The sequence below is a fragment of the Pelophylax lessonae genome, assembly GCF_965119305.1.
Source record: "Pelophylax lessonae genome assembly, chromosome: 4".
Taxonomy (NCBI): domain Eukaryota; kingdom Metazoa; phylum Chordata; class Amphibia; order Anura; family Ranidae; genus Pelophylax; species Pelophylax lessonae.
In genome coordinates this window covers 193,908,355-193,980,443 of record NC_138771.1, presented here as the reverse complement: position 1 = coordinate 193,980,443, position 72,089 = coordinate 193,908,355, and the positions used below count along the sequence as shown (strand labels likewise).

The 72,089-nt window shown below is 46.3% G+C and overlaps 1 protein-coding gene across 1 annotated transcript; it reads left to right on the top strand.

Moving 5' to 3' along the window:
- Nucleotides 1-17,602: 17,602 nt before the first annotated feature.
- On the top strand, nt 17,603-69,982 carry SYPL1 (synaptophysin like 1). The gene is made up of 5 exons (XM_082257140.1): nt 17,603-17,967; nt 29,335-29,462; nt 47,130-47,331; nt 59,858-60,040; nt 69,702-69,982. Exons 1-5 carry the CDS (start codon nt 17,899-17,901, stop codon nt 69,825-69,827), a joined length of 708 nt encoding a protein of 235 aa, XP_082113266.1. The 5' UTR covers nt 17,603-17,898; the 3' UTR covers nt 69,828-69,982.
- The last annotated feature ends 2,107 nt before the right edge of the window (nt 69,983-72,089 follow it).

Here is a 72,089-nt window from a genome sequence, read left to right as displayed (position 1 = left end):
AATTGAGCGCTCTTAAGTCCAGAATTGGACGCACTTTGCCCTCTTTCCTGGGTATTGTAAACAGGTTTGAATAAAACCCTTGAAACCGTTCTGTCCAAGGAACGTGGACTACCACTCCTTGTTGTAGTAGATCTGTGACTGCTCTCCGCAGATCTTCTAGACGATCCGGAGATAGTCGGATATTGGAAGGGAAGAATCGCGCCGGTGGGAGAGATCGAAACTCGATCTTGTACCCTGACTTTATGACTTCGCAAACCCATTTGTCCGGGATTCTGGAAAGCCATGGATCCGGGAACCGGCGAAGACGTCCCCCCACCCCAGTTATGGGTGGGGGCGCACCTTCAGGCTTTGGATGGTTTATCTTCAGGTCTGGAGGGGGCGGGCTTTTGCTTGCCCGACCAACGACCCCTGACGCCTCCTGCAGGAGCTTTGGAGGACTTAGTTTTTTCACCCGCTGGACGAAAAAACCTCTTGTGAGCAGAAAAAGAAGGCCCTCGTCTTTGACGAGTTCCTTTACCTTTAAAATTTTGCGGTAAAAAGGTGCTTTTTCCACCGGTGAGATCCTTAATGATCTCATCTAAGTTGGCTCCAAATAGACGTTCTCCTGAAAAGGGGATATTAGCCAATGCTTTTTTGGAACCTTGGTCGGCTATCCAACCTTTTAGCCACAGTGTACGCCTGAGAACCACTGCTGAGACTGATGCTCGCGCCATTAATGGAGTGGCGTCTAACGCCGCATCATATACAAACTGTAACCCCTGTATCATTTGTTCCACCAAATCTGATACCGCCTGAGGGACTTCTTCTAAGTCCCGGCGTAACCACTTGGTCCATTCAGTTACAGCCTGCGAAACCAGACCAATAGCAATTATTGGCCTGAAAGCTGATCCAATCAAGGAAAACATGGTGCGAGACATAGCTTCTATCTTGCGATCCACTGGATCTTTAAAAGACGGAGCGTCTTCTAAAGGAATAACCGTGGCTTTATTCAATCTAGCAATTGGTGAATCCACCACAGGTGGTTCTGTCCATTTCTTAATAAGGGTTTCCTCAAACGGATAACGCCTGTCAATGCGTTTGGAAATATTAAAAGTGCGTTTTGGCAGACGCCATTCTTCATCGATTGGATTGCCAAAACATTTGGGCAATGGAAAAACCTTTGCCACTTTGATGCGCTTTTTAGTCCCAAAAGGGATCTCAGTTTCAGCTATTTCTGATGGAATACCCTGTAACCTTAAAGTCTCTTGAACAGATACAATGAGTGCGTTTACCAACGCTTCCTCTCGGGCTATGGCAGATGCCGAAACATCCTCCTCACTGTCTGAAGAGACAGGACCCGAGACACCAATACCAGATGAAGTACCTGCAACTGCAGAAATAGGCTCAGAGTCTGAATCCGAGGTTTCAGATAATAAGGGGTTAGGCGGGGGTCGCTTTCTTGCGCCCTGTCCCTGACAAGCCACTTCCACCCGGGACACAAAAGTTTCCATAATGGCTGACAAAGATTCAATTGTCAATGGGGTGCTGGAGGATCCCGCAGACCCCTCGAGGGGATCCGGAGGAGATACATGAGTGGCAGGGTCCATGTTAATACAGGACACTCTTTGCCAGCAATAAACAAAAAAACTTTTTTTTTTTTTTTTTTTTTTGTGTGTCTCCCCCTAGCGCAATAGCGCCCCTCAGAGTACCTGCTTCTCGATCCCAGAGAGAGAGAGAGGGACCCCCAAGGCTCACCAACCGATGCAGTGCAGTTTCCAACAAACTGCAGCCAGCGTCTGTCTTACACAGACTGGAAGGAGCTGTTTGCTTTTTCCCGGGCAGAAGGCGTGGCTCCGCCCCCTGTGTACGCCTTCCGGCGTTCCCAGCCCTCCACGAGGAAGCTGGGCTCACAAAACATGGCCGCCCCCATAGAAGAGACATAAGACTCCAAAAACATGGCGGCCGGCGTGACCTGAGGACATACATGCATTCGGTCTACGGCAAAATGGCGGCGGACCGCCGATATCGTCTTCCCAGCACATCCACCTGCACTCTGCTGAGAGGTGACATATGGATCTACAGAGATACACTGCACATAAGGTAGGATTATACCTCCTATGTTTGCTGTAATGTTACAGTCTGCTGGGTAGAGTGTTAGCTCTTGAACCAAGTCCACTTCCCACAAACACATGCTGTATTACAAGGGGGACTTGTAAGTGTCAGATATATACTGACCATATATGGAGGGGCCCATAATATATACTGCCTCATAAATGAGGAAAAAAGGGAACGTTTTACTCACCGTACCGACCGACAGGCACCCTCTCTTCATAATACCCTCTCCACCGAGGTGGGGGTTTGTGGACGCCTCGACTCTCTGGTCCTGGCGTCCAAGCGAGCTTTTAACTCGCAAAGTCAGTCCCTTTACTGGGACTCCGTCGCGGCCGACTCAGCGCACTGGTCTGCACGCGCTTTTAGGCAGAAACCGGGGTGACCACTGGATCTCACATCCAGCCCGTCGCCCGGCCCCGCATACTTACTTGAATATGTCGCAGACGACCAAGCGCAATGCCTGGTCTGCACGCGCTCGTAGGCCGGCTGGGGTGACCACAAGTGTCGCCCAGTCCGGCATTTTTGCTTGAAGATCTCACAGGAAAAAAACACTGGAGAACACTACCTAAAAAATGTCTTTTTCTTAAAGAAAAAAAGTCTTGCCAGGACCAAAAGATCCCAGCAAGGAACTTAGGTCCTTACTCCTGACTAGACAGAAAAAAACTGATTCCCTGTAGCAGAGAGAGGGAGGATATACCCTCAGGGACTGCCCCCTAGGGTGGAGCCAGAACGTTTTGTCATTCTGCCTAGTCCTACTCCTGCGGAGACAACATAACCCAGCTCTTGAGAATCAAGAAGACTACGTCTGTCAATGAGCGATAGAGAAATAAAAAGTAAAATAAATAAGAAAAAAAATTCAAAGCACCCCATCCCTTCATGCTCGCGTTTTTAAAGCAAACACATACGTAAGCCGCGCCCGAAAAATGTAAACAGTGTTCAAACCACACGTGAGGTATCGTTAGAGCGAGAGCAATCATTCTAGCACTAGACCTCTTCTGTAACGCTAAACAGGTAACCTGTAAAAATGTTGCCTGTGGAGATTTTTGAGTAGCGTACTTTGTCACCATTCCACGAGTGTGTGCAATTTTAAAGCATGACATGTTAGGTATCTATTTACCCAGCGTAACATAATTTTTTACATTATACAAATAATTGGGCTAACTTTACGATTTTGTTTTGTTTTAAATTAATAAAAATGTATTTTTTCCCAAAAAAGAAAATTGCGTTTGCAAGACCGCTGTGCAAATACAGTGTGACATAAAATAGTGCAACAACCGCCATTTTATTTGCTAGGGTCTCTGTTAAAAAAATGACATAATGTTTTGGGGTTCTAAGTACTTTTCTAGCAAAAAAATACAGATTTTTTATTCTTGTAAGCAGCAAAGGTCAGAAAAAGGCCTGGTTTTCAAGTGGATAAAGTGCATTCATTCTTAAATCAATTTTTTTATAAGCGAGCAAACTATTGAAGTACTTGTGAAGGACATCTATTAAGCTATCAAACGTACTGAAAATGCTTATGAAGTTTCAAAGGAATGTTCGTTAGAAAATCTACTACTGTATGGCCAGCCTTAAGGCCCGTACACATGATCAGAAAATCGAACACCAAAAATACCCCTTTCGAAGTAATCGTACAAAAATCTGATTAAGAGCCGATCAGGACAGGTTGTACAAAATTATCCAATGGGACAAGCGCAAAAAATGTTCTCGTATGGTAACGATTTTCATTTAATGAGCGCAGTTTTTGTCCGAAAATATAATACATCACTTCTGAATTTTTATTCTGTCATACGAGAATTTTCGTAACTTTAGTAACCTCTTCGTTTTCGATATGGAGATTAGCATGCAAGAAAGAACGGACAATCATTGTCTTATAATCTCATTGTGTGTACCGGGTTTAAGGATTCCTTCACGCTTGGAAAATCATATCTCTCAGAGACAGATGGACAGGGGATACTCTACTTTTGTTCCAGCAGGCCCCTATACATCTTATCCTGTACTAACAAAATTGGCAGGGAATCCTCAGTATGTTTCGCAGTATAGATTGCTTTTACCAGGTCGTCTGTTTTTTCTACCGGAAATAAATATCTCGACATCCTTCGCTTCCTCCTTGGAGCCTGCTAGTAAGCAGAAAAGTTTGTTGAACGTTATATTACAGTTGCTGGAATTTTTCTGGGGTATGACAGAATAATCAGGAGCCTCTTCCAAAGAGTGTATCTGTATAACGAGATGGAAAAACACCCTATGTACACAGAGGGTAAAATAGAGATCTGCATGCCAGCTACCTTTCACAATGCATACAGAAAATGTGGTTTACCTCCACCAGCGAGAATTTGGACACAGAGGAAGACAAAGCATAAAAGTTCTGGCGCATGGAGGGTGTATGCCAAATTGAGGAGGGTACTTTAAACAAACAAAAATAAGGGAAAATGGAAGAATTGAGTCCATGAGCTCATAAATGAATATACAATAAAGTCCCAGTATAAAGCAGCGGCAGCCATCTTAAGAGTGTGTCCAACTCTGTAAAGACCTAAAGGAAAAGAAAGGGGGGAGGCGCCCCTTGAGTGTAGTATTAGGGAACCCTTTTATTAACACAGTAGAGCTGCATGATTAGTCGGTAAAAGATCGCAGTCTCCATTAAGCCCCCCCTTACGGTCTTAAAGCGGAGTTCCGGGCACAAAATCGACCTAATCGATTTTGTGCCCATCTGCTGGCTCTTCTTCACCTGAAAAGGAATTGGATAGTTAGGGTTATTTTTTTTTTTTTTTTACTCACCTTGTATTCATAGAAAGAAACACTCACCTATTCTCCACTTCCTCCCTCTGTGGCCGCGGCCCGCGCCATCACTTCCGGTTTGCAATGATTCCTGGGAGCTGAACGTCATCGCTCCCAGGAATCAATGCGACGGCACCGGCCCCGCTCGTCACTTCCGGTGCGACGCCGCATTCCCTGCTAAACAGCTTCTGGCGCCGCACCGGAAGTGACGAGAGGGGCCGGTGCAGGCGCATTCTGGGAGAAGAAGACACAGAAGAGGACGCAGAAGAGGATCGCTTCAGCTGCCCACAAAAGAGATGGCAACGCTGGAGAAGAAATTTTATAAGTGAGTATTTCTTCTTGCAGGTAAGTGCGAACCGGGACAGATCAGAGGCTAGCCATTGTGGAATGTACTAGCCCTGACTGTCCCGGGGGTATGTTCATTGAAAAAATGTTTTTGTGCCCGGAACTCCGCTTTAACTGAATGTCCTCAACTCCAAAGCCCCGTACACGTGATAAGATTATCGGACAATCTGTCGTCCGTTTTTTGTGGCATGCTAGTCTGATGTGGAAAGTGAAGAGGTTACTTTCATACGAATTTTCCCATACGACAGATTTCTACTTCAGAAGTGATGTCATGTGTTGGATTGCTTTGTATGTGTTCTTTCGTCTCTGAGCATGCCTAGTCTTGCTCTTAAGATTATATTCTGAAAATCGGACGTTGTATTACGGACGACAAAAATTTTATAGCCTGCACATCAGGATTTTGTCAGCCGAAAAGTCGGAGTTGGCTGTCAAAAGCACCATACTAACAATCCAAAAATCGGCAGATCGGTTGTCGGACGAACCGACCGGATTCGTCTGAAGGGACGAATCCCTTCAGATTCTCTTATCGTGTGTACGAGCCTTTCAGTGCCGGTTCACATTATTGCGGCTGCAGAGATCGCATTTAATTCGGAGCGCACTGCTCCTTCATTACATGCGATCTCATGTGCGGATGCAAATTCAGCCATACACTTTGTAAGGCTGAATTCGCACTGTATCCGCACCAAACACGCACAGGACCCTTTTTTTCAGCCACATCAGGATCGGATCGCACAGTGGTTCACACTTGTGCGATCTGATCCTGTGCGAACTGTCAGATCGCACTGCGATATGCGATCAAACTGGGGGTGTCGTTAACATTTAATTGACAACCCCTGCGTATCGCATATGGCAGTGTGAACTGCCAGATGTGCGGATGCGATGCGGGAACAGGCTGCGAATTTGCAGCCTTCCCGCATCGCACAAGTGTGAACCGAGCCTAAGAGCTGTTCTCTGCTCAGACAGCCGTCAAAAAAAGAGCCTCCAGCAAATGTTTATCAACATTGTTAAAGCTGCTAGATAACTATAAACACAATATTTTACAATGTATCATTTCCTTCAGATCAAAGGAATGAACTTCCATCTGTAAGTGAGGGCAGTTTAACCTGTTAAAGACAAGGCCTTTTTCTGACACGTGTTGCTTACAAGTTAAAATCAGTATTTTTTGCTATATTTTATATATATATATATCTATATATATATATATATATATTTATATATATATATATATATTTAGCAGAGACCCTAGAGAATAAAATGGCGATTGTTGCAGTCTTTTATGTCAAGCTGTAGTTGCGACAAAGTCTTTCAAACACTGTTTTTTGGGAAAAAAAACACTTTAATGAATTAAAAAAAAACTAAACAGTAAAGTTAGCCCAATTTTTTTTGTAGAATGTAAAATATGATGTTACGCCGAGAATTGTGAGGGTATCATGCTCTTTATTCTAAGCAAAAAAATCATGGTTCTCATTTTATCCAGGATTGTGCTGCTCTATAACAAGGATTAAAAACACCTACAAAAATAAGATTACAAAGTGCGCTGAATGAAGTACTCAGCCTGGAGTATAGATCCATCCTGCAAGCTCTGCCGATGGCTTCCTAGACACTGAGCAGTAGATGGAAGGAGACGAGTGTCCTCTGTTTTAGTGGGAATCCCACGTAAGCCAGCATGGAATGCAAGGATGGAAGTGATGTCAAACAGAAAACCAGAAGTCTGGGCTGTATCAGACAAGGCTACGTGCTCAGGGCCCACAGCTCCTTCTGCTGGCCTAAAGCAAATTTTTTGGAGTGAAATGACGTACCTAATAACCACTAGATTGTGATCGCACTGTGATTGGCTAGCGGGGATGTCAATCAACAGGTCCAGGGGACCCAATGTCCGCTGGCCACCCGTGATTATCCCCCGGAGAGGCAGAACAAGGCAGATCTAGTTCTGCTTACCACTGAGAGGCTTTCCCCTCCTTGCTGTCACCATACAAACCAAATAATCCTACTGGCTACTGATCCCTTGCGTTTGCTGTGCTCCTTGTGAGCGTTATCGGGGTGCCATTATCTGGAGGTGAATGTTGGCGCATAAGGGCCCTGGCGTCTCCCATATTTTCCTTTTCTTCCCCCAGCCAGCTGTACTGCTATGGGGGTTTGGTTTTTCCAAAAAATACTCTTTGATAAACCGGTTTGAAACCAGGCCCACAAAAAAGCCCCTTGGACGCCTTTTTCAGTGGCTGATATGGCGTGTAGTAATACACCTCTTGATCTGTGATACACATGTTCAATTCTTAATTCCCTGAAGAAGGAATCATTTGTTAGATTCCGAAACATGTTGGACATTTTCATCGCATGCAGAGCTAGTGACCACACTCATACACACTGGTTCGCATGCCTTTGAATTGAACACAGTTTCCCATTGTATTGTGTTTTTATGTATATGTATTCTATGATATTTTGTACATCAATAAATACTACTACTACTACATCAATAAATACTACTTTTTATCTACTTCTGTACTTTTTCACTTACTATACTAACTACAGCTCTACCCAATCAAAATTCCCCTGGGACACCCCCCTTTTTGCTTTCTCCGTTCTGCAAGGGGACAAGATGGAGGAACCCGGATCTCTGTCTTTCTCCAATCAGTGGAACCCCCCCAGTTAGTAAGCACCCCCTAGGGACACGCTTAACCCTTCGATCGTCCCTGATGTTACCCCTTCCATGCCAATGTCATTAGTGTAGTGACAGTACATTTTTTTTTTAGCACTGATCGCTGTATTAGTGTCACTGGTCCTCAAAAAGCATCAAGAGTGTAGGTTAGATGTCTGATTTGTCCTTCGCAATGTCGCAGTCCCGCTAAAAATTGCTGATTGCCACCATTACTAGTAAAATAGTAAAAATAAATAAATAAAAATTCCATAAAAATATCACATGGTTTGTAGACACTATAACTTTTGCGCAAACCAATCAATACACACTTATTGGGATTTTTTGTTTTTAACCAAAAATATGTAGCAGAATACACATTGTCCTAAAATGATGAAGAAATTCGATTTTTTTTTTATTTTTTTATTGGCTGTTTTACCACCAAAAGAAAGCTCTCTTTGTGGGGAAAAAAATGACATCAATTTTATTTGGGTACAGCATCACACGACCGCGCATTTGTCAGTTAAAGTAACACAGTGCCGTATCGCAAAAAAATGCCCTGGTCATTAAGGGTGTTAAAACCTTCCAGTCCAGAAGTGGTTAAAATAACCCAAGGCTGGGTGTAAAATGAATAAACAAAGCCACTGTCACTCACATCAAACATCTCCACAGTGGGAACCGATGTGGTGGCATGACATCACAACCGTAGCTCCAACCAACATGTTTCATGGAAATCATGTCCTCTGGGCCCCTAGTGCTTAACCGCTTTACCCCCGCTCACATTGCTGCTAAATCTTACGGTTTGCCTTTTGTAACACCGTTTTCAAGTCAACACATGAGTGTTAAAAACATTATTAGTCGCCATTGGCACATTCTGGGTAATGATCCAGTTTTGGGAAGCACCCTGCCAGACAGACCACGTGTAGTATTTAAGGGGGCTCCTACCCTGAGAGATAAAGTAGCACCTAATATTCTAGAACCACCTGCACCTAAACCTACCTTTTTAAGCCAGTTGACTGGTTTTTAATAGGTGTAACAGATGTCGAGTCTGTTCACTAAGTTCTAATAAATGTAGATCAGTCAAACAGTTCACAGCTATTAGCACTGGTAAGGTTCATATTATAAGGCCTTTCATTTCCTGCATGAGCACTGGCATTGTTTACTTGCTCCAGTGCCCATGCGGGCTTCAATATATAGGTAGAACGAAGAGACCCCTACAAGTCAGATTAAACGAAAACGTGTCTAACATTCTTAAAGGGTTCCCGAAACACTCTGTGTCCAACCATTACGCCTTGGTTCATGACAAAAACCCCAAAAATACTCTTTTTCTGGGGATAGACAAATTTGTACCCCACTGGAGGGGGGAACCCTTGGTTAGAGGCATCTCTAAATTAGAGATGACCTGGATACACCGTGCAAAAACATACGTGCCGTTTGGACTCAATGTTGACGTTGAAGTAAATGCTTTTATTGATAATTCTTGAATTTATTATTTATGTGTATTTACATTTCATTTTCTGGATATTATTTGTTTTTTATATTTATTTTCATTTTAGTTATCAAGTTGAGACCACATCAGCCATAGTAATCATTATACTGTGGTATTTTATAAGGAGGCATATTGATAAGATTATTATATCTTTGATAATTTGTCCATCCCCAAATTTAGCCTATTTTACTAGGTATGGTTGACCAGTATCTAGAGGCTTTTTTGAGGAATGGCATCTATAATAATTCTTTGTTTTGATATATGTATGGTCCTTACTGATGTTGTTTTCTTGTGAACATGGGAACATGTATTGTTCCTTTATTTCCACTAGATGGTGCTGCAATTTTAATTTTGTACTTATTGTCGGGTTTTTGACTATTTAAATTTGGCTTTTATATCTATATGGATAGATATTGTGCAGTCAGCGGGACCTTTTCAATTTATCTCGTTTGTCATGCACAATACTGGCTGATAGATCCTGCCCCAATCTTGATGCGGTACCGCATAATTGTTTTTTCCTTTCCCCTATTCAAGATGGTGCAGCGGTCCTCATCAATTTCCGGTGGCCCAGCCCTATCCTTCCTGGTTAAATAGATGGCGTCAGTACGCCGTCCGCACCTTTGAAAACGTCATCTGTGACGAAACGTCGTAAGGACACGGCGTACTGACGTCATCTGATCGCGATTTGGGAGTGCGTACGAGCGGAGCCGTCCGGCCGGCTGCCTACATTACTCATGCTCCTTACTTCCTCGTTTATTATAAGTGTTATTCTTTATATTTTAATAAATTCATTACGGTTTTACACTATGAAAGTCATTTCTTTTATACGGTGGTGATCTTCCTGGCTTTCTTTGGAGTCATTCGGGTTGGACTCTGCAACAGGTCCCTTTGAGGTCTACTATCTCTACAGGCGATTTGATCATTCCCATTGGGTAAGAGGCAAATCTTACTGGTGAAGGCTGGCACCTCATCCTGTTTGACACATATGATTGGTCTTTTTGCATTTTGGCTTATTTATACTATTTTCTGGTAAGAGGCGAGTTCTACTGGTGGAGGTTTCTACACAGAAGATATTGCTATATTTATGACCTTCTTATTCACTTTGGCGTTTTTCTTTCCTTCGTTTGGTAAGAGGCGACATCAGCTGGTGTAGGATTGCACCTCACCTTTACATATATGCATTTGTTTTCACATATTTTTGATCCAACGACCGTTGAATCAACACGAGATTGTTGGTTCCAGTCTGCTATCAAGGGGACAAGATTCACCATAGAGAACCTGCCCTTATATTTACCATTTCTGGTAAGCGTATATCCATAGGGAGCCTATCTGAATATTGTGATCCTTTCATACATGGACTTTTATGGACTTTATTTTCCATCATTCAAATTAGCGCGACTTGTTATATAGATACTGCGGCAATGTGGCTCGTTCCCGTCCAGCGACGTAGACCTACGTCGCTGGACTCCTCCCCTCGTGAGCGGCGCGCGCGCGCCGCCGGGAGCTTGCTCCAGCTGTATTCAGTCACAGCGGGAGTCGGGCCAGGGGAGGAGAGGTGGTGATCACCACCGATCTTCCCCGATCGTCGGGGAATCGAGTCTGGAGATCCGCCCGCTTGTGTAAACAAAGTGGGTGGATCTCCTAAGTGACAGGCAGGGTCAGATTGCAGGGTTCAGCATAGCTGAACCTGCGATCTGTCCCTGTGTCACTCAGGCACCTCCCCCCACACATGTCAGTAAGCACCAGGCATACATTAACCCCTCCCTCTCCAATAAAATTAACCCCTTCCCTGCCAGTGTCATTTTTACAGTAACAGTGCATATTTATAGCACTGATTACTGTAGTAATGTCACTGGTACCCCCAAAAGTGTCAATGTCAGTCAAGGGTCCGATCTGTCCGCCGCAATGTCGCAGTCCCGCAAAAAAAAACGCAGATCGCCGCCATTACTCGTTAAGAAAAAAAACACCAAAAATGACAAATCTTTCCCTTAGTTAGTAAACGCAATAACTTTTGCGCAAACCAATCAAAATACGCTAATTGCGATTTTTTTTACCAAACATAGGTAGCAGAAAACAAATTGGCCAAAAATGATAAAAAATTTTGATTTTTACATTTTTTGGGGGGAATTATTATATAAAAAAAATGTGAAAAATATTGTTATTTTTTAAAAATTTTCGCTCTTTTTTTGTTTATAGCGCAAAAAGTAAAAATCGCACAGGTGAGCAAATACCACCAAGCTTTGTTTGTGGGGAAAAAAGGACATCAATTTTGTTTGGGTACAGCGTCGCACGACCGCGCAATTGTCAGGTAAAGTCGCACAGTGCCGAATCGCAAAAAGTGGCCTGGACGTAAGACAGCAAAATCCTCCGATGGTAAAGTGGTTAACTAAGCAGCCATTTTTATGTAGCCTATAACCGGCTCTTCATCCCACGTCAGTGGCAGAGCTACCAGGGTCGCAAGGTAACACTTGTGACTGAGCCCTGGCATTTCACCACTGTGCGAGAGCCCAAGACGGCAGAAAGGGGGCCCACTGCAGAACATGTGAAATGGTCCCACTGCAGGACCGTACTAAAGAACTCTGCAATGAAAGTAAAGGGTCACAGGATCAGTGTGAAGGACCCTGGCTGGGGGTCAGGGGGGCCATTATGGTTTCTTGCACCAGGGCCCTGAATGTTCTAGTTATACCCCTGTCCTGTGTCACTTCTGGTTTAGACGCCATCCTAGGTAGGTGCTAGGAAAAAGCATATATGTGGCCCTGTCTGCTTATCAGGGGGGCCTGATCATTTAGTTAGGCTGTCACATGTTTCCAGGTGTGATCTGTTGAGTCTGGGGAGTCTCCCCACTGTCTCCAATGAGGGCTCTTATTGGACAGTGGAGGAAACCTAGCCAATAGCACACCAGGGCTTATAGCTGTCTCAGTGGGCACAGTTTGCCCCAATGCATCCTGGGATGTTATAAGTCTGAGGGGAACATGTGACAGGGCGTCTTTGGCAGGAAGCAGAGTCCCAGGAGGAGGCTGATGGCTGTCTCTCTTCCTGTCAGAGCTAGAGAAGGTGTCCTGGGCAGTCAGCCTTTAGGACAAAGGTTGAGCTGGGCTGCAGAGAGGGATCCAGAGTGCCGTGGACCAAGTGGAGCTGCTGAGCAGAAGTTTTGGGGAAAAACAGTGTTGTGAATACTTGAAACCGCCCAGGGGTCTGCCTAGAAGGGACCACTCCAGAAGGTCAAAGGGATCCGGGAGCCAGCTAACCAGTAGAGAAGGCTTAGAGAAAGGGGGTGCCAGTGTCTAAGCCCTGAAGATAAGAGAGTAAAAGGGGGCGCCGGTGCGGGCCCTGAAGTGTTCAGCAGTGCAGCAGAGTATACATGTAGCTACCTCAGCAAGGAATGCTTAAGGGAGCTTCAAGAGGCCTTCTTCATTCAGGAAAGCAGTCAGAAGTCAGTTCAGCGTTAACCGGCAGCAGGCCAGCGTTGATAGGCATTGACCGGCATCCAGCCAGTGTCAAGTCAGCGCCAATCAGCATTTTTCAATTGTACCTAGCAATTTGTGCATAGTTGAGTCAAAGGAGTATCCCACTCATCCCTTTTCCTATCCAAGTTACCAAATAAATACAAAAACCCAAAGATACTGGACTGGTCATTGTCTCAGTGCTCACACTTGGAGAAACATGCTTAAATGTGCTGTTGTTGCTAGCGGTAACCCAGGGGGACCAATATCCAGCAAAATGGCTGGGAATTGTGCTACATATATAAAGCTAAGGTTCTGAGGTCACTTCACGACATTGGTTCCCGCTGTGGAATTGTTTGATGATTATTCTATTCAGGGTGTTTGGCATTGGTTTGTGAGTACAAATACAGAGTACTGCCCCCAGTGGAGAATTGTGGAGGTGACCGATCCCATGGAGAGGGTAAATGATGCCCGCATAAGTTTGATGCTGATGTCTGTTTGCTGCTTATCGTCTGGCAGCATATCCCTGTGGTGAGTGTGACATGGCCACCGATAAGGCAGTACAGCCAGCCCTCCTGTACTAGGCCTGGGCCCTATCTGTTCAATAGGGGGGCCCAGGCACCTGCTTAGCAAGAGGTCCGGCTGTACTGTCTTATTGCAGACACCGATCCTCTCCTGCCTGCCCCTGCAGCACTGCCAGCTTCTCCTCCTCTCCCTTCCTCTGGCTCAGCGGTTCTCAACCTGTGGGTTGCGACCCTTTCACAGGGGTCGCCTAAGACCATCGGAAAACACATATTTCCAATGGTCTTAGGCAGGGAACGCACCGTGGCACCGGCACCTGAAAAACAAAATGGCCACAGCCGGCCCGACAGGTACACTGCATATGCGCCGCCGCCGCTTGGGAAAGCCTGTACACGCACGGCTATTCTCGGGCAGATGGGGCATGTGCGATGACGTGTTGGTGCCGGGCGGAGCCATTTTTTACATGCAAGGCGCCTCACCAAATGGTGAAACCCTTCCGCAGCCCTGCATCTCCTCAGGAGATGCAGTGCTGTGAGCATGGTAAGCAGCACTGCATCTCCTGTACTATACCCGCAGCACTGCCTCTCCTGTAGCATGCCCATAGCTCTGCATGTACCATGCCCACAGCCCTGCATCTCCTACACCATTAAATGCGACCCCTGCATTTCCTGCACGGTGCCCGCAGCCCCTGCATCATACCCGCAGCCTCTGCATGTCCTACACCATGCCTGCAGCGCTTGCACCATGCACGCGGCCCCTGCATTTTCTGCATGGTGCCCGCAGCCCCTGCATCTCCTGCACCATGCCTGCAGCCCCTGCATCATACCCACAGCCTCTGCATGTCCTGCACCATGCCCGCAGCCCCTGCATCTCCTGCACCATACCCGCAGCCCCTGCATCTCCTGCACCATACCCGCAGCCCCTGCATCTCCTGCACCATGCCTGCAGCCCCTGCATCTCCTGCACCATGCCTGGGTCACCACAACATGAGGAACTGTATTAAAGGGTCGCAGCATTAGGAAGGTTGAGAACCACTGCTCTGGCTGAACTGAAGGGGATTGGTCCAAGCACATGCAACCCCTTCCATCTGCTGTCCGAGCCCCCCGTGTGTACTTTTCCCCCACAGCGCTGCTGGCTTCCCTCCTCTCCCGCTGGCAGCTGCTTCGGACACACAGGGATATTTCATGATAGAGAATGAGGGAAGGGGCCAGTAAATATGTCATTTATTGGCCAATTCCTTTTCTGAATGAACACAGTGAGCAATCAGGACCAATCACTGACTGTGTTCATTCATGACTGTATTTGCTATGCTACAGTTTGTGAATGAGCAGGAATTCTCAGAGCATTTTCTATTCATTCATGTGTGCAGCTGAGGCTGCAGAGAAAGGAACTGATAAATCTATATCCTCAGTCACTTTCATCTGGGGAAAGGGTGCCCTGTCAGCTAGGCTGTATGGGGCCCCCTGATTTCTAACAGCAGCCCTAAGTGTGCATTTCATCGGTTTGGTGGAAGGAATTTTTACTTGGTGATGATTTCTATACTGTGGTGACAAATGTGTACTTTTTATTCACACTTTTGGATGATCGCAGGAAAAGTGGAACTATATATTATCATATTCTATGATTTATGTAGATGGAAGCGTTGCAGTTATCGCTTGTTCACACTAGTGCTGCTGCACAATCACGTTGTTTTTAGTGCATTTTTGTATTTTTTGCATAATTTTGAACCCCAGTGGTGTGATTCGGGAAACCCCGAAAATTCAGTGCCAATTCCTGCATTGCACCTGGCTCACACTGACATCTGCAAACCGCTGGGGGTGTCAGTGTAAAGTTAATGATCCTGCCAGATCATTTTGCAGATCGAAGTATCAGATAGGTGTTAACACCCACGTGATCTGATTCCAGTATGGACTAAAAAAAAGGGTCCTGCATCATTTTGGTGGGAATGCGATGTGATTTTAGCCATACAGTGTGTATTGCTAAATTTGCATCACACAGACATTGCATGTGATCTTCACATGTGATGTCTGTGATCGCAGTAGTGTAAACACAGCTTCAGCGTGTTTTAGCTTTTTAGCCTGGGTTCACGCTACTGCAATGCGGGAACCAGTGCGATTCTAGTGCGGATTCCCGCATCGCATATCCGAAGGCAGGTCACACTGCCTGCTGCAAACCGCTGCAGGTGTCAATACAAAGTTAAAGACGCCCCCCCAGATTGATTTGCAGATCGCAGTGCGAGCTGTGAATTTGGACAGGAATTGGATCGCATTGGTGTGAACACCCATGTGATCCGATTCCAGCTCGGAAAAAAAAAAAAGGTTTCTGCACCTTTTTCATGCAAATCCAATGCGCGTTCAGCCACTTCGCATTGCACAGACATCGCATGTGATCTGCACAGCAATGTGGTGCGAATCACATGTGATGTCTATGTTCGCAAAAGTGTGAACCCAGGCTTATGCTTCATACTCATAGGAGGAGGAAACTGGTTGTTAAAGCGGAGTTCCAATGGCTTTTGTGTTATTAAAAGTCAGGAGCTACAAAAAGTGTATCAGCTGACTTTTAATAAACACACTCACCTGTCCCACAGTCCACCATGCACCCGGCGGGAGCCTCTGTTCTCTACTTCTTCCCGTGGCTCCGACATCTCTAGCGTGGGCACCCGGCTGTGATAGCTTGCGGCTTCACAGCCGGGTGCGCACTGCACATGTGAGGGTTGCACTGCGTGTCCTGAATGGACGGACAATCTTCTGGGACCTTTCACGTGTCCCAGAAGATTGCAGGGAGGGAGGGGGAGAGGAGAACTTTCTAGGAGACCTAGGCGGCCCGAGCGGAAGTGGGAGCGGGTACCTGTCAAAAGTAGGTACCCCCCCAAAAAAAAAAGACACGCCAAATGTGGACCACTTAAAGCGGAAGTTCCACTTTTAAGTGGAACTCCACTATAACCATTTCCCAACCACCCGCCACCTATTTACTGCGGCAGGGTGACTCTCCTGCGCAAACCGACGTAGGTCTACATCGGTCGCGTGCGGGAAGCTAGGGGGCGAGCGGGAAAGCACGGTTCAGGCGGCTCCGCCTGACACCTGTGATCGTTCCCCGCTGAGAGAGAACGGTCAGCTGTTGTAAACACAGCCGACCGCTCTTGTCCCTGAAATCATCAGAGCTCATGTGACCCTTCTATATAGGAACACATGTCTCTATAGTCATTTCACAAGCCACGCCCCCCACAGTTACAATCACTCCCCTAGGCTTACATTTAACCCATTGATCACCCATAGGGTTAACCTCTTCCCTGCCATTACAGTAACAGTGCATATTTTTAGCACTGATTACTGTAGTAATGTCACTGGAACCCCCAAAAGTGTCAAAAATATCAGTAAGGGGTCAGATCTGTCTACCACAATGTCACAGTCCCGCAAAAGAAAAAAAAAATCGCAGATCGCCAGTAAAAAAAAAAGTAGTTAGTAGACGCGATAACTTTTGCGCAAACCAATCAAAATCGCTTATTGCAATTTTTTTTTTACCAAAGATATGTAGCAGTAAACAAATTGGCCTAAAATGTTAGAAAATTTAGATTTTTAATTTTTTTTTTGAGAATGTCATATAGCAGAATGTGAAAAATATATATTTTTTTAATTGTCGCTGTTTTTTTGTTTATAGCCCAAAAAATAAAAATCGCACAGGTGATCAAATACCACCAAAAGAAAGCTCTATTTGTGCGAAAAAAAACATCAATTTTTTTTGGGGTACAGCGTCGCACGACCGCGCAATTTTCCGTTAAAATAACGCAGGGCCGAATCGCAAAATATGGCCTGGTCATTAAGGGGGCAAATCCTTCCGGTCTTAAAGTGGTTAAACACATGTATGTGTTTTTTACACGCTCCCATTGAAGCCCATGGGGCCAGAATGGCATCTGCCTGCACCTCTTCCCAAAAACTGCGTGCAGGACAAGACATGGGGGTGACTAGGCTCCTTAGAAAATAACCTCAATGGATCGTTGTGGGCTCTTGCGCTTCAGCAAATCGCACAGGTGTGAACGGAGCCATGTGCCAGCGTTACCATAGTAATAATGCGACTGTCCCACATTTCCTGGGATGTCCACATCCCTCACAGGAAAGGTTGGGGGTTGGTAAAGCCGCCCTCAATAAATATATGACAACAAGCGAGGATTGTCTCCTGACCGCCTGTCATGCGACACAACCGCCTCACACCAACAGGCAGACACGTGAGAGGAGGTGTGGCCGGAGAATAGAAGCCCCGCCCGCTATTGTGATCGAGCCACGCCCGGTGAGATCTCACATCCCCGCGTGTTTAGTCAGCTCCGGACGGACGGACACCGAGGTCCGTTATACCGCCAGGCTGTACCCGGAGAGCACACCGGTCACTTCTAACGGCTCATAGCGTCCTATAGAGATAGCTCAATATTTCCTGTCAGCCTGTCACCCCTCCCCGGGGCGGAGCCTAGACCGGAGTGGGGGCGGGCCCTTGTGACGTAGTAGAAGAAGCGGCTGACTCAGGTAGAGAAGGAAGCGGTTAGAGCTGTGTGTGTTCCGGCTTCCTGCTCTCTGTCGTTACACCGTCCTCCTCCTCTCCGCTCAGCGTACAACATGTCGGGATTTCAGCTGACCTTCATCGCGCTGAAGGAGCCCCTGGGCTTCATCAAAGTGCTGGAGTGGGTGAGTTGTGTGGAGAATCGGGCCTGTGTGTGGGGGAGGGAGGCGTCACCAACCACCTGAGGTAATCCGGGAGGGGGGGGGGGGGCACGGGCCGCTCCTCCTGTACACGTGTGACAGGCCGTGTGTGTGTGTGTTCCCTCAGGAATACAGCCGCTGTGAGCTCATCCCGCCAATATTCTCCTCAGCAGGGCTGCGTACACAGAGGGGCGATCCCTCAGATACTTGTCATGTCTGGGCTGGGCGCTGGCTGCCTGTTCTTTATTTGCCAAGTGAGGGTGGAGCCGCTGTCACGAGGAGGGCTTGTCCGGCTGACCTGCTGCTCCTCACAGCTGGCTGATAATGAAAGTCTCTGAGACCTGAGGAATTCCTCACTGTCCCCGGTGACCAATCAGGGAATGGGGGGCACACAGCAGGCCAAACCTTCTGCCTGGATGGACACTGTAACCACTTGTCCTGCCACAAGATTTACCCCACTTCATGACCAGGCAGTTTATTGCGATATGACATTGTGTCACTTTACCTGACAATTGCACAGTCATGGAACTTAAATGTGTCGTTTTCTTTTGGTGGTTTTTGATCACCTTTTGTGTTTTTTACTTTTTGCAGTATAAACAAAAAAGGGCAACAAGTTTGGAGGGATAAAAACAACCTTTTTAACTTTGTTCTAAAACCTAACCAATTTAAAAAAGAAATCAAAGTTTATCATCTTAGGCCAATATGTATTCCGCTACTTGTTTTGGTAAACAAAAAAAAAAAAAAGTGTATATTGATTGGTTTACACCAGTGTTTCTTTTTTTTTTTTTTTTTTTTTTCCTCAACCAAGACACCCTTTAACCACTTAAAGAGGTTGTACACCGAGAAAAATTTTTTTTCTCTTCTTTACATCCTGAAAGAGAAACCCATAATGAGCTAGTATGCATCGCATAGTAGCTCATTATGAAATACTTACCTTAGAACGAGCCCCCGCCGTGCCGTCCGCTTACCTGTATGACGGGCGAAAACGTATAGTCGCCCGTCTTCCGGGATCGCGGCATCCGGCCATCTGATTGGCCGGAGCCGCGGTGACGTCACTCCCGCGCGCGGGAGCCGACGGTCACGGCACGGGGCTCTGAAGGAATGGCACGATCCGCCGTTCCTTCAGAGCGCATGCGCCAGTGACGTCACTGGCTGCATTAAAAGTAAATATCTCCTAAACGGTGCATGTTTAGGAGATATTTACAGTACCTATAGGTAAGCCTTAATATAGGCTTACCTATAGGTACAACTTCCTGAGGAGGGTTTACTTCCTCTTTAAGCCCTGGAAGATTTTACCCCCTTCCTGACCAGGACCTATTTCGGCACTGCGTGACTTTAATGGACAATTGCGCGGTCGTGCGATGCTGTACCCAAATAAAATTTGTTGTCCTTTTTTTCCCACAAACAGAGCTTTCTTTTGGTTGTATTTGATCACCTGTGCGTTTTTAACATTTTCGGCCATTTGTTTTATGCTACATATGTTTGGTAAAAAAAAATCGCAAAAAGCGTATTTTGATTGGTTTGCGCAAACCAATCGCGTTTACTAAACAAAGGGAAAGATTCTTGTAATTTTTGTTTTAACGAGTAATGGCGGTGATCTGCGTTTTTTTTTTTTTTTTTTCGCGGGACTGTGACATTGCGGCGGACAGATCGGACCCTTGACTGACATTTTTGACACTTTTGGGGTTACCAGTGACATTACTACAGTAATCAGTGCTATACATATGCACTGTTACTATAAAAATGACACTGGCAGGGAAGGGGGTTAACTGTATTGGAGACGGAGGGGTTAAGTGTGTCCTAGGGGCGTGTTTCTAACTGGGATGGGACATGGCTACTAGTGTAAAAACAGAGATAAACGGTCCTACATAGTAGAACCATCTGATCTCCATTTTTACACAAGGGAGAATGACAGGCGGCTTGTTTACATTAGCCGCCTGCCTTTCTCCCTTCCCGGCGAACTATCGCGAGTGACCGGCGGAAATCGGGTCCGCCGGTCACACGCACTAACTTGTTAGGGAACGGGGCCAATAGCTCGCCCGCTATTGGCTCACAAGCGAGTGACAGGCTAGCGACGTACCGGTACGTCACTTTGCCTGGCCGGGGCTGACCGCCGCAGTATATGTACTTGCGGCGGTCGGCAAGTGGTTAACCACTTGCCTACTAGGCCTATTTTTGACATTTGGTGTTTACAAGCTAAAATCTGTTTTTGCTAGAAAACTACTTAGAACCCCCAAACATTATATATATTTTAGCAGAGACCCTAGAGAATAAAATGGAGAGTATTGCAATATTTTGTATCACACAGTATTTGCGCAGCGGTCTTCCAAACACAATTTTTTTGGAAAAAAATTCACTTTTTTGAATTTAAAAAAAAAAAAGAAACCAGTAAAGTTAGCCCAATTTTTTTCCATAATGTGAAAGATAATGTTACGCAGAGTAAATAGATACCCAACATGTCATGCTTCAAAATTGCTCACGGAATGGCGACAAACTTTGGTACTTAAAAATCCCCATAGGTGACACTTTAAAAATTTCTACAGGTTGCCATCTTAGTTACAGAGGAGGTCTAGGGCTCAAATTATTGCTCTTGCTCTATCGATCGCGGCGATATCTCACATGTGTGGTTTGAACACCGTTTACATATGTGGGCGTGGTTTCCGTATGAGTTTTGCTTCTGCGCGCGAGATAACGGGGACAGGGCGCTTTTATTTTTTGTTTTACTATTTATTTTATTATTTTTACACCTTTTTAAAAAAAAAAAAATTATCATTTTTATTTCTATTACAAGGAATGTAAACATTCCTTGTAATAGAAATAGGCACGACAGGACCTCTTTTTTGTGAGATCCGGGATCAAAAAGTCCTCAGATCTCACAAGTACACTTAAAGATTGAAAATAAATAAAATGGAAAAAAAAAAACAAAGGGACCTTAAGGCTCCGTTCACATTAGGTAGCTCTGACTTAGGGGGCGACCTGTGAAGCCGCGTGCAGCGCGACTTTGGCGCGACTTGCACGGACTTCACATAATGCAAGTCAATGCAAGTCGCCTCCAGGTCGCCCCGAAGTAGTACAGGACCCTTTTTCTAAGTCGGAGCGACTTGTGTCGCTCCTATTAGAACGGCTCCTGTACTACACTATGGAACGCGACGGTGCATGACTTGTCAGGCTGACCAAGTCGCCTGACAAGTCGTACCAGTGTGAATGGACACTTAAGCCGGTTGCTAGGCTACGATGTTTGCTGTAGCTCCGGTCCTCCAAGACCATAGAGTCGAGTGAGGGCAAGCTTGCCCTCACTTGACATCCTGTCTGTGAGGATCCGGGACCCGATCGTTTTCCCCGATGCCGGCAGGTCCGGTAAGCGGGGAAAAGGACCGGGACGCGGCGGGAGGGGGGCACCTCCTCCGCCATCCCGGAAGGGTGATCCCGCAGCGAATCCGCCGCTGGGACCACCCTTATCGGAAAGCCGATCGCCTGCAGTTTAAAAAAATACCAGGGTTATGGCAGCTATCTGCTGCCATAACACCGGTATTTAGGTTTAAACGCAGGACGTATATATACATTGGCCGGTAGGGAGGTGGTTAAAATTATGAACAATCTCGTGGCACTCCATTCTAAAATTGTAAAAAACAAAACTAAGGCCCCTGTCACACATACGGTCCGTTTGTCCATTTTTCATCCATCCAAAGACGGATGAAAAATGGACATCAATGTATCTCTATGTAAAAACGGATGACAACGGATCCGTTAACATCTGTTTTCATCCGCTTCCGTCAATGTCTGTTTTTTTGGAACGGATGAATGCCCTATTTTTCATCCGTTAAAAAAACGAATGACAACGGATGAAAAGAGGATGAAAAACAGATATGAACTTAGATGAAAACAGACGTTGACTGAAGATAAAAAACTTGACTGAACGGTCTGTATGTGTGAAAGGGGCCTAATAGTTTTACATAACACAGCAGCATTCACACATGTAGGACACCCAACGGTAGAGGTGATTTATACTACCAAAGCAAATAACCTTTGCACACTGGTACTGACTAGTATTCCAATGTTTCTCTCCATCACTCAGCTAATGTGACCCCAGTGCTAAGTGTCGGTTCACACTATAGCGATATGACTTCGGGGCGACTTGCACCGACTTCACATAATGGAAGTCAATGCAAGTCACTCCGACTTTGTCCAAAAGTAGTGTAGGAACCTTTTTCTAAGTCTGCGCGACTTGAGTCGCTCCTATTAGAACGGTTCCAATTGCACAGCACGGTCCGCGACTTGTCAGGCGAACAAGTCGCCTGACAAGTCGGAATAGTGTGAACCGGCACTATAGGAGAGAGGCAAACAAGGATGCTGTGCAGGCACCTGACATTCCCCTTATCAACCAATGATGTAATTTTAAGACGCCCGGCTTTTTTTAAAAAAATATATCGCCGCTCTGTGCGTGTATATGTAGTTTGCAATGGCGCTGGCGAAGGCTGCATTGGGGGACAGTCCGCTGGCGAAGGCTGCATTTGATTAAAATAAAATAGTTCTGAGTTCAGTGCTGTTTATTTAAAAGTTAAGCTTTTTTCCTAAAATTTCCCTCCTAAATTTGAGGTGCGTGTTATACGCCGATAAATACGGTATACTGTATATATCAACACTTTTTTTGTTGTTGTCCATTTTTTTTCATGAGCTGATCTCAAAGATCTAGGACTTTTTTTCTTTCCTAGATCTTTGAGATCAGCTCATGACTTTTTTTCTTTCATGAGCTGATCTCAAAGATCTAGGACTTTTTCTATGTACACAAAAGGCCTAATTCTCTCAAATATTCACAAATCTGTGTTAGTGAGCACTTCTCCTTTGCCGAGATAATCCATCCACCTCACAGGTGGAAAATATCAAGATGCTGATTAGACAGCACGATTATGGCACAGGGTTGCCTTGGGCCCCTTTCACACTTGTGGACCGTTCAGATCCGCCTTTTAGTTTTTCAGGCGGATCTGAACGGATGCCCCATGCATCTCTATGAGGCATCGGATGTCAGCGGAGACATGTCCGCTGACATCCGATCCAGTCCGTCATATCTGGACGGATGGAAACCATCCGTCCATCGGATCAGATAAGAACGAACAGGCAGTCCGATCCCCCGCTGATAGACTCCCAGTGTGCAATGGGCCTTAGGCTGGCCACAATAAAAGGCCACTCTAAAATGTGCAGTTTTATCACACAGCACAATGCCACAGATATTGCAAGAATTCAGGGAGCGTGCAACTGGCATGCTGACTGCAGGAATGTCCACCAGAGCTGTTGCCCGTGAATTAAATGTTCATTTCTCTACCATAAGCCGTCTCCAAAGGCGTTTCAGAGAATTTGGCAGTACATCCAACCGGCCTCACAACTGCCAAACACGTGTAACCACCCCAGCCCAGGATCTCCACATCCAACATCTTCACCTCCAAGATCTCCTGAGACCAGCTACAGCTGCTGCAACAATCGGTTTGCATAACCAAAGAATTTCTGCACAAACTGTCAGAAACCATCTCAGTGAAGCTCATCTGCATGCTTCTTGACCTGACTGCAGTTTGTCATCGTAACCAAATTGAGTGGGCAAATGCTCACATTTGATGGCGTCTGGCACTTTTGGAGAGGTGTTCTCTTCATGGATGAATCCCGGTTTTCACTGTACAGGGCAGATGGCAGACAGCGTGTATGGCATCATGTGGGTGAGTGGTTTTCGGATGTCAACGTTGTGGATAGAGTGGCCCATGGTGGCGGTGGGGTTATGGTATGGGCAGGCGTATGTTATGGGCAACGAACACAGGTGTATTTTATGACATTTTGAATGCACAGATATACTGTGACGAGATCCTGAGGCCCATTGTTGTGCCATTCATCCACGCCCATCAACTCATGTTGCAGCATGATAATGCACTGCCCCATGTTGCAAGGATCTGTACACAATTCCTGGAAGCTGAAAACATCCCAGTTCTTGCATGGCCAGCATACTCACCGGACATGTCAGCTATTGAGCATGTTTGGGATGCTCTGGATCGGCCAATATCCAGCAACTTCACGCAGCCATTGAAGAGGAGTGGACCAACATTCCACAGCCTCTTAAACTAGGGATGCACCGAAATGAAATTCTTGGCCGAAGCCGAATAATAATGAAATGTTTGGCCGAAGGCCGAATACCGAACGCGGTGTTTCGCATTTTTTCCATTTATTTTGCCAATTTTTTGTCCTCTCTCTTGTCCTCTCATGTCTCTCTCTATCTCTCTTGTCCTCTCATGTCTCTTTCCCTAAATGTTACTGTAGGGAATGGGATTCAGTGCACACTGCAGCCTTGTACCATAGGGTTAATGTTAGTGACACTGTAGGGATTGGGAAGGATGCTGGGAATGGAAATCAGGAAGCATGCAGGCAGCCTTGTAAATTTTAATTGCAGATACAGGGCACTGGGCAGGTCAGGGTTAATGTGGTAACATCAATTACTCAGTGACAGTCAGTCAGTGTCAATGTGGACTCGATCAGATTATACAGTGACAGACAGTCTCTCATAGTGGTGGTAGTAGGAGCCTGGAAAGGAGCACAGCCGCATACATACATTACTCACTCGTGCACTGCAGCCCGCCCCACACATTCAGTGAGTCTTACTCTCCTCCCTAGTTTTTTTTAATGGCACATTCAGGAAGCCAATCACGCCGTGAGTAGCGGCACAGCGGAACCAATCAGGTGTGCAGGCACGCGTGATTGGTTCGCTGTGCAGCTAATCACGGCGTGATTGGCTTCCTGAATGTGCCATTGAAAAAACTAGGGAGGAGAGTAAGACTCACTGAATGTGTGGGGCGGGCTGCAGTGCACGAGTGAGTAATGTATGTATGCTCACTTCGGAAGTGTCCCGGCTTCCCCTGCCTAACACGGAAGTCTGGGAGTCCTCCTGTCCTCCTGCGAGTCCCTTCCCCCCTGTAAATATCGTGACCTCGGCGATATGAATATCGCCTACGGCCACAGAACGATAGTCGATATCATATCGACTATCGTTCAGCCCTATTGTTCGGCACAAAATTATTCGGCCTTTTGACTTATTCGGCCGAACACCGAAAGTGCTATTTGTTCTATTTTCGGCCGAATAATGTTCGGCCGCCGAATATTCGGTGCATCCCTATCTTAAACTGTACGTGAAGAGATGGGTTGCACTGCGTTAGACAAATGGTGGTCACGCCAGATACTGACTGTTTTTGCATTGGTGGACACTGCGCTGGCAAGGCTGCATTCACGGGCACTGGTAAGACTGCATCTGATTTACAAAAAAAAAGTTCAATGCTGTTTATTTAAAATTTAAGCTGCATGTTATACGCTGATAAATACTATATACATACATACACATATATATATATATATATATATATATGTATATGTGTGTGTGTATATATATATATATATATATGTGTGTATGTATGTGTAATTTTTTTTTCTTTTTTTTTTTTTTTTCTATACTAGTAATGGTGGCTATCTATGGCTTAAAGCGGGACTGTGATATTGCAGCAATCGGACACTAATACAGTAATCTGTGCTGAAAATATGCACGGTCACTGTACTAATGACCCTGACTAGGAAGGGGTTTAATATCTAGGGATATCAGAGGTTTAACTGTGTTCCTAGCCAGTGTTTGTGTTTACTAGATGTGCTGCTTTTATTGGGGGAAGAGCTGGATTTTGTAGAGACACAGAATCCATCCCTTCCTCCCTGTCATTCTGTGTAGTTTACCAATGATCAGGGAATGCCCAACAAGGCAGAAGTCCAGAATCATGTGTGTATGTATTATATATAATCTCTCTCTCTGAAACAACTAATCGATTATGACAATAGTTGTCGGCTATTTTCGTAATCTATTTAATCGGTCAGCCGATTAGTTGTCCTGCATACAGAATGCATTATTTGTTTACATATCAGAAAATACAGTGTAAGGGCCCTTTTCACATGGGCGATCCGATCAGATCCGCCTGTCAGTTTTTTTAGGCAGATCTGATCAGATCCTCCATGCAGCTCTATGGGCCAGCGGATGTCAGCGGAGACACCTCCGCAGCCATCCGTATCCGATCCTGTCCGTGAAATCCAGACGGATGGAAACCCTATTTTTCCATCCGTTCAGGGATCGGATGAGAGCGGACAGGTGGTCTGCTCTCATCCGATCCCCCATAGAGGGCAGCGGGAGCTGTGACACCTCCCTCTCCGCACTGCAAGCGGAGACGGAGATGTTATCCGCCGGCTCAGCGGGGATCGCGGATCGATCCCTGCTGAGCAGCACGGATCCGCCTACGGAGGCGGACCGTGTGAAAGAGCCCTGACGCACATACAGCTCAGTACATCGTCTGTAGATGGCAGAGAACTTGTGAATGTGTGAGGAGCAATGCCTCATGGGAAATGTAGTCCTGGTCAAGAGAAGGAACCAAGTGATTCTAAAGGCAGAGGTTGTGTGTGGTTTTTTTTTTTTTTTTTTTACCTTGCTTATAATCACTTTAACCACTTTACCGCTAAGTACTGTAATAGTACTGCAGCAAAGTGGCTCGTTCCCGTCTGACGACGTAGACCTACGTCGTCAGACTCCTCCCCTGTAGGCGGCGCTCGCGCGCCGCCGGAGGCGCGCTCCCGCTGTTTTCATTCACAGCGGGAGTCGGGCCAGGGGAGGAGCAGCGGCGATCGCCGCTGCTCTGCCCCGATCGTCGGGGATCTAGTGTGGAGATCCGCCCACCTGTGTAAACACAAGCGGGCGGATCTCCTCAGTGACAGGGAGTGACAGATCGGACTGTTCAGCATAGCTGGACATCCGATCTGTCCTTGTCTCACAAAGTCACCTCCTCCCCCCCCCCCCCCCACACGTCAGTAAGCACCAGGCATACATTAACCCCTCCCTCTCCAATAAAGTTAACCCCTTCCCTGCCAGTGTCATTTTTACAGTAACAGTGCATATTTATAGCACTGATTACTGTAGTAATGTCACTGGTACCCCCAAAAGTGTCAAAAATGTCAGTCAAGGGTCCGATCTGTCCGCCGCAATGTCGCAGTCCCGCAAAGAAAATCGCAGACCGCCGCCATTACGCGTTAAAAAAAAAACGCCAAAAATGACAAAAATCTTTCCCTTTGTTAGTAAACGCAATAACTTTTGCGCAAACCAATCAAAATACGCTTATTGCGATTTTTTTTTTTACCAAACATAGGTAGCAGAAAACAAATTGGCCAAAAATTTAAAAAGAAATAGGTTTTTACATCTTTTTTGGGGGGGAATTTCATATAAAAAAAATTTGAAAAATATTGTTGTTTTCTCAAAATAAACGCTCTTTTTTTGTTTATAGCGCAAAAAGTAAAAATCGCACAGGTGATCAAATACCACCAAAAGAAAGCTCTGTTTGTGGGAAAAAAAGGACGTCAATTTCGTTTGGGTACGGCGTCGCACGACCGCGCAATTGTCAGTTAAAGTCACACAGCGCCGAATCGCAAAAAGTGGCCCAGACGTAAGACAGCAAAATGCTCTAGTGGTAAAGTGGTTAAGGGCTCTGTGCAGGGAAGATCAGCATCTTAACCCAGAGAAGATGGCGGCTGATAGACTGCAAGGCATTAGTTACATTTAGAGTAAAAGTTTACTAGTATTGTGCTTTATATTTAAAATTGTATTATATCCATGAAGAAAAAGTCTCAGCTGTTAGTACTACTTTAATATATATAAATGTTATTTTCCCCCCTCCACCCTTCGTATAGCTTTGTTTGACTCCCAGTTAAAATGTCCTGCATATACGACTTCTGGGCATATTTTTTTTTTTCTCTTACGTCCTCCGACAGTCGCCGCCCACTCATACAGTCTTCGAAATTTTCGGCCGAAAATGGGCTTATTCCATTTAGGCCAAAAATGGGTTAAAGATGCCGAAATTAATGATCGTGGGCGCAGGGCAGGTTTCAAAAATCTGGCCGGCAGCCCGCCTCCCAGTGATGTAGCTAATAGCTGTGACTAAGTGAGCCCTTCACTTCCCTGTCAGGCGGGTATCTCCGCTGACAGGGCTCACTTAGTCACAGCTATTAGCTGCTGCTCGCCCGCCAGCCCGGTGTCTTAGTTCATTCATACACATAGTCATAGTAGTGACATCACCGGGAGGCGGGCCGCTAGCCAGAGGCGGGATTTTTGAAAAGGACACAGGAGGAGCGGAGAGTTCGCCTGCCTGTGTCATGGAGGTGCCCACAAGTAAGGAGATTGCCATCATTGGGGTGGGGGGTGCTGAGGCGAGGTTACCAATGGTATTTGTATTATGCAGCATGAGGGTGTTAAATGTATTGCCACTGCTGGTCACTGATGCATTAGTGACCGACCAGTGGCAGTTAATTAACCCCTTTGTGCTGCATTAGTGCAACCAGTATCAGTGTCAATGCAACCAGTGTTAATTAACACTGACACTGGTTGCACTAATGCAGCACAAAGGGGTTAATTAACTGCCACTGGTCGGTCACTAATGCATCAGTGACCTGTGGCAATACATTAACCCCCTCATGCTGCATAATACAAATACCATTGGTAATTTAAATTAACCACTTGCCAACCTGTCACAGTACATATACTGCGACAGGGTGGCAGCTACAGGTGTACGTCACTGCCTGTTTCTGGCATATGCCCCTGTTCTATCTATTCTAAAATCATTTGGGGGGGGAAAAGTCATTTTTGTTTCGGTTTTCGGCCAAGGGCATCCTGCATTTTCGGTTTCAGCCCAGAATTTTCATTTCGGTGCATCCCTATACACATCCTATAATTGAGTGTCCAAAGCGCCTTGGTCATCTCTGAAGCAAGCAAGAGAGAGTGGCTACATTCGGAAATGCAATGAGAACAAATGTAGCCACTCTCCAATGGGAAGCCAGATTACAGCAGCAAAAAAAGGAATTTGGAGGAGGATGAGTAATAAAAGGTGCTTTACCCTCTTCACGCCACGCCTCGCCTCCCGGCTCTAAGAGGTTTAAGATGCTGGGAGGCAGGGCATGGCTTAAGATCATGTGACCGCCGATCACGTGATCCAAAAACTCAATCGGGAGCTTTTAGTTAGACATCAGTCACTGTGCTGTGGGAGCAAGCATGGCGCATGCTCTCGGCACAGCGCTATTGATGGCAATTCACCCAAATATGTAGCCTGTCGGTACTAAAGACCAGGCGCCGGGAGGCTGCATACTTGCGTGTGTCCAGTGCCAAGGGGTTAATTTTAAGTAAGCGTTGTTAACTAGAATTGTTGTAAACCAGAGTTTAGTGTTCTAGGCTTTGGGTCACTAAATAAGTGATTGAATAAACTTGATTCATTAATTGAACTGCTGAATTTATTATCTTTTTTTCCCCTCTAGTTTTTCTCAATCTTCTCTTTTGCAACATGTGGGGGTTACAAGGGACAAACAAGCTTTTCTGTGACCTGTGCAGCTAAGAATCTTACGGACAACAAAACATTGGTGGCTGATTTTGGGTACCCATTTCAGTAAGTATAACTACCCAGTCTGTGTTTTCTTAGGTTATTGCCATCTTCTATTTTCTAGAGTTGCCTAAAGGACAACTTTCCTGAGAGAAATGTGGCTGCCATTGACCATCTTCTGAAAATGTAGAATTCCTGACTGTCATTGGTTTCAGTGCTTTCAGTTGCTGACCTGTATCAAGTATGCAGCAAATAGTTAGTTAGGACTCCTTGATCTGCATACATTTTGGGTCAGTGACTCAAAGCATTGAAATCTGGGGATTGGAATGACATGACTTCCCCCCTGTTTCTTTTATAACAGGCCTCCGGTAAGGCCCCTTTTACACTGATGGACTGATCGGGTCCGCTCGTCAGTTTTCCATCCATTGTTCTCTGTGGAACGACAGTTCCGCTGACACCCGCCAACATCCGATGAGGACCTGTCCTGTTCCCTATCCGTCTGGCGCATTGAATGGAAACTTACGGGGCGGTCTGTTTCCAGCTGACCGCCCATAAGGGTAAAGCAGGCTGGTTCTGCTCTGCATCAGCAGGGGGGGGGGGTCAGTGGAGAGATCCCCTGCTGAGCAGGTGCATCCGCTAGAGGACCCCACCAGTGAGAAAGGGACCTAACCCCTTTCACTGTTTTTGCATTGTGTGGTGTGGTACGTTTTTTTTTTTTTTTTTTTTTTTTTTTTTTTTTTTTTTCTTCTTCACACGTTTAAAACAAAAAAAATATCTGTTTAGGCCTGAAGGTTGGTTAAATCCTCCAAACTTTATTTTCTGAGAGCAGACAACCTAGAAAATGGTGGTATTGACAAAAATGTTTGTCACGCGATATTTGCGAAAGGGTTTATCAAGTGCAAATTTTCAGTAAACGATGCACTAGAAGTAATTGTTGGGCACACAAATGCATTACCTATTTTTGGAAAATTAAAAAGATGAAGTAACGAGATACCCAATGTGTCGAGTGGAGCTTTAAAAATGTGCCTGTCCAAAAGATGACAAACTTTTTAGTACCCTATATTTTAGGCAGTGCTTTAAAAGTCCTTGCAGGTCATCAATTAAAAGTTAAAGGGTAACTCCACTTCCATGCACTAAGATACATGTAGATTTTTGGTATCTCCTGCAACAAAAATGTAATTTGGGAGAGAGATACAAAGGGAAATCACATCTAAAAGGGATGCAGACCTTGCTCATTTCTCTTACGTCCTCTGACAGTCGCCGCCCACTCATACAGTCTTCACCAATGGGTATTGACCTCTTATCCACAGGAGCAAGCTAGGCATAAGACTTGTTAAAACAAAGCAATTTACATAGACACACCTTCAGGGGGCTGTCCCTTTGGTCCAATACCCCCCTGCTATCAGCCTTCCCAACTCAGTTTGTCTTCTGCCTAGTTAGGAGTAAGATAGGCTATCCCTGTGCTGGGGGCTACATGTCTCAGCCTTTCTTCTGTTTTATTATTTTTATTTGCTGCAAAAGTGTTTTTCTTTGCACTACTAGCTTTTTATTTGTCTGCGCTTAGTCGGATCTTCGGAAGACTACAGCGTTGCGGAGCTGGGAATCGGACTGGTCGTCCTGGTACTCCAGGACAGAGGATCTTATGGAATCCCAGCCCGCCATCGTGCGTTTAGTGGGCTATGAGTGCGCCCTGGCCTAGCAAACGACCTGTCCTCAGGGGCACCAGCCTGCGAGGTGGCTACCTCGCCGTAATGCCTCAACATGCGGTGATCCTATTTTGGCTGCTGCCCCCCCCCGCCGTCTGGGGTGGGGGGTTCCCGCGATATTGTGGCGCCCACGCCATATGGAGCGGTAACTAACTTGTGTGGGGCCTCTGTTTGGGGATGACAGTCTGCTGATGTCTGTGCTCTCCCCTCATGTCTGTGTCCGGGGCTCCCATTCCTCCCGGTCCCTGCGGGGGTCTCTTGGCGCATGTATCGCCGTGGGGGTCCCTCTCCCTGTCCACTTGTCAGTGTGTTTGGGGAAACAGACATGGCGGTGCGAAAAACCACGGGTCCGCCATTTTGGGTGTGGGCAGCTGCTCTGGCCTCACTGTGGGCACTTTCTGCAGCTTTCTATGTAGTGTTTTTTGGCGCCTTCGGGTGTTCTTCTTTGCACATGTTCGGCAGCCATTTTCCCAGAGCCTCCCATTCATATACGTTGGCAACCATTTTCCCTTAGGCAGCTTCCTGTTCAGTCTCTTGCGGATGACATCACTTCCTTTTCTGTATGCAGAAATCGTTTCCGGCAGCGTGGTAACACTTCTGGGGGTTCTTTTTGCTGGTTTTTGGGGAATTTTTTTTTTTTTTTTTTTTTTTTTTTTAGTGCTTTTCCCATCTCAGTGGGGTTCCTTGGTGTAATCCTTATTGCAGTGCATTGCGGTGGGTCGCTGCGATCGCGTCTTAACCGCTTGCCGATTGCGCACAGTATATTTACTGCGGCAGTCAGCCTCAGCTAGGCAGAGTGACGTAGATCTACGTCGCTAGCCTGTGACCGGCTTGTGAGCCAATAGCGGGCGAGCGCGCGCCCGCCCCGTTCACTGAGGAGTCCGCGCGTGTGACCGGCGGAACCGATGTCTGCCGGTCACACTATGATCGTCGGTAGAGAGGGAGAAAGTCAGGCGGCTTATGTAAACAAGCCGCCTGTCATTCTCCCCTGTGTAAAAATGGAGATCAGACGGTTCTACTATGTAGAACCGTTGATCTCTGTTTTTACAATAGTACACATGTTCCATCACAGTTAGAAACACGCCCCTAGGACACACTTAACCCCTCCCTCTCCAATACAGTTAACCCCTTCACTGCCAGTGTCATTTTTACAGTAACAGTGCATATGTATAGCACTGATTACTGTAGTAATGTCACTGGTAACCCCAAAAGTGTCAAATGTCAGTCAAGGGTCCGATCTGTCCACCGCAATGTCGCAGTCCCGCAAAAAAAAATCGCAGATTGCCGCCATTACTCGTTAAAAAAAAAACCACCAAAAATGACACATCTTTCCCTTTGTTAGTAAATGCGATAACTTTTGCGCAAACCAATCAAAATACGCTTTTTTTTTTACCAAACAAATTGGCCGAAAATTTTAAATTTAGATTTTTACTTTTTTTTGGGGGGGGGGGGGGGAAATTTCATATAAAAAAAAAAAAAGTTAAAAATATTGTTGTTTTTGCAAAATTTACACTTTTTTTTTTTTTTTTTTTTTTTTTTTGTTTATCGCGCATGATCAAAAAATCGCACAGGTGATCAAATACCACCAAAGGAAAGCTCTGTTTGTGGGGGAAAAAAAGGACGTGAAATTAGTTTAGGTACAGCGTCGCACGACCGCGTAATTGTCCGTTAAAGTCACGCAGTAAAAAAATCGCAAAAAAACCCCCTGGTCAGGAAGGGGGTAAAATCTTCCGGGGCTTAAGTGGTTAAAGGGCCAGCGACAGTGATTTTTCTCATGGAGTCCCAGGACTGCAAATTTCCCCCAGCCTTGGTGAGTGATCCAGTTACTCCTGAATCTTCACCTTCCCTTGCTGCTGCACTTGCAACTTTAGCGTCCAAGGTGGATTTGTTGATGTCGGAGCAGGATTCTAGGAAACGAGCTAGGGCTTCATTGTCCTCAGATTCTGAGTCTGATATGGTTGCCCTGGACAGTTTACCCCCTGAGGGGTCTCAGTCCTTGCATTCTGATATGGAGGTGGAGGGGGAGGAGGCGGATGATCCTTCTGAAGCGGCTAAAGAACGCGCTGCTGTCTCTGCGCTTATTGCTTCTGTTAAAGAGACCCTACGTTTAGAGGATGAGCCCAACCCACCGGGTAAGCAGTCTTCCTTTGGAACTCGCAGAACCCCGAAAAGCGGCACAGGTGTTTCCTTGTCCCGCTGAGTTTTTACGAAACGGTGAATGAACAATGGCGTAATTTAAAGCACCCTTTTGTGGTATCAAAATGGTTACAGTTCTGTTACCCTTTCGTGCCTCCTACGGATTTGCGATGGACCGTGTCCCCTAAAGTGGATCACACGGTGTCCAGGTTAAACAAGGCCACTCTCATGCCCTCGGGAGGATTCTCTGGTGTTCCGGGACCCTACGGATAGGCGGGTGGAATCTTACACGCACCTCCAGCTACTGTGGCTATGGTGGAGCAGATGCGTCTGGCGGTTTTGTACCTGTATGACACGGCCTTGGATGAGGCTTCTCTAAGAGCACGGCTGTCTGGCGTCACGGTGCTGCTCCGTCGTTTAATGTGGCTGAAGAGCTGGTCGGCTGACCAGTCTTCCAGGAAGACCGTGTCTGACATCCCTTATGCGGGGAATCGTCTTTTTGGGGAATCCCTGGACGAGTTGGTTAAGGGGGTCACTGGGGGTAAGAGCACTCTGCTGTCCCAGAATCCCAAGGGTAAGTCTTTCCACGGTAAGCGGGGGCCTTTAAATCGACTCAGGGGTACTTTCATGCCTTTAAGGCACAGGACAAGGGAAAACCCTTTAAAGGCCAGGGTGCTCAGAGGAAGCCCTGGGCAGGCAAACAAAAATCCATCCACGCCGGCCCGGCGGGTCCTTCCGCCTCTACCCGAAGGGACGCCCTCACCCGTTACAGGGGTGGGGGGACGTCTGCGCGGTTTCCGAGAACCTTGGCTGCTCCGGGTTCCGGACAGGTGGGTTCATGAATCATTCGATCGCGATACAAGATCAAATTCCTTTTGCGGTCAGATTCTTTCCCTCAAATCTTCATTTGACCCCAGATCGGTTGCACAATCTTCATCGGGTGGTTCAGGATCTCCTCGCCCAAGGGGTGGTCGTCCCGATGCCTCATCTGTACAGGTTTCGGGGGTTTCACTCGAATCTGTTCACTGTGCCCAGGAAGGAGGGCAAGGTACGTCCAATTCTGGACCTGAAAGCTCTGAACCGCTTCGTGCGGGTTCAGAAGTTCCGCATTGAATCCCTCCGTTCGGTGGTGGCCTCCTTAAGTCCGGGAGATTTCCTGGCTTCCATCGACCTCAAGGATGCGTATTTACACATCGCCATATTCGAGGGTCATCAGAGGTACCTCCGATTCGCTATCGCGGAGGAACACTATCAGTTTGTGGCGTTGCCTTTCGGTCTCACTTCGGCTCCAAGGGTGTTTACCAAAGTGCTGGCTCCTGTTCTGGCCCTGTTACGGGCACAGGGGATTGCGATCTTGGGATATCTGGACGATCTCCTGTTAAGATCGAGCGCCAGCCCGAGTCTGTTACGCGATCTGTTGAGTACCGTTCAGACGCTCCAGGAGTTCGGGTGGACCATCAACGTTCAGAAGTCGACCTTGTCCCCTTCTGTTCGTCTCCCTTACCTGGGAATGGTCCTGGACTCTGCCCAAGCAAAGGTTTTTTTGCCTGAGGACAAGCTCCGGACTCTGCAGGACGAGGTCAGGTCTCTCCGGGACAAGGATTCCTCGTCACGCCAGGCCTGCATGCGGTCCCTGGGGTTGATGGTGTCAGCCTTCGAGGCAATTCCATTTGCACAGTTCCACACGCGATCTCTTCAAGCGGAGATCATGGTCAGATGGGACAGGCATCCTCAGTCCTTGGAAAGGAGGATATCTGAGTCACCATGTCAGGGAGAGTCTTCTCTGGTGGCTCCAGTCCCCGGCTCTGACGGAGGGCAAATCCTTCCGCCCGTTGTTGTGGACAGTGATCACCACGGATGCCAGCCTGTCGGGCTGGGGTGGCGTTCTGGGCATTCTGTCTGCCCAGGGCACTTGGTCAGAGGAGGAATCCTCCCCGACCGATCAACATATTGGAACTGCGAGCGATCAGACTGTGCTTGCTCCGTTGGTCGGATCAACTTCGGGGTCGCCCTGTACGGGTGCAGACAGACAACGCCACTGCGGTGGCTTACATCAATCACCAAGTGGGCACCAGGAGTGCCCGGGAGGTGACCAACATTCTGTCTTGGGCCGAGATGCACGTCCCGGCAAGTTCGGCAGTTCACATTCCAGGTGTGGAAAACTGGCAGGCTGACTATCTGAGCCGCCAGACCCTGGACCAGGGAGACTGGTCCCTACACCCGGAGGTGTTTCAGATGCTGTGTGCGAGATGGGGAACCCCAGATGTGGATCTGTTCGCATCTCGGCTAAACAAGGTAGGAAGGTTCGTGGCAAGAACGCGCGATCCTCCGGCAGACGCCTCGGATGCGCTGGTGGTGCCTTGGCATCAGTATCTCCTGATTTATGCCTTTCCCCCGAGTCAGTTGTTGTCCAGGTTCCTTCGCAGGTTGGTCTCGGAACCGAAGTTGGTGATTCTGGTGGCCCCGGACTGGCCGCGCCGGTCTTGGTACGCGGAAATCATACAACTGGTCGTCGAGCCTCCATGGCGGCTCCCGTTACGAGACGATCTGCTGTCTCAGGGGCCGATCTTCCATCCTGCTTTACAGTCGCTGGCTTTAATGGCGTGGCTGTTGAAAGCCAGGTCCTGAGACGGGGGTCTCTCATCGGAGGTCATTCCTACCCTGCTCAAGGCTAGGAAGGCCTCGTCTGGTAAGATCTATTACCGTACCTGGAAGGCTTATTTTGCTTGGTGTGAATCCAGGGGCATCCCTCCTTTTCGGTGACGAGGGTGTTGGCCTTCCTGCAAACTGGTGTGGACCAGCGCCTTGCGTTGACCACGATTTAAGGGCCAGTTATCTGCACTGGCTGTCCTTTTCCAGCGTCCCTTGGCGTCTAACTCTTTGATACGCACCTTTATTCAAGGTGTGAGTCATTTGGCTCCTCCTCTGAGGGTGCCTTTACCTCCTTGGGACTTGAACTTGGTTCTGTCCGTTTTGCAACGTCCTCCCTTTGAAAACATCAGGGAAATGTCTTTGCCTCTGCTGTCACAAAAGGTTGCCTTTCTGGTGGCGATCACTTCTGCCCGCAGAGTGTCGGAGTTGGCGGCTTTGTCTTGCCGCTCCCCTTACCTGGTGGTTCATAGGGATAAGGTGGTCTTGCGACCTAACCAATCTTTCCTTCCTAAGGTGGTTTCTGATTTTCACCTTAATGAGGATATTGTTTTGCCTTCGCTGTGTGCAAATCCTAAGCATCCTAAGGAGTTTGCCTTGCATTCCTTGGATGTTGTCTGGGCGATCAGGGTTTACCTAAATAAATAAAAAACATTTTTAGCCACCATTTTTGCAGATCAGGGTTTACCTGTCTTCCACTGAATCCTTTAGGAAGACGGATTCTCTTTTTGGCCTTCCTGAGGGACCTCGGAAGGGTACGGCTGCATCTGCGGCAACCATTTGCAGATGGATCAGACAATTGTGCAGGCCTATTCGATTAAGGAACGGGTACCGCCCTTCCCTGTCAAAGGGCACTCTACCAGGGCGGTGAGCGCGTCATGGGCCTTCCGGCATCAGGCTTCGGTGGTCCAGGTGTGCAAGGCTGCGACTTGGTCGTCTTTGCACACCTTCTCAAAATTTTATAAACTTGATGTTCTGGCATCGGCAGATGCCTCCTTTGGCCGCAAAGTTCTGTGTGCGGCAGTACCTTGAGAGGGCCCTGGCTTTGCCAGTCCCTGTCTGGGGTTGTTTTTCCCTTTATTTGCTTTCCTGGGTTGTTGCTCCAGTTGAGCTTTTTGTTACCCAGAGGGTTTACCTTTCTGTTCAGATAAGGTTCGTTCCTTTCTCTGACCTGGGTGCTGCGTTGCCTTTGTGACGGTTGCGCTTCCCACCCCTCATGTCTACACTGCTTTGGGACATCCCATTGGTGAAGACTGTATGAGTGGGCGGCGACTGTCAGAGGACGTAAGAGAAAATGGAATTTTTGTAAAATCGTACTGTAAAAATCCCGGGCGCCAGGTCGCATTTGCGACTAGAATTAGCGACCTGGCGCCTGGGGTGCCCTGCAGGATGTGTCCTGTCCCTTTTGCGCCCCCCCACCTCCTCTTCGAGTTCACGGACTTCCGCGGCGTCCAAAAATTTAGTCCCGGCTTTTCGGCCTTCTTCTGTGAGATGAGAAGCTAGGGGAACTGGCGCCCTCTTGTGGTGGCCGGGAGTAATGCATGTTCTCAATGCCAAAGAGGAGAAGAGAGGGAATTTTTTTAAGGCTTCATCTCTCTGTCCAGTTACCTTTGCTTAAAGGTAAGTGGACAGGGAGTGTGGTTATTTATTATTTTATTTTTTTAAATGTAAAAAAAATAAATAATTTTTTCTTTTTTTTTTTTTTTAATTGAAAAAAAAAAAAAACATTTTTTTTTTAATAATTCTTATTAAAAAAAAAAAAAAAATATATATATATATATATATATATATATATATATATATATATATATATATATATATATATATATATATATATATATATATATATATATATATATATATATATATATATATATATATATATATATAATTTATTTATTTTTTTTCCTCATCGCCGTGCCACAGCCGAAGGCCCCTTTCACACGGGCTGTCTGATCAGGTCCGCCTGTCAGTTTTTCAGGCAGACCTGATCGGACCGTTCAGTCTCCTCTATGGAGCAGTAATCTGCCGCCATCTGACCCTGCCCGCCAAAAACAGACGGATGGTGGTTCTATTTTCTATCCATCCCGTGGATCGGATCAGATGGCATCGGATGGAAAGAGACAGACAGTCTGTTTCCATCCAATTGCACTATAGAGGAGAGTGGGGTTCTAGTCCTATTTATGTGTAAATTTAGTATCCGTTTTATTAAATAAAGCTTGGTTGTTAGTTTAAAAAAAAAAAACAAAAAAAAAAACTGGCTCCTAACTTTTTTAGCTGGCTCCTAGATTTCAGGCAAATTTGTCAAGCCCTGCTGTAAAATTCCTTTCCGAGTCCTCTGACAGTCGCCGCCCCCGCCCCTCTTTTTGGAGTTTTATGGACTCTTAACTGCTTGCTACCAAACTGAATTGGGAAGGCTGATAGTAGGGGGGGTATTGGACCAAAGGGACAGCCCCCTACAGGTGTGTCTATGTAAATTGCTTTGTTTTAACAAAGTCTTTTGCCTAGCTTGCTCCTGTGGATAAGAGGTCAATACCCATTGGTGAAGACTGTGAGTGCGCGGCGACTGTCAAAGGACTCGGAGAAGGGAATTTTACGGTAAGATTTTACAAAAATTCAGTTTTCCTCATTAAAGCCCTGCAGGTGCAGCAACTGATAAATTATTATAAAACCACTGCCATACAGATTCACCAAGCACATGGGACACAAACGGCTATTCCTTCAGAATAACAAAAAGTAGGAATCTGCAACAATGTTTAAATCCTTGGAATGTACATAGATTACCCAGAGGGGAATGTGGTGTGTTTTTGTTAAGAAAAAAAAAGTTGCTCTTTAACTGTAAATACTGGTTCAAAAAAATTATTGCTCTAACTGCGGGCGTGCACATCCATGAGTAACACGTACTGCAAATTATGTTTCCTCACATCCCCGATGGATGTGGTTACATTTGTGGAAGAAGTGTGGGCTCAATTTTTTTTTTTTTTTTTTTCATCCTCTTCCAGGGCAGCACCAGAGATAGGTTTCCTGTTTCAGGTGGGAGGAGCCTTAGTTCACCATTATAAAAATGCCAGTCATACCTTCGGCCTCCGTTTTTGATTGTTTCCTCCGGGCCCACGGGAACTGCATCTGTTTTGTAATTTTCTTCATTCTCTGCAAGTTGCAGGAGGCCCCCGGACCAGCCTCCCATCCAGCTCAGCGAGTCTTGGGCAGTGCGGGCCAGAGGCAGCACATTGGGGCAAGCAGGCCCCGCCTGAGGTTTCACCCTACTGAGAGGTATGCAACTATCGACCCCCCCCCCCCCCCCCCCCCAGCTGTCAGGATGCAGACCATACCTGGTATTCCCCCACCCTCTGCACAAGGCAGCCTTGCGCCCACTCCATTCCAGGCTAACTGAGTCGGAGGCACGGTGACAGGGTCTCCGGCTTCCTGGAGCTAGATGGAGGCGGGACCGGAACGTCGCGTCACTTCTGGTGATGCACTTCCAGTCTGCAGCCATATTGGAGGAGGCGGAAGTAGACGATGAAGCAGTATGCTTTAATGGCGGCGGCGTGGGTTTTAAACTGCAAACTCGCAAAACGAACAAGATAATGTGGTAATTCTTTCACAAGAACAAAGCTTGATCAGGTGGCTGACCATAGAATACCAGGATGGGTCAATACAGGTATGTCCACCAACCTGTATGGAGGACAGCTGGGGGTGGGGCTGGAGCTGGGCAGGAAGCAGCTAAAGGCCCCTATGTTGTGGTTCCCTTTCTGAGACTGACCATGTCAGATGCCTCCGCGCCCTGCAGATCTTTCTAGTCAGGACAGCTCAAAGGTAAGCCAGAGCACTTTGGAGTTCCCTCCTGTCTTTACCTCACCAACAAACTGCGTTTTTCATTGATGTGTATGGCAACTGCCTGCCTCACTGGGTCCTTTGTGCTTACTTTCAGACAAAGACCCCAGAAGTGAAAAAGGCAAAGACCAGTAGCAAGGCATGCGCGTCTTGCAGTCACAAGTTTCCTCCAGATTGGAAAAAAAAACCCTATGTCAGAAATGCATCAATAAAATTGTGGCCAAAGAATCACAGGGGTTCCTCAATGATATGCTTAATTCTTTTTAAAAGTAGATTAAAAGCACAATGTGCCCCCTTCATACAGCCATAGAAAAACCTGAGGCTCTTGCAAGCTCCAGTCAGGCCAGCACGCCATCTACCAGCACATCACCCATCCCCTCATGCAGCAGGGATGAGGTGGAGCAAGGATCTAATGCAGATAGCTCAGAATCAGAATATGAAGGGGGCCTTTGCTCAGACTCTGATAATGAGGACCCAGCATCAGAGGGTAAACTTTTTCTCTCTGAAGACACGGATAATTTACTGAGAGCCATTGCAGATACACTGAGCATCAAAGAGCAAAAGATTGCAGAGCTTTCTCTACATAGATGTACAAAGGGTTACAACCAAAAAAACCTAGAACATTTCCGGTACTCTGTAATCCTGTGGATAAAAAGATAGCACTTCTAAGAAGAGCCTGGGAAGCCGCAGCTGCAAATCTAAATCCAGCCATAGCTTCAACCTGCATGGCCAGGACCCTATTGGTCTGGCTGACACAGTTGCAAGAACTGCTAGAGGGGGACACCCCAAAAGAGGAACTGGTAAAAACCATTTCCACGCTAACCAGAGTGGCAGCTTTCCTGGCTGACGCATCAGCAGAATCCGTAAGGGTATCCGCCAGAACCACTGGCCTAATTCAGCTAGGAGAGGCCTGTGGCTGAAGTCATGGGAAGGAGACAGCGCTTCCAAAAATCCTCTATCCCCTTTTTGTCTCACCTGCCTTCTATTGAAGATAATGGAGTGCAGATCACACGCTGCTAGCCTTTTCCCTGTCCACAGCACTCCAATAGCTTTATTCCCTGTCTGCAGTTTTGGGTGTCAAAGAAAGCCACACCCAATCGCTTTCCTCAGAGCAGACGGTTGGCTTGTGGAGTGTACACACACTCCCGCCTGCTGTAAGGTTAACCCTTTTACTGCTTTCTAATTACCCACAGAATTGTGGCCCCCTCCTCCCACAACACATACAAACCTAAACCTGCTCATTGGTGAAATAAAAACCATGGTTGTGCTACACTTTGGAAGTAAGAGCATTCTAGGACCACTATTCACAATTAAAGCCAAGTACACGCACTAGTCGTGTTTTTTTTTTTTTTTTTTTTTTCTCTCTCTTACGTTTATTGACTGACACAGTCGCTTCTTTATCCATGACCAAACAGGGTCTTATAGCCCCACCTACAGGACTAGGACAATGGGCTTAAAAAAAAAAAAACTCTGCACCTTCCATGGGCAGTCCTCTCTAGGAATAAAACCCCCTCTTTGCTATAGGCCTAGTGTCTTTAGGAGTATGGACGTGTTTTCTGCTGGGACTTGTGGTCCCACAGCTTTTCTCTTTCGTTCATTGACAGACACCGCTCCTGATTTTCTTGACTATTGGGTTACAATCAAGTGCCGGACTGGGTGATGGGCTAGATAATCTAGATCCAGTGATCACCGTCACCCCAGTCTGGCCAGCTCGCAGACGTCAAATCCATGCTAGGTCAGCTGCGACATTGTCCCACCGGATGGGGTCTGGCCTGCGAGTTAAACTCTTTGTGAGGTCGCATACGACCAGGTTTCGGCCTGTGTTGCAGCGTTCCTCCTTGCAGACAGCCCCCCCATTTCGATGGTGAGGAGGTTCTGTCTGTGCCCGCCTGGTTCCTGGTATGGCGAGGTAGCGGTCTCCCCCTGGAGGGTTTTGGGGTGGACGCAGGCCCCTCAGGACGGTCGGACTTCCAGGTAGCCCCCCTCCCCGGAGTCTGATGGTCCTGTGGGTAATCTGTCCCCCCTCCTCTACTGGGGTTGTATGGTGGTCTGGCTACCTGCTGGGGTTGGGACAGTGTGTTGTACTGGCGATGGGAGCAGGTGGGGGGGCGCTCCTGCCATGGCCTCCCCCTTCTGATCTGTGTCTTGCCCGAGCCTTGTGAAGCCGCTGTATAGGTTGGCGGCCACGTTTGTGTAGCCGCGGCCATTTTTCATTTGTCGGCCATTGAAATCTATAGCTGCCATTACTGTGGAGCCTTTCTAGGCAGCGTTTTTTAGCTGTGGCAGCCCCTCCTTATCCCCTGGTGCTGACTTCTGGGCCTCTTTCCTTCCTGGACGCCGCACGTGGAGTGCTTTGATCCAGGTGGGATGGTGAGTCTGGTGGGGTCCTCTCCCTCTCTCTGCTGCAGGATCGTAGGGTGCTCTATTGCTGGCGACCGGGTGGTGTTACCAGCGCAGTGGGGGGGTGTCACTTGGCGGTGTCTTTTTGAACTTTAGTGGGAGATGCGAAGGGGTTTCTGTTTTCTACCCATTTTTGACAGATTTGTTGCAAAAGGTGGGAATGCCCAAAATGTCCCTTTTTGGGTCCCTAAGAGATTCGCAATGAGGTTTCCCTTTGAAGAGTCTCTCCTTAAGAAGTGGACTGTTCCACCGGTGGCGTTTTAATGATCCGGCTGACAGAAAGGCGTAGACTGGCCCGCAGTATGTTCACTGTGGCTGGCTCGGCACTCAGACCGGTCTTCACCATTGCCCTGGTGTCAAACTCTGACCGAGTGGGCTAAGCTTTAATGGCGTGACCTGGAGGGTGAGCAGCTTCCCCCCTGCCTTTTGCTGAGCTGGTGGACCAGTTTGTCCAGGGGCTGCAGTCTATCTGTGATGCCTTTTTTTTGGATGCGGCTCCCCTACTTTTTAGACTGTCTGTCTGTCTCCGCAGTGGTCATTAGGCGTGTTTTGTAGCTCAAATTTTGGTCTGCGGACCAGACCTCCTTAAAAAAAAAAAAAAAAAAAAAGCGCCTTAACTGATCTTCCATTTCAAGGGGATCGCCTGTTTGGAGCTACCCTGGGTGACGACCTTCGGAGTCTTGCAGGGGGGGCGGGGGGAGAGCACCTTTCTTCTGAAGGCTAGTAAGGGTAAGGCACCTCATGGCAGACGTAGCCCCTCCTTGGCTCACATGAAGGTTTTTTTTTTTTTTTTTTTTTTTTTCGTCCATCAGGGTTGGCTGACAAGGGTTCAAAGCCATTCAAGAACTCTTCAGGATGATCCAACTCTTCAGCTGAGCCAAAAAAACGAAAGGGTCTCTGGTCTGGTGGCTTCATTATCTGACTCTTCGCCAGGGCAAATCTTTTCTCCCCCTGTATTGGACAGTGGTTACTGAAAGGTTAATGGTGTATGTGTGTGTATAAGCTTCCATACTGCTTTAGTAGCTGGCTTTGACGGCTTGGCTGTTGAAAGCCAGGTGCTGAAGGATAGAGAGTTGTCTGGGTTGGTGATTCCTACACTACTGAAAGCTAGGAAGTCTACTTCTAGGAAGATCTGCCATCGTATGTGGAAAGTGTACATTTTGTGGTGTGAGTTGCTTGGTGTTTACCCTCACTCTTTTTTTCTGGGGCTCGGGTCTTGACTTTCCTTCAACTGGGGGTTGAGCAGAAGTTGGCCTTGAGTACCATTTAAGGGCCAGGTGTCGGCCTTGGCGGTCTTCTTTCAGTGACCCTATGCACCCCCTGGTGCGTACTTTTATTCAGGGGGGTTCGACATTTGACTCCACCAGTGCGGTCCCCACTACAGCCTTTGGGTTCTCAACTTGATGCTTTTAGCTCTACAGCAGCCTTACTTTGAAAATATTCAGGAGATTCCCTTGCTTACGCTTTCCCAGAAGGTGGCCTTTTTGGTGGCTATCACCTCTGCGCACAGGGTGTCGGAATTGGCGGGGTTGTCTTGTCATTTCCCTTTTATTTGGTGGTCCACAAAGATAAGATGATTCTTTGCCCCTGTCCGTCGTTCCTTCCAAAGGTTGTCTCTGATTTCCATCTGAATGAGGACATTGTGGTGTTTTTTCCCTGTGTCCCAAGCCAAAACATCCCAAGGATATTGCGTTGCATTCCCTGGATGTGGTTAGGGCTATTCGAGTGTACCTGGCAGCTACGTCTTTTAGGCTCGGTTCACATTTATGCGATGCGGGAAGGCTGCGAATTCGCAGCCTGTTCCCGCATCGCACACGCACCCCCGGCAGTTCACACTGCCATATGCGATACGCTGGGGGTGTCAATGTAATCTTGACACCCCCAGTTTGATCGCATATGGCAGTGCGATCGTGCAGTTCGCACAGGAGCGGATCGCACAAGTGTGAACCTCTGTGCGATCCGATCCTGATGCGGCTGCAAAAATGCCTCCTGTGCTCCGTGTTTGCTCCGGGTGCAATGCGAATTTAGCCATACAAACTGTATGGCTAAACTCGCACCGCACAGCTGATCGCATGTAATGTCGGAGCAGTGCGCTCCGACATTACATGTGAACCCGGCACTCGCAGAAGTGTGAACCGGTGCTTAGGAAGTCGGACTCCCCTATTTGTGCTTATGGATGGGCCTCAAAGGTCTATACGCTTCATCTGCGACTATATTTCTAGATGAATCCGACAGACAGTGACTCAGGCCTATTCAATTAAGGGTCAGGTTCCTCCTTTCCCTGTGAAGGCGCACTTTACGCAGGCGCTCAGTGCTTCTTGGACCTTCCATCAGGCGTCAGTGACGCAAGTGTGCAAGGAGTGGCTACACAAAATTTTATAAAGTGGATGTGTTGGCATCTGCGGATGCCTCTTTTGGCCACAGGGTTTTGCAGGCTGCTGTTTAGGGGGCTTGTTCCCTTTTTTGGGGGTTTAATGGTTTTTCAGGTGGGTTCCAGTTGTTTTTGGTGGAGCTCTTGTTACTTGGTTGGCTACGGTTTAGCTTTGGGGATTTCTTTTTTGCTGTTCCCACCCCTAATGTTTGACACTGTTTTCGGACGTCCCAATGGTCAAGATCAGGAGCTGTGTCGGCCAGTGAACCAAAGAGAAAATGGGATTTTTGACTTGCAATGAAACCCATTTCTCTGATGTTCATTGACGGACACAGCACCCACCCCTCTATGGATTGTTATACTTCTGACACTGCTTGTAACAAAACTGAGTTACCTGCCCATAGGCGTAGTCGAGCGTTTTTTTTTTTTTTTTTTTTTTTTTTATGAAGGAGAGTGCCAGAATAGGCCCAGTATGGAAGTGGTTATGTAATCACACAATTTTGTTTTTAAACATGTGCAAAACACCACCTGACAGTGAAAGGTTTGAAGCATGTGCCCAGCTAATTTTGTGTGTGGGAGTTTTTTATTTTTCATTAGAGATTTAGCTTCGCCTCCTGTCTTGAGACTCAGGCCCCGTTCACACTGGGGCGATCCGACTTCCCCAGGCGACCACACAGGTCGCGGCGCGCTGCTCGCACCGCGACCTCGGAGCGGCCGGCACGGACTTCATAACATTGAAGTCTATGCAGGTCGCTCCGGGTCGCCCCAAAGAAGCTCTGGACCCTTTTCTAAGTCGGAGCGACTTGTGTCGCTCCTATTAGAACGGGTCCACAGCTTCTGTATGGCAGGCGACCAGGTCGCCTGACAGGTAGCCCCAGTGTGAACGGGGGCTCTCAACAGCAACAAAGCGCTAGAAATATTTTTTTATATATATATATATATATATATATATAACAGGGAAAGGCCGTTTTTTATTTCTTCTGTAGCTGTTGCATATTTTCCCTCACTTTTTGTCTAGTAAAACCTTTTTGTCATATTGATGGAACACAAATGTAAATCTCTAAAATGGAGCCCCACTCAAGCAAAAATTTGAAAAACATTTTAGGCTTTGTATACACTATATAAACCCTAAGGCCCCTTTCACATGATCGGACCGATCAGGTTTGCCTGTCTGGATTTCATGCGGACCTGATCTGGCCACCCATTCTCTATGGAAAAGCAGATGTCAGCGGAGACATGTCCTTTGACAATTCACAAAAAGAAATTTGGCGCCCACCAATTGGTTATAGTGAAAGGTACAGTGCCTGACTGATCCTGAGCTGCTGTAGGATAACCCCTTGGGAAGGGGGCAACAGAAAAAATCTGCATAAGTTGAGAAGAAGCGCTGACAGGAGCAGGCTAACAATTGCTGGTGTCCACTAACCGTCCCTAGCCAGGGAGCATTAAAAGACTCACATAAAAATAGCCAAGTTTATTGTAAAACCAAAAAATGGCAATTAAACAGAACAAGCCAGATGAAAAAGCAAGTCACACTACTGCAACGTGCAGGGGGTGTAGAGTATCTTTAAAAAGAAGCTTCAATCGGTCCTCCACGATGTAATCTGCACTAGGGCCATGAAGTGTGAAGCAGGCAGAGGAGGGCTCTCTCCGATGAAAGAGGAGGGGGGGGGGGGTTTGGAATGCCGCTTGGTGGGGGAGAAGCAACCCAGCCGGGTGACCGGGATAGATGTCAATTGTTGCGTGCCTCGACCCTCGGTCACAGTCTACCTGCTGCGGCGCTGGGTGATGAGGTCCTTCACCGCCAAGGCACAGGAGGGCGAAACATGTTGCTAGAACGACAGGACCGACCTCAGACGCTTGCCTCCGCCTCCCTCCCCTGGCACCCGGAGTCAAGGCGCGGTGAAGGACGTCATCACCCAGCGCCGCAGCAGGTAGACTGTGACCGGAGTGTCCCACGGCCGAGGCACGCAACAATTGACATCTATCCCGGTCACCCGGCTGGGTTGCTTCTTCCCCACCAAGCGGCATTCCAACTTTATCAAGACTCTAAAAAAGTTCCGCTAATTGTAAGTACTATCCATTCTATTAAATTCTATTAAAGCGATATTCTAAGATGCCTAATTTTTAAAAATAAAATAAATTGATGTTCACTAATAAAAAAAAAAAAAAAAAAAAAAAGCTCTATGCATTGAGTTAGTTTGATAACTGTGCAAAACGTTTTAGGAATATAAAAATAAGTAGGGAGCGTGTGTTTTTAATTTATAAGCATATTATGGATAACTCCTAAATTATCCATAATACTTACATGTTTCTCCATATTGCATCTATTTACCTACTAACATGAGATCGGGGGGGATTTTACGAAGCTTTTTACTGGCAGAGTTATCTTCGGCAGTTTTCTATCTGCAAAAACTGCCGTATTCCCTCCCAGATGCAGACCTGCACCTGTTTCCATTCACTCTCAAATGAAACTGGCATGGCATTTGCACAGACTTGAAACGGTTCTATCTGCATTGTTAATGTGGTGCACGACACTTCTGTCTGTTATAATGGTGCAGAAAGCTTGGGTAATTCCCCTGAATGTTTTTATTTATGTAGAATAATCCTTCCATTTTTTTTTCTGTGATTTGTTTTTAGGCTCAATACTGTTATATTCAAAGGATTTGATAAGATCTGTGAGCAACCATGGCAACCGTTCCACCTCACCGGGGATTTTTCTTCTCCAGCACAGTTTTATGTTGCCATTGCTGTATTGGCTTTCCTTTACTCTATGGGTGCCCTTGTATTGTATCTTGGGTACAGGCAACTTTATCAAGACTCTAAAAAAGTGCCGCTAATTGTAAGTACTTTCTATTCGGCTGTTTACACCATTATGGTTTTTTTTCTTTGTGTTTTTTTTTTTTTTTTCAACAGAAAACGTTTAAGGGTTTGCCCAAAAACAATACAGCTCACGGTAGTACAGAGACAAGTTAAAAAAAAACTGATGCAAATGGTTTAATGGAATCTTGTAGAGCATATCGCTTACAGTCAGATTTATTCCATCCAATACAACATGCCCAAACAAAAAGGTCACTGGTTAGGACAGTAGTCTGCAATGGTTACTAATAAAGATACTTAGACTTGAGAGCCAGTGTTGATTATGAGCAAATATGACACTGTTACCATATAGTTTAGGGATAGGGCAGGAATAGGGGGTGTCAAAAGGGAGAAAGGGACAGTAGGGAGAAGGGCAATAAGTGGGAGAGAAACAGGCAAAGTAAGGGAGTGAGAAGAGAAGGGGGAGGGGAGGCAGACAAGGAAAAATAAGGTTTCAAACTCCATCTAAAGCATTCTGGCATTTATCCAGGTGGACCACACCATGTCAGATTTTCTGGGACGATTCCTACTTTCATAGGTAATTTTTTAGAGGGGGGGGGGGGGGCTGACCCAACACAACAGCTCAGCGAGGGAGCTTGCTGAACTAACCTTGCATGGTTAGTACAGCGGTACCAACAAGAGCTGACCGTTTTTTAGTGTGTTCCAGGCTTTAGAGGGAGGACAAGGGTTTCCCCATCACCCAGGAGTCAAGAAGGCAGTTAATTGGATCAAACTCCAAGACAATAGGCCCAGGGAATTGCACGCGTGCAGTTCATTTTTACTGCAGTTTTATATACAACATACAGTGCTGCTCAAAATGAAATTTATAAAAAATTTATTAGAGTGCATGAAATACAAATATATAAGAAATTCATAGGGTTGCACTGAAACTGTTTTTTTACGTGTGTGTGTATACTGATACTTGTACTCAAGTACTCTCCGATTCCTGTCTGAATCGCATGTGGTTTTCTGCACCACTTCTGTATGAATCCAAGCTGAAGCTCACTAGCCTGGGTTCACACAGGAGCGGTGTGGGAAATCTCATATGATTCAGACAGGAATCGCACTGCATTAATGTTCAAAATCGCATGCGATTCTGCAGCAGTGTGATTTTTTTTTTTTTTTTTTAACTCATTTGTTTTGTATGGGCTCAAATCACACTGCAAAGATATCTGAGCATTTGCACAACTTCCAAGTGTTTCGTTATCTTAATCATACTGTACAGGACACAGGCAACTTTCATACACTGTGGGTTATAGGCTTGTACCTTCAGGTGATTGAACACTGGCAAGTTGGGGCACCTCCTCGGTAACCCCACCCCATTCTGTGTGCCCTCAATTTTTCGATGGTGTATGTAGGTTATAGACCTATTCCCCCTTCGTGGAGAAACCAGCTTCACTACTGCAGAGGTAGTGCGTCTGCATTGGTGCAACCTTGGTAAAACTTTGGGAGCCATACCCGGATCCCATGATGTGTGGATGGCCTGTAATGTTGCTTAGCGCACTGAATCCTACGTGGGGCACTTGCCTTGGCACTTGATGCAGTCCATTAGCCACTGGGTGCTATACAGATCTGTGGTCCATCACTATAGCACTTAGTCCCGAAAGACCCCTTCAGGGGTCTGTCCACTGTGATGGGCTAAGCCTGGTTTTTATATACAGTCCAGCATCTTGGACAGGTAAGACAGGGTCACTCTGTGTTTCTGGCTGTTGCTGTGGAAAACAGGGCTGTGTGTCAGTGTATACACTTTTCAAACCTGTGCTGAAATTCAAACACTTAGGCCCCTTTCACACAGTTCATCAGTTCAGTCACGTCAAAATGTATTCGTTTTTCATCCGTGTGTGTTTTTTTTTTTTTTTTTTGCATCCACTACCAATGCAAAAAACGGACCAGTCCGTTTACATCTTTTTTTTTTTTTTGTCTTTTCTATTCATTGCAAGATGGTCTGGGTTACAGTTCACACTTGCCTATCTCCCACACTTGGTGAGTACCCAACAGGGTAGTGTAGCTATGACCGAGACCAGGTATATGGGAGCCAGCTCTAACCAGCGTGTTAACATCCACTCAACATTCCACCTCAGCGTGATGATGCATCTCTTGCACCGAAGCAAGAGCCGGTTTCAGCATTCAGTTCTAGCTGTTTCAGACACGCATCCAAGCTTTTTAAAGTGATTATAAAGTCTAATTTTAAAAAAAACAAAATCATGTTATACTTAACACCTCTGTGCAGTTTGTTTTGCACAAAGTGGCCTGAATCCTCCTCTTCTCGGGTCCCTCGTTGCTGCTCCTAGCCCTTCCCTCCTGTCGTGACCACACAGCAAGCAGCTTGCTATAAGGACACCCGAGCCGAGCTGTAGCTCCCTGTGTTCGTTCGGCCCTGCCCCCCTCTCCTAATTGGCTAACTGACTTTGACAGCTGCGGGAGCCAATAGTGCCGTGGCTGTGTCACAGCCAATCAGGAAGGAGAGTCCCAGACGGCTGAGTGGACAGAGAGGGACCTCAGGTTAAGTATGAGGGGGGCTGGTACACACTTTTGTGTGTGTGTTTGTTTTTTTTTTTATCCTAATGCAAAGAATGTATTAAGATTAAAAAAAAAAAAACTTCTGCCTTCAAAAATCCTTTAAAAAATGCAGAATTCTTGCACTTATGTTACATTTTCTCTATTCATGAATAAATAGCATGTGCAGTCTACGAGGATTGGGGTCACTCCTAAAGAGTTTCATTCCCCCCCCCCAAACATTTTTGAAATCTACCCAGTGAGTGAGGTATTCCAGTGGTTGACCCTGCCATCTGTCATTGAACAAATCGTGCTGTTCGTATTAAAAAAGAAAATTTGAGACACTCTTAAAAGCTCATTAACCTGGCTGGCCTAGTCCTGCAACCAGCTCTTGATGCTGTTTTCTATTTGTCAAACTGCAGTTAACTGGACTAGGAAAATGAATAACCAACATCCACACTTTTTCAGGATTGTACTGTTCCAGAGCAACTGCCTTCGGCTCTTTTCTGTGTAGATTCCTTGGAACATAAACCAAATAAAACAGATACTGCTCAAATGCCGTAATCTGTTATCTCAGCTGACTTGCCACCATGTTTTTAGGTGCTGGTTGGGTTAAATACCGGATCGTCAAGACTAGTGCACCCATCCACACACTGCCTCCGCATGTAGTGAGCTAGATCTTATCCCGTTAAGCTTTTTTTTTTTTTTTTTTTTTATTAATCTAAAACCAAAAAAAAAAAAATTAAATCAAAAATTCAAATACCCAGACATGGTATATCATGTATGCCCTATACAGTCGACACCCCCCCCCCCCCCCCCAAAAAAAAGAAAAATTCACAGGGGCTACATTCCTAGAGCATGTGCAAATTGTGGGGGGAAGAGTGTGGTCCAATGTGGTCAAACAAATGCCTATTTTTATAGCTTAACCTCCTCCATACCTGGCTATTTCTGGCACTCCGCTCCTACATGTAAAAATCATAATTTTTTTTGCTAGAAAATTACTCAGACCATAGGTAATGGCAGTCATTGAAACTTTTTATGTCCCACAGTATTTGCGCATAAGTTTTTCAAGCGCAATTTTTATTTTTTTTACTTTCCCATTTTAATCTTCTTTTTTTTTTTTTTTTTTTTTAGGCTATCTCAGTAGTATTGACAACTGCCAGGCTGGGCGTGACGTCATTATGTTGCGCCCGGGCCTCTGAGAGTCAGACTGCCGGGGACAATCTGGTCCTCGGCAGACTTTATGGTGTACTTCCGCCGTTGGCGGATTCCTTCTCCGACTTGCCGTTCGCACAGGTGAGCCGGTAGAAGCACCGGAGGGCGGCGGGCCTACTGCCGCCTGTAAGAATGATCTAGCGGCTGAACAGCCACTATGATTTAATATGGTCCAGGGGATCACCGCCGGAAAAAATATCTGAATTATGCCTGCTGCTGTAGCCATCATTCAGATATCCCCACTTAAAGTCCTGGATGTCCTATGACGTCCAGCGGTAAAGTAGTTAAGCCCTAAATATGCCCCCAAATATGCTCCCAAAACACTTTAATTTAATTTCAGACTCCGTTTTAACCACTTTTTGACTGGAAGGTTTTACCCCCTTGCAGACCAGGCCATTTTTTTTGCAATGGCACTGCGTTACTTTTGACTGACAATTGTGCGGTCCTGCAGGCCTCAGCTCCGTGCTAGGTCGGCCGCGACATAGCCCCATAGGATGAGAGCTGGCCTACGAGTTAAACGTCTTGCGAGGGCTCATATGACCTGGTCCCGGCATGAGTCGCAGCGCGCCTCCTGGAATGCAGCTCCCCCATTCCGATGCGGTGGTCTGCCTTAAGCGGTGCCCACCTGGTTCCATGGTATGCTTAATGCCCCCCTTTCCCTAATGATCTTTTGGGGTGGACGTGGGCCCCTCCCTGAGACAGTCGGACCCCCTGGGTTCCCCTCCTTCCCAGTGTCTCCACCCCCCCCCAATCTACCCACACCTAACGCCCCCCAGGGGGGTGACCTACCCTTCCAGGTTAGTTTCGGCGATACAGAGTGGGGGGGGGGGGGTTTAGGGGGCGTTGTCCTGGGGGGTGGGCTCTTGCCAGGACCCCCCTTTACTGCCAAAATGTCCCCTGTGGGAGCTGCCTTGGCGCCCCCATTTTAGTTTGTTTTGTTTAAAAACAGACTTGGTGCCGGTTCACATTTCTGCGATGAAGGAACGCTGCGAATATATAGCCTGTTTCCGCATCGCATCCGCACCCCTGGCAATTCACACTGCCATATGCGATACGCCGGGGGTGTCAGTTACAAGTTAAGGACACCCCCAGATCATATCGCAGTGCGATCTGGAAGTTCGCACAGAATCGGATCGCACTAGTGTGAACCACCATGCGATCAGATTCTGCTGTGGACCAAAAAAAGGGTCCCCGTGGGAGTTGGGTGCGATTGCGGTGCAAATTCAGCCATACAAACTGGCTGAATTTGCACTACACAGAGATCACATGTCATTTTAGGAGCAGTGCGCTCTGAATTGCATGCGATCTCTGTGATCGCACAAATGTGAACCAGCACTTACTGGCCAAAACACCAGGTGAAAATAAGTGAAATAAAGCCCAAAAAAGGAAACTAAAGCAGTAATCACATCTAAGAAGGGGTAGACTGCAATCTAAAATGTTTGGTTTTCATACCACTTCAAGCCCGCCCTTTCAGTATGCTAATTTTAAAGATCCAAAGGACCTCTTGTTTAAAGCTGAAAAATAGTCTCCCTTCTCAGGAGCTCTTGGCTCCCTTTTTTAAAGTACAGCATGTCCATGCTCAAACCAGACTTTAACTTTAAAATCTAAGTTCAGACCTTCCTTGCAGCACAAGGCTTGGACCACAAAGGCCACTAAGCCCCCCCAAGTGCTCTTAACAATTAAGGGATGCCCTCACCTCAAAGAGTTTACCTCAAACCGTTTGCCTTTCTCTGTCACAGATGTTCTGGACCTGTAGGTTCCATCGATAGTTTCAAGGCTATGCCTTCAAGTCGACCAAAAACTGTCTAAGGTCAGTCAGATTTGTAAAAAGCCCAGAGTGGAGTAGTGTCAGTGCCACCACAAGACGAGTTCAAGAGATTCTACTCCAACCTGCGATGAAGGTATCCCTATCCTGGACCTAAAATTCCTCAATTCTTTCACATTCCAAAATTTAATTTGGAATTCACAAAGTCAGTAATTGCTTCTGAAAAGGGGAACATTAAGGATAAGCAATTGTTTCTCTAAGACCAGGGAAGAGCGTGCAGAGAGGATGTAAATGAGAGCGGTTTAATCCAGGTCACAGTTGTACAAGTAAACAGTACCTAAACGTTGGTTTTTGTGCCGGGTCAACAGATGGCAATCTAGGCAACAGGTCAACAGATGGCAGTATAGATACAGACTTGTTCGCTGTTTCTGATATGACCAGACGTAACTGAGTTATCGACTAAAAAAAAAATATATATATACACACATAAATTTAGATCTCATCCCCGGATACATCCTTAAGCAAAGGTTTTTCTTCCACAGAAAAAAAGTTGACAACGAAGATTCAAAATAATGGTGGCCTCCTTAAAGGCTGTACCTTTCATCCAATTCCATAGAAGAACTGTCCACTAAACAGTCTTTTGGATCTACCAGGTTCTTTCTTGGATCTACCTATACTTCTATCCTCTCAAACTCCTTGTCTTGATGGCTTACAACTTCAACTCTTATTGGGAAAATCTTTTCTTCCTTTACAATTGAGTTATTACAACAGGCACAAGGAAGATTTCTTATCCTGAACTGTTAGGGAACTTCCCATTAACATCTTGGAGCTCAGAACAGTCAGGCTGTCCCTCTAGCACTGGACCTTCCTTCTAAAGGGACACCCTAATTGGGTACAACAACAAACTACCTTGCGTATCCAGAACCCTGGAGTACTCTAGCTCTAGCCTTAATTGCTCTAGTTAACCCCTGGTCTCCGTTCAGGCTATACCTTCCCTCCCACTGCATCGCCTGCTCCTCCAAAAAAAAAAAAAAAAAAAAAAAAAAGCAAGAAAGGAAAGTGGAAATTCTAGCACCAAACAAGGCCAGAAAAACCTGGTACTTTTGACTGACTTATCCAAAAAGCCTTTGACGTTCTTCCCAGATAAGTAGCCATTCTGGTAGTCATCATGTCTGTTAACATGTCTCTGAACTTGCAGCCTGCTCCTGTAAAGAGCCTTTCCTCCTACTTCACAACAAGGTTGTATTAAATCCTAGGTCTTCCAAAGCTGGTTTTAGCATTCTGTCTTAATGAGGATCTTGTTCTCTAATGCTTGTGCTTTACCCCTGAGCACTCAGTTGTCTTTTTATATTGCCTGGACCTAGTCGATTTATTAGTGTATAGTGCCTTAAAGTATTCATACCCCTTTGAAATTTTCCACATTTGTTCATGTTACAGCCAAAAACGTAAATATGTATTTTATTGGGATTTTATGTGCTAGACCAACACAAAGTGGCACATATTTGTGAAGTAGGACATTTTTTACAAATATCTGAAAAGTGTGGTTTGCATTTGTATTCGCCCCCCCTTGGCCTTTATGGAAGAGTGGCAAGAACAAAGCCAAAAGAAGTCCCGTTTGAAGTTTGCGAGAAGCCATGTGGGGGACACAGCAAACATGTGGAAGATGTGCTCTGATCAGGTTAGAACAAAATATTCTTTTATGCCAAAAAGTTCAAACACTATGTCTGGCGGAAAAGGAACACTGCGTATCACCCTGAACAGACAATCCCCACGGTGAAACCTGGGGCTGCCATGGCGGTGGCAGCATCATGTTGTGTGGATGCTTTTTCTTCAGCAGGGATAGAGAAGCTGATTAGAGTTGATGTGAAGATGGATGAAGCCAAATGCATGGCAATCTTAGAAGAAAACCTGTTAGTCTTCAAAAGACTTGAGACTGGGGTGGAGGTTCACCTTCCAGCAGCACAACAATCCTAAACATACAGCCAGAGCTACAATGGAATGGTTTAGATCAGGGGTGGGGAACCTTTTTTCTGCCAAGGGCCATTTGGATATTTATAGCATCATTCGGGGGCCGTACAAAATTATCAACCTAAAAATAAGCCTATTTTATTTGGTCAAACATTTCATTAACTCGCCCCAATGTGATGGCTGGAACTGTGTCTCTTTGGTGAGGTGTGTGATGTTAGCTGGTATTAATGATGTTGCTACTCGCAACTGGTTTTCCAGGTTTGCGTCGGTCAGTCTGGAGCGCAGTCGACTCTTTGCGGTTGTAAGTTTTGATAAGTACTGCTGGCTGGTACTGCTGGTGGGAAATGTTAGCTGGTACTGCTGTGGAAACTGCTGGCTAAGGCTGGTACTGCTGTGGAAACTGCTGGCTAAGGCTGGTACTGTGCTGTGGGTACTGCTGGCTGGTACTGCTTGCTCAGGCTGGTACTGTGCTGTGGGTGCTGCTGGCTCTGGCTGGTACTGCTGACTGGTACTGTTGTAGGGTGCTGCTGGCTAAGGCTGGTACTGCTGTGGAAACTGCTGGCTAAGGCTGGTACTGTGCTGTGGGTACTGCTGGCTGGTACTGCTTGCTCTGGCTGGTACTGCTGGCTAAGGCTGGTACTGCTTGCTGGTACTGTTTGGTGGGTACTGCTGGCTTAGGCTAGTACTGATGGCTCAGGCTGGTACTGCTGTGGGTACTGATGGCTCAGGCGGGTACTGCTGGCTCAGGCTGGTACTGCTGGGTGGTAATGCTCTGGGTACTGCTGGCTCTGGGTGGTAATGCTCTGGGTACTGCTGGCTCAGGATGGTACTGCTGGGTGGTAATGCTCTGGGTACTGCTGGCTCAGGATAGTACTCCTGGGTGGTAATGCTCTGGGTACTGCGGGGTGGTAATTCTCTGGGTACTACTGACTCAGGATGGTACTGCTGGGTGGTAATGCTCTGGGTACTGCTGGGTGGTAATGCTCTGGGTACTGCTGGCTCAGGCTGGTACTTCTGGGTGCTTCTGGCGGGAAATGCTTACCAGAGAAGAGCTGAGCTGCGCTGGATGAAGCCGATGCTTCCTGTCTTGCTGTCTCTTTACAGGAAGGCGGAGTGCATTCGACATCACTCCACCTGTGACTCTCACTGTCAGGACGGAGCCGGAATCAGTGGCGTAGCGTGGGTTGTCAGCACCCGGGGCAAGGCAAGTAATTTGCGCCCCCTAACCCGTGGATTTTAGCACTCGAGTCTCTTCCACTAGATTAGTTAAAGAAACCCTTACCCCCTAAGCCCTATATGAATATATACACACACTTTTATAAATAAATGTAAACAAACATTTAAACAGTATTAAAACATTTTTAATTAAATAAACAATTATCAATGTATACCATAGATCCCATTTAGAGCAGGGTCCCCATAGATCCCCCTTTAGAGCAGGGTCCTTATAGATCCCCCCCTTTAGAGCAGGGTCCCCAAAGATCCTACTTTAGAGCAGGGTCCCCCATAGATCCCCCTATAGAGCAGGCCAGGGTCCCCATAGATCCCCCTTTAGAGCAGGGTCCCCCATAGAACTTCCTTTAGAGAAGGGTCCCCATATAATCTATGGCCTGCTCTAAAGGGGATCTATGGGGACCCTGTCCTCCTCTGAAGGGGATCAATGGGGACCCTGCTTTAAAGGGGAATCTAAGGGGACCCTGGCCTGCTCTAAAGGGGATCTATGGGGACCCTGGCCTCCTCTAAAGGGGATCTATGGGGATCCTGCTCTAAAGGGGGATCTATGGAGACCCTGGTCTGCTCTAAAGGATATCTATGGGGACCCTGGCCTCCTCTAAAGGATATCTATGGGGACCCTGGCCTCCTCTAAAGGGGATCTATGGGGATCCTGCTCTAAAGGGGTGATCTATGGCATAGATCCCTTTAGAGCAGGCCAGGGCAGGTCCCCCATATAGATCTCCCCCCTTACAGCAGGCCAGGGTGAGGTGAGGTCCGGACCCTGGCCTGCTGTAGGGGGGGATCTATATGGGGGACCCCAGAGTGACCTAACTTCACCCTGGCCTGCTGTAAGGGGGGATCTATATGGGGGATCATGTCCCCAATATAGATCCCCCCTTACAGCAGGGTGAGGTGAGGTTCCACCCCCCATTTAGATCTCCCCCCTTACAGCAGGCCAGGTTCCCCATAACATAGATCCCCTCTGAGGATCCTCTATGAGTTCCTACACTCTTCTGTGCCTTGTTCTTCTCACACTCAGTCAGTCTCAGTCAGTCACTACTACTAGCACAGGCACAGCCAGCCCAGTACTACTCCAGTCCAGTCCTGACAGTGACTCCTACCTTTTTTTTCACTGTCCCGGACCTGATCACAGCAGGCTAGGTTTTCTCCTCCAGGTCCTCCTAGGTTTTCCTCCTGCAGCCCCGTCTGACGTCGGCTCTCTCCTCTCACCTGCCTCCGCTGCCGGCTTCTTCTGCTGCTGCCTGGCCTGATGGTTCTCTCCTCTCCCGTCCCGCGCTCAGTGCTGTGCTGTGCGGCCGCTGCACCTTAGTCCCTCCCCCCCCCCCCAGATAAGCCAGGCGTGCAGGGACTGTCTCTCCAAACCCCCCCCCCCCTCCCCCTCCACAGTGGGCGACCCGGCGGCTCGCATCAGATTCGGGAGCCGAGCTGCGCACAGCCAGTGAGAGTGAGTGAGCCACCCTGGCCAGGGGCAGAGAGCTGCGAATGCGAGCGGGCGGCGGCAGCCAGTCTAGGCTATGACAGAAAGAGTGTGAGTGACTGACAACTGAACTTCATGTGCGGAGCGGATGCGCCCCCCCCCCCAGATGTTGCGCCCGGTGCGGCCGGCCCCACCTGCACCCCGCACGCTACGCCACTGGCCGGAATATAAAGGAAACATCGGCTCCGTTCTAACAGCTTAACTGGCATACGGCTCAGCGGCACGGGGGCGGGGGGCGAATGCAATGATGTGGCCCCCCCCGGCCACAGGGTCCCCACCACTGGTTTAGATCAAAGCATATTCATGTGTTAGAATAGTCGAGTCAAAGTCCAAACCTAAATCCAATTGAGAAGACTTGAAAATTGATGTTCAGACTCTCCATCCAATCTGATAGAGCTTGAGCTAATTTGCAAATAATGGGCAAAAATGTTACAAAGCAAATGTATGCAAAGCTGGTAGAGACATCCCCCAAAAAAGGCTTACAGCTGTAATTGCAGTGAAAGCGGATTCCACAAAGTATTGACTCGGTAGCCATCTGGTTTTCTTTCTGTTCATGCCTTTTTAGTTTTACCAAGTGGATGTCTAGGCCTCTATGGATGCAGCTTTTTGCCACAAGATTCTTGCAGTGGCACCCTGAAGCCTGAGTATTATACCCCTGTAGTTGATGTCGCTGCTTCCATCACCGCCATTCTATATTGGCAGTGTCCTGTAGTTTACAGTTAGGATCAAAGGAGTTTTGACTCTAAATTCCATGAATTTTGCCTGTGTTCTGTACTAAGATATGGAATTTTAAAGGGAAGTCAAAATTCATCTTTTTTTTTTTTTTTTTTGTTTTTCTAATCAAGCTCACTGACCTGTGTAGCAATTGTGGAGAAAATTAACTTTCACATTTTACAGCAAGGAGAACTGAAATCGCAGATCCTTTAACCTTTCAATAACTAACTTAAAGCGGATCTTCATTGCATCTGAGCACCACAAACAAACACTAGTTAATTAATTTTTAATATTTAACGCAAACCCCCCTATCCATCAATGTCTCCATGCTTTATTTTGGTGAGAAATCACTTTGCAAAACACCCCCTAGCATTTCTGGCTGTGGCCATCTTGATAAAGGGCAAATGATTCATGTAACATTTACTTCCTACTCTTCGCTCAAGTATGCATGCAAGAGAGTGTGCTGAGCTTTAAAAACCTTCCTGAAGACTCCTGGAATGTATGACATCCTTTGCCTAGGCATGATATCTGGATGTAACTAAAGAAATGTAAAAAAAAAAAAAAAACTAAAGCACAAGTAAATGATATATTTTCTCTCTATTTACTAATGCTAGCACAAGGATTAAAAATAATCAATGTTGATTGGGAGAGTGAAGTTCCACTTTAAATTTTTAACAGCTTTTTTTAAAAGGTGGTTGTTACCTCAAGTAAATTAACTGTCAATGTTCTCCTTATTGCTGCATGGACGATACAGTATGACTGTTCCCACTGGTAAGTGCTGTTAAGAATGATTTCTGATGGTTTATTGCAAAATGATTATCTTCCAAATAATTGTATGTATTTGTAAAAACTTGATGTCTGATGATGTTATGATGAGGCAGACGTTTTTGTTCAAGTTTGGCAAAATCATACAATTTAAAAAAAAATAAATAAAATGATGGCTTTTAACCTACTGTTGTTCTATACTGGTAGACTGAATATCCTAATCAAAACTATAAACTAGGAGCAAGCCTACTATAATTTGGATAATAACCAGTTCCTGTCAAACCTGCCAGTGTCTAAACAATTGTAATACTGCGGGATCGACCATTTCAGATCCAGGGGCAGTGTTGAAAGCTGAAAGCTTCTAACTATTCTCTTTTCTGCTATAGAGTTAGAAACGTAAAACAAAAGGTTGACATTGCATAGCATTTTTTTTTCTTTTAAAAACAGTTCAGCTCTACAATTAATGATCATGTATGGGATTTTTGACAGTTTTTAGGTTGAAACATTGATTAGTTATGCCATTCAAAACAACTATTTGTAGACCTTTAAAATAACCTTTACCCAAATTATGCACAATAAAGTATTTGTATATTCAAAACTAGTTGTAAAAGCAATTTAATACAAGCCCTTCACCCCAGTAGTTATAGCAATTCTGGAGAAATTCATCTTCATAGCTGGTAACGGAGGTACAGAAATCTCAGCTATTTTCTATCAAGAGCAGAATCTTGTCAGCCTTTTTAATTTAAACACACATTTAATTGTTGGGAATAGGTAAATAGTTGAATGTTCATAGTCCGGGCAAAGGTTTGCTTTATCGAAAAGTTGATGTTTTTTTAAACCAAAATCTTTATACCTGCAACTATTCTTTTCTAGGATTTTATAGTCACAGTAATTTTTGCCTTTATGTGGCTTGTGAGTTCCTCTGCATGGGCTAAAGGATTAACCGATGTTAAATCTGTGACCTACTCGCAAAATATTGCGAACCAATGCAATCGCACCATATACAATTGCCATGCTGGAACGGAACCACATGTGGGAACGCTAAACATTTCTGTGGTAAGTAGATTTTTTTTTTTTTTTTTTTTTTTTTTTTCTTCATAGCAAAATAAAGGAAAAATGGTAAAATGCTTAAAGTGAAACTTATTTCTCATGTCTGAGACAGTACCCTCTTAGCCTCTGTTTCAATCTGCAGTTGCCATGGTGCTGTACACTAACACTGCTCTAATGCTGTACTGTTATTGTACTATTGTTGCAGAAAAGAAAAGGCTTTCTCTCCTTTAGGACAGGCCTTACCTTGCCTCCAGTCTACTGTAGAAAACTCCCTTACCTGTATTGATTGGGGGATGGAAAAACTGTTATAAGGAAGTGTAGTTCATCAGCTGACCTCTTTAACACTGGTCACTTGCCCTCCCTCTCCAGGAGATTGCTGCTGTCCACCTCTGCAGTTGCATTCTTTTCCAGTGCTGACATGGTCAGTGAGCTGCTCCCCCTCTATACACAGCTATTGATAGTTTTATACCACCTTCTTGCGTAGCTCATTCATTTGGCAGTGTGAGTTTCACCATGTTTTAAAAAAACTAAAGTTAGCCCAATTTTTTTGTGTAATGTGAAAGATGTTACGCCGAGTAAATAGATACCCAACATGTTGCGCTTTAAAATTGTGCACACTCGTGGAATGGCACCAAACTTCAGTACTTAATCTCCATAGGCAATGCTTAAAACCTTTTTTAACCACTTTACCCGCTCACTGTGCCTCTACTGCGGCACAGTGGCTTGTTCCCGTCCAGCGGCGTAGACCTACGTGGCTGGACTCCTCCCCTTGTGGGCGCCGCTCGCTCCCGCTGTATTCAGTCACAGCGGGAGTCGGGCCAGGGGAGGAGCCGCTGCTCTTCACCGATCGTCAGGGAATCGAGTTTGGAGATCCGCCCGCTTCTGTAAACAAAGCAGGCGGATCTCCTAAGTGACAGATTGCAGGGTTCAGCATAGCTGAACCTGCGATCTGTCCCTGTGTCACTCAGTCACCTCCCCCCACACACTTTAGTAAGCACCGGGCATACATTAACCCCTCCCTCTCCAATAAAATTAACCCCTTCCCTGCCAGTGTCATTTTTACAGTAACAGTGCATATTTATAGCACTGATTACTGTAGTAATGTCACTGGTACCCCCAAAAGTGTCAATGTCAGTCAAGGGTCCGATCTGTCCGCCGCAATGTCGCAGTCCCGCAAAAAAAAACGCAGATCGACGCCATTACTCGTTAAGAAAAAAAACACCAAAAATGACAAATCTTTCCCTTAGTTAGTAAACGCAATAACTTTTGCGCAAACCAATCAAAATACGCTTATTGTGTTTTTTTTTTTTTTTTTTTTTTTTAACCAAACCTAGGTAGCAGAAAACAAATTGGCCAAAAATTTTAAAAAATTTTGATTTTTACATTTTTTTTTGGGGGGGGGGGGATTTCATATAAAAATGAAAATATTGTTTTTTCAAAATTTACGCTTTTTTTTTTTTTTTTTTTGTTTATAGCGCAAAAAGTAAAAATCGCACAGGTGATCAAATACCACCAAAAGAAAGCTTTGTTTGTGGGAAAAGGACGTAAATTTCATTTTGGGTACGGCGTCGCATGACCGCAATTGTCAGTTAAAGTCGCACAGTGCCGAATCGCAAAAAGTGGCCTGGACGTAAGACAGCAAAATCCTCCGGTGGTAAAGTGGTTAAAGGTTACCTGATTGGAGTTACAGAGGAGGTCTTGGGCTAGAATTGTTACTCTTGCTCTAATGTTCGTGGCAATACCTCGCACGTGGATTGAACGGCGTTTACATATTTGAGCGTGACGTACCTTTGCGTTCACTTCAGCGTACGGGGACACTTTTTTTTTTTTTTTTTTTTTTTTTTTTTTAATTTTTGCTTTTTTAATTTTATTTTTTTTCTTAATCACTTTTTTATTTTTTTGATCACTTTTATTTCTATTACAAGGAATGTAAACATCCCATTTAATAGGAATAGTGCATGACAGGTCCTCTTTATGGAGAGATCTGGGGTCAGTAAAACCTCAGATCTCTTCTACAGGCCTGAAAGACTTAGACAAAAAAAAAACGCTCTAGGCTATCCAGCTGAGATCACGGCAGTATTTACAATTGCCAGGCCGGGCTTGACGTCTAACATCGCGCTCGGACCTTCGCGAGTCATCGAGACTGCCAGGGACCATCTGGTCATCGGTATTCTCTATGGTGTACTTTTCTCCGCAGGCGAATTCCTTCTGCGGCTCGCCGATCACACGGTGAGCCAATAGAAGCACCGGAGGGTGGCGTCTTCTGCCACCACAGTCTACCTTTCCATTGTCATTGAGTATTTGGGCCCACTCGAGTATGAGGGACTGTGGACTTCCAATGCCTAGAGATGGCTACATGTGCAGCCAGTAGGCAATGTGGTAAAATCCCTTGATGCTAGAGAAGGATCCAGGGATCATTGACCAGGGCAATTTCAGGAGAAGCTTCGATGTTGGATATACAATACATTGCGTTGTAAGAAACAGACTTTTTTGCAAAAGGCAGAGATCAGGCAGCATCATATTATATATGCAAGAAGGATCCTTCACACTCTTTTGTACCTCCAGCAAGTCCTAGGCAGAGAAGGAAAGGTACACAAGCAGGATTTATAACCCTGCTTCAAAAGGTGCTGATAAAGGCCGACCATAAATTCATATTCATTTATGTTCACAGTATTAAAAAATTATATTAATGTATGTATTTATATATATATATATATATATATATATATATATATATATATATATATATATATATATATATATATATATATATATATATATATATATATATATATATATAATATAATATATAATTTTTTTTTTTTTTTTTTTTTTTTACCAGTCCACTTTGGTTTCACCATTGATTTTATTTTTTATGCTGAGTGGGATCACCTAAATAGGGTGTTTGTGCCACCAAAGACATTTTCTCAACTATGTACAATGGAGTAAACCTTTTTGAGAAATTGGAGCATGCCTGCAGTGGACACAGCAGTGTCCAGTCAACAAGAATCGCCTGCCTAGTTGATAATGTCCCACTTCTTAAATAAACCGGCTGACAAGAGACTGGAGACGCTGTGAAAAACATCCTTTGCCTTGGAGGGTTCTGCTATGCAAACCTGCAGTGGCAGCTATTGCAGTTTGCCAAACCCTTATGGCACTTTTCCACTGCTAGTACCGGCTCGGCTCTACTCGGCCCTGCTTGGCCCGGTTTGCTTTTCCACTGCGGTACCGCATGGTATAGTGTCGGAACGGTTCGGTACGGTACGGTATAGGTTTGCTTTTCCACTAAAGTAGTACTAAAGTTAAGTGGGTGGGATAACAACGGGGTGGGTGTGATTCTCTGACCAATCAGTGGCTAGTAGTGACTGCATGCAAAGGATTGTGGGATATGGTACCTGTTGGAACCACAATCGAGTAGGTACTGTTTTTTTCAGAGCCGTACCGTTCGGTTCCATGCAGTGGAAAAGCAAACCTATACCGTGCTGTACCGAACCGTTCCGACCCTATACCATGCGGTACCGCAGTGGAAAAGCACAAAAGCGTGCCGAGCTGGTACGGTTCTATGCAGTGGAAAAGCGCCATTAGTCAGTTTGTAAAAATAAACGTGTTTTGAGGCACACTAGTGAGGGGGGGGGGGGGGGGGTTTAACAGTCCCCCCCCCCCCCCCCCCCTTAAGGACTCCTATGCAACAGATTTCTCCTTTTTACAGTAGTGTCTGTTCACATGCGTTGGTTTCTGTGGTTAAAAAGTGCTGCCCTGTGAAAAGTTACTGGCAGGTTTTCCTTTTCCTGGAGAATGCATATTCATGAATGACTTGGACAAATATAGCCCAAAGATCTCTAGCGGTAAAAGCTCTCTTGCCGCTTAAGAAAAAGGGCAAGTGTCTGGCTTCCAGAGGTGCTGCTACTCCAGCTTCTGGCTCCTCTTCTTCCTGGCAGTCCTTTCGGCGCTCTCAGGCTGTCTGACCCACAGAACCCAGGGCCCAAGGGTAAGAGTTCCTTGCCAGCCAAGACCGCTAAATCTGCATCGAAATGTTCTTCACGTATAGGGGTGGGGATTTGCAATATGCAGTTTTTAGGAGCCTAGCAGGAAGCGATCGTAAACAATTGGGTACTTTCCACAGTCTTGGGGTCCTTCCACACGAACGATCTGATCAGATCCGCCTGTCAGTTTTTTTTTTTGGGCGGATCTGATCGGATCCTCCATGCATCCCTATGGGGCAGCGGATGTCAGCGGAGACATGGCTGCTGACGCCCACATCCGATCCTGTCCGTGAAATCCAGATGGATGGAAACCCTATTTCTCCTACGTCCTCTGACAGTCGCCGCCTCCTCTAAGTCATCACTATTGGGTATTGACTTCCGCTCCGCAGGAGTAGCTAGGCATAAGACTTAGTCAAAAGAACAGAAGCATTTGCATAGACACACCCATGGGGGCTGACCCACTGGTCAATTCCCCCCTGCAGTGATCACTCCCAACTCAGTTTGTTTCTGCCTAGCGTCAGGAGTAGTTAGGCTTTCCCTGTGCTGGGGCTACAGTCTCAGCCTTTCTAATCTTTATTTGATTTTCTTTTAAAGATGTCAGTTTTTTCTTGTTATACTAGCGGTTTCTTTTGTAAGCTTTAGTTTTTAGTCGACTCTTCGGATGAAGATGGATTCATGCGGAGCTGGGAATCTTACTGACCGCCCTGGTTCTCCAGGTCAGAGGGACCCCCAGCCCGCCGTCAAGTGTTCAGCCATGGTTCGTCCTGGGATTATGAACGACCCATCCCTGCTCGCAGCAGGGATGCAGCTGTGAGGTGGCTACCTCACTGGACTCATCTGCGATACTGCAGTGTAATGTCCTTGGCTAACGGCATTCCCTGTCAGGTGAGGACAGCGGCTTTCCGTTCTGAGGCACCCCACGCCATCTGGTACAGGTAAGTACTTCTGTGTGGGGCCTCTGTCTGGGGTGGCAGTCCTGTGTTGCTGTGTGTCCCCCATGTCTGTGCCTGTGTGGGGCTCCCGGTGGCGATCCCTGCGGGGGTCTTTTTGTACGTGCGGTGCTGTGTATTGTTGGGAGCCCCTTCCCCTGTGTCACTTCGGTGCTTTTTTCTGGGGGTGCAGACTATGTGTGTGGCGGCCGCAGCGGGGGAAAACCGCGCGGTTCGCCATTTTTACTATGGGCAAGCATGTCTGGCTTCACTATGGGCTACATTACATGCTGTTTTGGCGCCATCTTGCGTGTGGCAGATCGATCGTTCTGAGCACATGTTCGGCGGCCATTTTCCTGAAGCCTCCCATTCAGTTTTATAGGCAGCCATTTTCCCTGGGTTATTGCAGCTTATAGTTCAGCCTCTTATGACCTCACTTCCTTTTCCTCTAAAGCAGCGATCGATGTGGTAACACTCTGTGGGGCTCTACAGTCTCTTCCATAACTTTCTGTTTTGTCATTCCTGGCTCAGTTTCTTCTCCTTTTGGGGGTCTTTAGTTACTGTACATATAGCGGTGGGCTGCGCACTCCGCAGCGGTATTAAAGGGCCAGTACCTTTTTATTGCACTGTTGTTTTCTACCTTGGGCAATAGAATGTCAGGACAGCAAATTTCCTCCAGCTCTGGTGGGGAACCCCAGTCCTGCTGGGGCCCCTGTTATACCTGATTTGGCCGCCGTAGTGGCGTCCTTAGTGTCCAAAATAAAGGTACTGATGGCTGAACATGCTGCTAGGAAAAGACCCAGATTATCGATCTCCTCTGATTCAGATGGTGATGTGGCTGCTGCGGCGGGCGTGCCCTTTTCAGGGTCTCGCTCATCCTTGGACCCTCTGGGGTCTGAGGGGGAGGCGGTTGATGTTTCTCCCCCGGGGTCACCTGAACGCGTGACCATGGATGAGTTGATTGTTTCTGTAAAAGAAACACTACACTGGGAGGATGAGCCCAGTCCTCCGGGCATTGTGTCCTCCTTCGGTACACATAGGACCTGCAAGTCGGCGCAGGTTTTTCACTGCCCCGCTGAGTTTCATTACAGATGGTGTGTGCCTCCACAGGTGGATCACACTGTGGCCGTGTTAAACAAGGCTACCTTGATTCCTACTGAGGAGACCCCAGTTTTTCGGGATCCCACGGACAGAAGGTAGGAGTCTTTAGCCCGCCATTACTACACGGTGGCGGGTTCCTTGCTCAAACCTGTTTTCGCGTCCGTTCTGGTGGCTCAGGCGGTGCCTGATTGCACTAAGGTGCTTAGATGCAACCTCGCGTCTGATTCTGCCCCCCCCCCCTGCCACGCTGGCTATGGTGGATCAAATTCACCAAGGAGTCGTGTATTTGTGCGATGCGGCCTTAAATGAGGCCCCTTTGGTAGCACGCCTATCTAGTGTTGCGGTGCTTAACCGTAGACTGATCTGGCTGAAGAGCTGGTCGGCTGACCAGACATCACGGAAAACAGTCGCTTATTTTCCCTATGCTGGCTCTCGCCGTTTTGGCGAGGCGTTGGATACCTTGGTAAAAGGCGTCACGGGGGGCAAGAGTACCATGCTGCCCCAGAACCCGAAGAACAAGTCCTTCGTGGCAAGCGGGGTTCCGCCTCTCGACCCAATCAAGGGTCCTTTTTGTGCCTTTTGGAATCAAGCCCTTCAAGGGCCAAGGTAGCCAGAAGAAGCCCTGGATGGGCAAGCAGAAGTCCGGCAATGCCGGTGCGGCGGGTCAATTGCCTCTGCCTGAAGGGGCGCCCTCACCCATTTCTGGGGTGGGGGGACGTTTGCGTGGTTTCCTCCAACCTTGGCTGCTCCGAATTCCGGACAGGTGGGTTCAGGAAATCATTTGATCAGGGTACAAGATCGAATTCCTTTCCCGGCCGGCAGACAGATTTTTTTTTTTTTTTTTTTTTTTTCCCTCAAATCTTCATTTGACCCCAGGGCGACTGCAGGACCTGCATCAAGCGGTGCAGGATCTCCTTGCCCAGGGGGTGATTGTCCCGGTGCCTCATCGGGACAGGTTTTGGGGGTTTTATTCCAATCTGTTCACTGTGCCCAGAAAGGAGGGCAAGGTGCGTCCTATTCTGGACCTGAAAGCGCTGAACCGCTTCGTGTGCGTTCGAAAGTTCCGTATGGAATCTCTCCGCTCGGTGGTGGCCTCCCAGAGTCCAGGGGAATTCCTGGCCTCCATAAACCTGAAGGATGCGTACCTACACATCCCCATTTTCGAGGGTCACCAGAGGTACCTTCGGTTCGCAATAGTGGAGGACCACTATCAGTTTGTGGCGTTGCCTGTCAGTCTCGCTTCGGCTCCAAGGGTCTTTACCAAAGTGTTAGCGCCTGTTCTGGGCCTGCTAAGGGCCCAGGGCATTGCGGTCTTGGGATATCTGGACAATCTCCTCTTAAGATTGAGTGTCCGCAAGGACCTACTGCGCGATCTCTCTACCACGGTACAGACGATCCAGGAGTTTGGATGGACCATCAACGTACAGAAGTCGACCTTGTCTCCTTCAGTTCGTCTTCCCTATCTGGGAATGGTTCTGGACTCTGCTCAAGCAAGGGTGTTCTTGCCGGAGGACAAGCTCCAGACCTTACAGGATGAGATCAGGTCCCTCAGGGACAAGCCATCCTCGTCGCTCAGGACCTGCATGCGGTCCCTAGGGTTGATGGTATTGGCCTTCGAGGCGATACCCTTTGCTCAGTTTCACACACGTTTTCTTCAAGCGGAGATCCTGGCCAGGTAGGACAGACTACCTCAGTCCTTGGATCTGAGTGTCTCATTGAGTCACCGGACCAGAATGGATCTTCTGTGGTGGCTTCAGTCCCCGGCTGTGTCAGAAGGAAAATCCTTCCTTCCGTCCGTTGTTGTGGACGGTGATTACCACGGATGCCAGCCTGTCGGGCTGGGGTGGAGTCCTGGGCAACCTGTCTGCCTTTTTAGTGGCGATCACTTCGGCTCGCAGAGTGTCGGAGCTGGCGGCGTTGTCTTGCCGCTCTCCCTACTTGGTGATCTACAAGAAGAAGGTGGTCTTGTGACCTCATTCGTCTTTTCTTCCTAAGGTGGTCTCTGAGTTCCACCTTAATGAGGACATCGTCCTGCCTTCGCTTTGTACGAAGACTAAGCATCCTAAGGAGGTTGCATTGCATTCCTTGGATGTTGTCAGGGCGATCAGGGTTTACCTGTCGTCTACGGAGTCCTTTCGGAAAACGGATTCCCTCTTTGTCCTTCCTGAGGGACCTCGGAAGGGCATGGCTGCGTCCGCGAAGTCAAAACCCAATAGTGATGACTTAGAGGAGGCGGCGACTGTTGGAGGACTCGGAGAAAGGAATTTTACAGGTAAGATTTTACAAAAATTCAGTTTTTCCATCCGTCCAGGGGATCAGATGGGATCGGACAGGCGGTCCGCTCTCATCCGATTCCCCATAGAGAGCAGCAGGGCTCTGACACCTCCCTCTCCGCACAAGAGCGGAGAGGGAGCTGTCATCTGCTTGCTCAGTGGGGGATCAGTGTATCGATCCACCGCTGAGCAGCACGGAGTCCTCCGACAGAGCGGACCGTGTGAAAGGAGCCTAACAGGTTGGAGTTTTAAATATTTCCTCCACGATTTAGGAGGTCAAATGTTACATAGTCAGGTTGATAAAGACACAAGTCTATCTAGTTCACAGGTGTCAAACACAAGGCCAAATCTGGCCCACCGGGGCTTGTCGTATGGCCCGCAGCAGCCCCCAGCCACCATCTACGGTTCTCACCAGCTCTTCCTGCCGTCACTTGTAAACACAAACTTCTGTGTTTACAGTGACTGCAATGGTCTCAGCGACTCCCGCCTCCCTGCTGGCACTGACGGTGTCGCTCAAGGTGGGGCAGTGTGGGGTCAGAGCCGACAGAAGGATCTCCCTGCAAGGCGACAGACTTGATTTGTTACTGGAGCCGAATGCCAAATACACACATCCGCCTATACGGGTACTAGAGCTCAATACACAGGGTGGCGACTGCCTAGTAGAGATGTGAGGAAGCTTTTGGGAAGGGGGGTTGGGGGGAATGTGGGCTGTGGAGGTGTGGGGGCAGAGATAGGGGGAAAGTGGTGGGTGCAGACTTGGTCAAAACCCAGGAGGAGGGGTGGAAATTAGATATTGCACACTGTGCGTGGCGCACACCTAAACCCGGAGCTAGTTATTACTTAAATTAAAAACCAGTAATTAAATGCCAAGGCAATTATTTTAATATGATAAAAGAGTAGATGCAAAGTTTTAGATGCACAACTGGCCCCTTGAGGACAACCATATTGCTGATGCAGGCCCCTGAGTAATTTTAAGTTTGACATCCCTGATCTAGTTTAACCAATAAAAAGGAAGGGGGTGGAAACCATTCAATCCCATATACACAGTCCTATACCCACAGTTGATCCAGAAGAAGATGGAAAAACCCAGCAAAGCATGATCTAATTTGCTCCAGCAAGGGGAAAAAATCCTTCTTGATTCTCTTCCCCTCTCCTCCCCCAAGAGGCAATCTGGTATTCCCTGGATCATCTTTACCTATAAATGTTTCTATTCAGTTATATATGTACATAAGAAAAAAAAATGGGACAGTGGCTTTGCTATTAAAAGGAGCAGTAGATAGCAGTGACTCTTCCAATTTACTCTGCATATAGGGTTGTTTTTCATTAGGGGTTTGTTGGCAAACTGTGTGGTTTTTAATAATTTTTGATATTTCATTTTAAGGCTTTTGGATTCCTGAATTTGATTTTGTGGGCAGGCAATGCATGGTTTGTCTACAAGGAAACTAATCTGCACACTCCACCACCAACTTCAAACCCCGAACAAGGCCCGCCACCTTCATCAAAGTAAAAAAGGATCCAACACAGATGTCCATTTATATTTTTTGCCTGTAATTTGGGGTCTTTAAATATATGAAAATGGAATTTTGCGTGTTAAATTGGTAAATGAGGTTATCTGCACGCTATTACTCATTTGTTTTGCGTAAAAGATGACAATCTAAAAAATTTTGTTCTGATAACTACACACTTGATGTACGCAATGAGGGTATTCAGTATATAAATATAAATTATTTTCTTCAATTGCCTTAGTTTTATGTTTATTTTCTCCACACTTGCATGTTGCCTAGCAAACGTGGCAGTGACGGGTTGAGATTTTTGATGAGCTTGGGTTCGATCCAGACTTTGGAGAAGCTGTTGCTGACCCAAACTGCAACTGCTCAAGCACCTCAACTAGTGTTTTTTTTTTTCTCTGGAACCTGTCTTCCTTTCAGGATAGCTATGGCTGCATAAAAATTTGGAAATAAATATAAATTAAGGCATGTAGGGAGAAAAAATATATTACAAATGCTCACTAGATTTACCAAAAAACGGTTATTAGAATACAGTATTTTTGTTGATGGTTGTCCTTTTTTTAAAAAAAATTAGCCATATGATAGGATAAAACTATATATGTGATAGTGAACATGTAAGGATCTGGACTTTAGGTTAACCCAACAAACTTGTCAGTGTGTATTTTTTGGGTATGTCATCTTGACTAATGTGCTTTCTCGAGGAGCATGGCTATAAAGAAAACCTAGCCTATTTTTGAATGCGAAGTGACACTTGAAACACTAAAAAAACTTACACCTGTAATGTAAATAATTCCTTTCTGATTTTTTGATTTAAAGCTTTTAAGTACTGTAGTAGTAACGAATTGCCAAACTGCTGTAACTTTTTTTTTTTTTTTTTTTGGGCTTTCCCTTTAAAGGAAAACTGCTTGAGAGAGAAAAAGCGGTCATTGTTGATCTGAAAAAAAAAAAGTTTTCCGGCTTTTAGGATTCCCGAGATGCTAACCTGGAACAAGCATGCAGCAAGTGAAGTCAGAACTACTGATCTGCATATTTGTTCTAGGTAACTCAAAAGTGAAGCCAATTCAATAGCCCAACATCCAGGCAGCTTACATTGCCTATATGGCCTCTTGGTACAGGTTTCCTTTTTAAAGCGAATGTTCTCTGGCCTAAAACATTTCTATGTTTAGTGCTGAAGTGCAGGCATGTTGTGTTAGCTCATCAATCCTTTTGGAAGCCCAAAAAGTAAATGGGGTTTTAGCTTTTGCCCAAGCTGAAATTTAGCCCTGCTATGTCCCTTGTCATTAAGCTGTCAAATACCACACTATCTGCAGGTGGTATAGGCTTTGACAGTTGAAAAATGTAGATGGATCTTAAAGGTACAGGACTTTATCTCAACTGTACAAAAATGTACAGTCTGGGAACCAAGGGGCTCCACAGAGACTAGTTTGAAGTCTAAAGTTAGGTATGCACTAGATTTTCCTTTCAATTTTTTTCTTTTTAAGTATGTTTTGTTCGACTTCTCTAATCGTTGGTGTGGTTGAATCAAAGTTTTTCAACCACAGTGACAAAAAATTGTTTTAAGAAACGGGATGGAAATTTTTTTTTCTCATTACTTTCTAATGGTGTATGTGGTTTTTTTTTTGTTCTGTAAAGCCCATTATAGAATAGAAAAATAGTGCAGCGCAATCCTAGTGGTAAAATTATAAAATCATGCAGAGTCCCAGTGTTAATAGGTGTCCATATAAACAGATAAAAGTCTCAAGTCTCCAATCTGTTTATATGGACACCTATTAACACTGGGACTCTGCATGATTTTATAATTTTACCACTAGGATTGCGCTGCACTATTTTTCTATTATGTATTCAGAAGGTGTTTTGGAGATATTGCCCTTGAGTGCTTAGCTGCTGGTCCATTTATTAGTGGTGTGTACAAGAGTCCAGCGCTGAATATTTCTTTTTATTTGATTCTGTAAAGCCCATTCACTGTAAACTAAATTTTGAAATACTTTAAACAACATTTTGCCAAGCTGTTGAATGTACTGAGAATTTTTTTTTTTTTTTTTTACCAATGTCCAGTTAAAAATCTACTAATATATACCCGGCTTAACACAGTGCTTATAGCCCTTCAATGCTTTTGTGAGCTGTTTTGGGCCTAGTCATGTTTATTTTAATTAAATATGATCTGTAACTATTCAGTATTTTGCAGTATCTGTAAACATGCACCACACCTCACGTGGTTTTTTTTTTTTTTGGGGGGGGGGGGGGGGGGGGAGTCAGCATTT

Coding starts and splice junctions, on each gene's coding strand:
- SYPL1 (XM_082257140.1), top strand. CDS start 17,899: ATGTCGGGATTTCAGCTGACCTTCATCGCGCTGAAGGAGCCCCTGGGC. Junction 29,463..47,129: donor GATTTTGGGTACCCATTTCA/GTAAGTATAACT, acceptor ATTTGTTTTTAG/GCTCAATACTGTTATATTCA. Junction 47,332..59,857: donor CTAAAAAAGTGCCGCTAATT/GTAAGTACTTTC, acceptor ATTCTTTTCTAG/GATTTTATAGTCACAGTAAT.